The sequence below is a fragment of the Gossypium hirsutum genome, chromosome A07, assembly GCF_007990345.1.
Source record: "Gossypium hirsutum isolate 1008001.06 chromosome A07, Gossypium_hirsutum_v2.1, whole genome shotgun sequence".
Classification (NCBI taxonomy): Eukaryota; Viridiplantae; Streptophyta; class Magnoliopsida; order Malvales; family Malvaceae; genus Gossypium; species Gossypium hirsutum.
The window spans coordinates 21,761,824-21,833,912 of record NC_053430.1 but is presented as its reverse complement, the minus strand read 5'-3'; the positions used below and the strand labels follow the sequence as shown (position 1 = coordinate 21,833,912).

The 72,089-nt window shown below is 33.6% G+C and overlaps 2 protein-coding genes, 2 long non-coding RNA genes and 1 other non-coding gene across 6 annotated transcripts; 3 read left to right on the top strand and 2 right to left on the bottom strand.

The window, feature by feature from the left end:
* Window positions 1-319: 319 nt before the first annotated feature.
* LOC121203807 (small nucleolar RNA R71) lies at window positions 320-426 on the top strand. The gene has a single exon (XR_005898743.1). It is a non-coding gene; the product is annotated as a small nucleolar RNA R71 (small nucleolar RNA).
* Window positions 427-20,254: 19,828 nt separating this feature from the next.
* Window positions 20,255-22,094, bottom strand: LOC121232210 (uncharacterized). Its single transcript, XR_005930507.1, has 2 exons — window positions 21,384-22,094; window positions 20,255-20,689 (listed from the first exon to the last, which is right to left on the bottom strand). It is a non-coding gene; the product is annotated as an uncharacterized lncRNA (long non-coding RNA).
* A 10,541-nt stretch (window positions 22,095-32,635) lies between these two features.
* Window positions 32,636-33,112, top strand: LOC121203677 (uncharacterized). The gene is made up of 2 exons (XM_041074111.1): window positions 32,636-32,883; window positions 33,025-33,112. Exons 1-2 carry the CDS (start codon window positions 32,636-32,638, stop codon window positions 33,110-33,112), a joined length of 336 nt encoding a protein of 111 aa, XP_040930045.1.
* Window positions 33,113-42,761: 9,649 nt separating this feature from the next.
* LOC107953141 (uncharacterized) lies at window positions 42,762-47,718 on the bottom strand. Its single transcript, XR_001699085.2, has 3 exons — window positions 47,143-47,718; window positions 43,460-45,716; window positions 42,762-43,361 (listed from the first exon to the last, which is right to left on the bottom strand). It is a non-coding gene; the product is annotated as an uncharacterized lncRNA (long non-coding RNA).
* Window positions 47,719-50,940: 3,222 nt separating this feature from the next.
* Window positions 50,941-53,836, top strand: LOC121232209 (protein STRICTOSIDINE SYNTHASE-LIKE 3). Of its 2 annotated transcripts, XM_041117759.1 has the most exons (5): window positions 50,973-51,122; window positions 51,202-51,570; window positions 52,025-52,300; window positions 52,592-52,759; window positions 53,235-53,836. In XM_041117759.1, the coding sequence occupies exons 2-5, from the start codon at window positions 51,242-51,244 to the stop codon at window positions 53,635-53,637; spliced, it is 1,176 nt and encodes a 391-aa protein (XP_040973693.1). In that variant the 5' UTR covers window positions 50,973-51,122; window positions 51,202-51,241; the 3' UTR covers window positions 53,638-53,836. The 2 variants fall into 2 exon arrangements, with proteins under 2 accessions (XP_040973692.1, XP_040973693.1); XM_041117758.1 differs by having other exon boundaries at window positions 50,941-51,570.
* The last annotated feature ends 18,253 nt before the right edge of the window (window positions 53,837-72,089 follow it).

Here is a 72,089-nt window from a genome sequence, read left to right as displayed (position 1 = left end):
TGCTCCTCCTCCATTCGTCTCGCAACTCATTACTAGATGTACCTGAGTAGAACCAAGTAAACCATCAATCTTTTTATTTAGAAGTTCTACCTGGTTTGATAGCATAGTAATCGAATCGGCGTTATAAACGCCTGCTGTTTTAGTTGGCTTAGTCCTCATGACTTGCCACTGATAGTTATTCAGTGACATCTCTTCTATAAACTCATAGGCATCTTCATGTGTTTTACTATTGATGGTTTCGCCAGCAGCTGTGTCAACCATTTGTCGAGTCGAAGGATTCAGGCCATTATGGAACGTTTGAACCTGTAGCCAAAGTGGTAACCCATGGTGAGGGCACCTTCTCAGTAAGTCTTTGTATCTCTCCCATGCATTGTAAAGAGTTTCTAAGTCCATCTGCACAAACGAAGAGATATCATTACGTAATTTAGCCGTTTTAGCCGGCGGAAAATATTTTAATAGAAATTTTTTGGTCATTTGTTCCCAAGTAGTGATTGACCCTCGTGGTAATGAGTTCAACCACTGTTTAGCTTTGTTTCTCAATGAAAAAGGGAATAACCGAAGACGAATGGCATCATCAGAAACACCATTAATTTTAAATGTATCGAATAGTTCTAAGAAGTTTGCTAAGTGAGTGTTGGGATCCTCACCCTGCAAACTATCAAACTGAACAAATTGCTGTATCATTTGAATAGAGTTAGGTTTTAGTTCAAAAGTATTTGCAGCTACAGCAGATCTAACTATGATCGATTCAGTTCCTGTTAAAGAAGGTTTAGCATAATCATACATAGTGCGTGGAACAGGATTTTGATTAACTGCAATTGCAGGAGGTAGCTGATTGTGTTGGTTTTCAGCCTTCTCTTCAGTTGGGGGTTGAGTATCGTCCTCTTGCTCGTTCTCTGTGTATCTTAAGCTTCGCCTTATTTCTCTTTGATGTTTGCAAATTTCTCTTTGATGTTTGAGAACTATACGATCGATTTCTTCGTCAAAAAGTAGTGGTCCTGACTGGTTTCTTCTAGTCATAAACTATAAAAACCTGCCAAGAGAAAGAAAAAAATTAAATTAATAAATAATAATAAATTAAATTAAATTAAATTGTAGGAAAAATAAATGGCTAAAGTAATAAAAATTGAGCGTTCCTAATATCTTAGTTCCCCGGCAACGGCGCCAAAAACTTGATCGCGTGATTTCGTGATAGGTTTTAAATACTTATAATTAATCATTTTTGAAACTAACTATTATCGCGATGTAGGCAAGTGTACCTATCTAACAGTAGTATAGTTTTAGCAAGATCGGATTGTCGAACCCAATGGAACTAAAAGTACTAGTAATTACTGTCTTTTTATTATCTAGCCTAAGAATAAAGAGATTTTGTTTTAACTAACTAATTATCTAAACTAAGAACTCACAGAGAGTAGAATTGGGGAATTTCTTTTTGGAAAATCGATTAAATTAAGACAATACCTAAGGAAAAAATTCACCTAGACTGTACTTGTTATTCTGGCTCCGAATCAGACGATTTATTCATTTAACTTGTTCCGTAGAGATCCCTAAGTTATGTTATTATCTCTATTCAAGACTAATAACGTCTAATCCCTAGATTGAATAATTGAGACCTTTCTTTAATTAACACCCTAGGGTTGCATTAACTCGATCTATGGATCCCCTTATTAGGTTTCACCCTAATCCGGCAAAATCTTGTCACCCTATGTCTAGGCGCGCAAACAACCCTGCTTAATTATGACAAATGTACTATTAGACAGGGTCTATTCCTCCTCTGAATAAGAGCTGATCTTGAATTAGTATCCTGGGATATGAAAACAAGAATTAAGAACATATAAGGTTCATAATGATTACTATACTAATGCCGTTTATATGAAATTGTTAATGTAATATATTTTATATTGTTACATATGAACGATATAACTATATATAAACATATGATGTGAAATGTTCAAATTTAAGAGATGTATTAATTTATGAAACAAATTTTTATTAACTTTCGAGACTTGCGTATGTGAATAATTATATATATTATATGTAATTGTTTGATATCATGTTTTATTAAGTAATGCCTTATGACCCTATTCCAATGACGGATACGGGTTAGGGGTGTTATATTTTATTGGTTTTAGAGCTACGGTTTAGTCCGTTCTAGGACTAAGGTAACGCGTGTATGTCTAGCTATACATGCCATATTATATACTGTGATAGTGTGATGACTTCTAACATTTGAAATGTGCCTTCATATAGTAAATGGATCTCGACAGAGCTGTAGCTGATGATGTCGAGAGTATAGCGCCTGCTCCCCCGCAAGGGACAACGCCGGTTGATTCTCGATCGATTTCGAGTAATCAAGAAAGTGAGGCTAAACAAACCTTCTATCAAATGATGAATGACTGGTTTACTCAATATATTCGCACTAACCCGACTGTACAACAACCGCCACCCCCGATTGATCCATCTTCGATGCCTGTAGTACCTCAAATAAGTGATCCGTTGAGATTGTGTAGGCCACCTATTGATAAAATTAGAAAACAGGGGGCTGAAGAGTTTAAAGCTACTAATGATGATGACGCTAAGCGGGCTGAGTTCTAGCTTGATAATACTATATATGTGTTTGATGAGTTGTCCTGTACCCCAGATGAATGTTTGAAGTGTGCCATATATTTGCTTCGAGACACAGGATATCACTGGTGGAATACCCTAGTATCAGTGGTTTCGAGAAAGCGGGTGACCTGGGAATTCTTTCAGGCAGAGTTCCGTAAGAGATATATCAGCTAGAGATTTATTGATCAAAAGCGAAAAGAATTTCTGGAGCTGAAATAGGGTCGGGTGACCGTGACAGAGTATGAGTAGAAATTCGTGAGAATCAGTCGATATGCCCGAGAGTGTGTTTCTACTGAAGCCATAATGTGTAAAAGATTTAAAGATGGACTGAACGAAGACATTAAATTGTTAGTTAACATACTTGAGATAAAAGAGTTTTTGGTACTTGTTGAACGAGCCTGCAAAGCTGAAAAGCTCGGGCAAGAGAAAAAGAAAGTCTATTTTGAAGCTAAAGACTCGCGTAAGAGATCATTCAGTAGGTCAGTCCAGTCGGCACCAAAGAAGTTCCAAGATGATTTTAGTAGTTCAAAAGCCACTTCGGGTTATTCTCGATGAGACTAGAATAGACCACCGGTAAGTTCGAGAGCTACCTTAGTAGCCAGTGTGGGTAATGTCAGATCAAATCAACACGAGTGTAAACACTGTGATAAACGACATCCTGGATATTGCAGATTGCATGATCTGGCCTGTTTTAAATGTGGATCGACAGACCATTATATTCGAGATTGCCCAGGGTTAGCTGAAGAAAATCCAGCGCAGAATACGAGATTGGGTAATACTGTGTCTTGGGGTAGACCACCGAGGAATATGAGTAATGTGAGCGGTAGTCAAAGAGGGAATAAAGATACAGTAGTTAGATCGGAGGCTCGTGCACTTGCCAGAGCCTATGCCATTCGCGCGCGAAAGGAGGCTTCATCCCCAGATGTTATTACTGGTACATTCACTCTTTATGATACAAATGTAATTGCATTAATTGATCCTGGTTCTACTCATTCTTATATGTATGAGACATTAGTATTCAGTAAGACTCTACCTGTCGAGTCTACTAAGTTTGTGATTAGAGTGTTAAACCCCTTGGGCCGGTGTGTTATGGTTGACAAAATGTGTAAAAATTGTCCCTTAATGGTTCGAGATCTGTGCTTTCCGGCTGATTTAATGTTTCTGCCATTTGATGAGTTCGACATAATTCTGGGTATGGACTGGTTGACATTACATGATGCTGTTGTGAACTGCAAAAAAAAAGACCATTGATTTACGGAGTCAGAATGATGAGATTATTCAGATTGAATCTAATGATTTGTATGGTTTACCAGCAGTAATGTTTTCGATGCTAGCTCAGAAATATGTGAGAAAAGGGTGTGAAGCTTATTTTTCCTACATGTTTGACAGTAAAGTGGCTAAAAGAAACATTGAATCAATATATGTTGTATGTGAGTATCCAGATGTGTTTCCTAAAGAATTACCGGGTTTGCCACCTATTCAGGAAGTAGAGTTTGGTATTGAGTTAATGTCTAGGACCACTCCGATATCCATAGCTCCGTACAGAATGGCACCTATAGAATTAAAAGAATTGAAAGCTCAGTTACAAGAATTGACAGATAGAGGTTTCGCACGACCGAGTTTCTCTCCGTGGGGTGCACCTGTGTTGTTTGTGAAAAGAAAGATAGAACTATGAGAATGTGCATCGATTATAGACAGCTTCATAAGCTGACTATAAAGAATAAGTATCTGTTTCCACAAATTGACGATCTATTTGACCAACTGAAAGGGGCTACAGTTTTTCAAAGATAGATTTGAGATAGGGCTACTATTAGTTGCGAGTTAAAGACTCCGATGTGCCAAAAACTGCTTTTAGAATGAGGTACGGACACTATGAGTTTTTGGTTATGCCATTCAGACTCAATAATGCACCTGCTGTTTTCATGGATTTGATGAATCGGATCTTCAGACCGTATCTGGACCAGTTTGTGGTTCTGTTTATAGATGACATTTTGATCTACTCTCATGGTGAAGCTGAACATTTGATACTTGTGTTGCAGACTTTGCGAGATAAGCAATTATATGCGAAATTTAGTAAATGTGAGTTTTAGTTAAGTGAAGTCAGTTTTCTGGGTCATGTGGTATCAACATCGGGTATTCGAGTTGATCTAAGCAAAATTTCAGCTATACTTGATTGGAAACCTCCGAAGAATGTTTCTGAAGTCCGAAGTTTTCTAGGACTTGCTGGTTATTATAAACGGTTCATGAAAGGTTTTTCTATGATTGCCACTCCGATGACGAAGCTATTGTAGAAAGATGTTAAATTCGAGTGGTCAAAGAAGTGCCAGAAAAGTTTTGATCAGTTGAAAGCCCTTTTGACCGAAGTTCTAGTGTTAGTTCAGCCAAAATCAGGTAAAGAATTTGTTATTTATAGTGACGGATCTTTAAATGTTATTTATAGTTAAATCCACATGAAAGAAACTATCCGACACATGACTTAGAATTGGCAGCTATTGTGTTTGCATTAAAGATATGGCGCCACTATTTGTTCGGTGAGAAATGTCATGTTTATTCTGATCACAAAAGCCTGAAATACTTGATGACTCAGAGAGATCTGAATTTGAGACAATGCCGATGGTTAGAATTGCTAAAAGACTATGAGCTTGTAATTGATTATCACTCGGGAAAGGCTAATGTTGTTGCTGATGCTTTAAGCCAAAAATCATTGTTTTCTTTGCGTACAATGAATGCGCATATGGCTATGTTTGATGATGGTTCGATAGTAGCTGAATTAAAAGCAAGACCGTTATTTATTCAACAAATTTGTGATGCCCAGAAGGTTGATAATGAGTTGATTGTAAAACGAACTCAGTGTGAGACAGATGCGGATTCAGAATTTAGAGTTGATGCTGATGATTGTTTGAGGTTTAGAGACCGAATATGCGTTCCGAGGAATTCAAAATTGATTCAGATGATTTTGAATAAAGCTCATAACAGTCAGTTATCTGTTCATCCAGGTAGTACAAAGATGTATAATGATCTGAAACAGCTTTATTGGTGGCATGGTATGAAACGAGATATTTTTGAATTTATTGCAAGATGCTTAGTCTGCCAACAAGTAAAAGCTGAACATCAGGTGCCTTCCAGATTACTTCAGCCGATTATGATACCTAAGTGGAAGTGGGACAGAGTTACGATGGATTTTGTATCTGGTTTACTATTGACACCGAGCAAGAAAGATGCAATCTGGGTTGTTGCTGATAGATTGACTAGATAGGCTCATTTTGTTCCGATACGTACAGACTACTCACTGAATAAATTGGTTGAATTGTATGTTACTCAGATTGTGAGATTACATGGTGTGCCTACATCTACTGTTTCGGATAGAGATCCGAGGTTTACATCGCGGTTTTGGAAGAACCTACAAGATGCACTAAGTATGATATTACATTTTAGTACTGCTTTCCATTCGCAAACATATGGCCATTCTGAGCAAATCATTCAGATACTTGAGGATATGTTGAGATGTTTCATTCTCGAGTTCAAAGGTACGTGGGAATGATACCTACCTCTGATTGAATTTGCGTATAATAATCAAAATGGCACCTTATGAGGCTTTGTATGGTCGTAAATGTTGTACGCCATAGTACTGGACTGAGCTGAGTGAAAATAAGATACACGGGATCGATTTGATCAGAGAAACTGAACAGAAAGTGAAAGTGATTCATGAAAGTATAAAAGCAACGTCAGATCGTCAGAAATCTTATGCGAACTTGAAACGTAAAGATATAGAATTTCAGATCAGAGATAAAGTCTTCTTGAAAGTCTCACCATGAAAGAAAATACTCAGATTTGGTCGTAAAGGAAAATTGAGTCCGAGGTTTATTGGGCCGTATGAAGTCATCGAACGTATCGGGCCAGCTGCTTACAGACTATTGTTGCCACCTGAGTTAGAAAAGATCCACAATGTATTCCATGTTTCGATGCTTCGTATATATCGATCTGACCCTTCACATGTGATGAGTCCGTCTGAGATTGAGATTAAACCCGACATGATGTACGAGGAAGAACCGACTCATATCCTGGCTCACGAGATTAAAGAGTTATGAAATAAGAAGATTCCATTAGTTAAAGTATTGTGGCATAAACACGGTGTTGAGGAAGGAACCAGAAGACGCAATGAGAGAATGCTATCCAAACCTATTCACCGGTAAGATTTTCGAGGACAAAAATCCCTAAGGGGGGAGAGTTGTAACAGCCCGATTTAGACCCTAATCGGAACGGTAGTTTCGGTACCACGAATCTGAGTCAGAAAAATATTTTAAAATTATTTTTTGTGTTTATTTTACGTGAATTTATATCTGTGAAATTTTCGTGATTTAATTTTGTCGTTTGAGTGTTCGATTAAATAAAAGGACTTAATCGCGTAAAATGAAAATTCAGTGGTTATTTCTAAAAGGGGTTAACTTGTTGGTGGCTTTCTAAATTGAAGCCTTAAAATTGTAATTATGCCATTTATAATATATTTGGACAGTATAAGGCTTATATTATAAAGTTTTTACATTAAATTATTAAGGTTAAATAGGTAAATTAAACTTAAGTTATAATATACATAATAAAACATAAAATAAAGACAACATATATTTTATTTCTTCATTGTTCTTGCCGAATATAAACAAAAGAAAAAGAAAGAAACCAGGCTAGTGCTCGGCCTATATTCAAGCTCAATCAAGGTTTGCTTTTGTTCGGTTTTTGATAATTTCTACGTTTTTGATATCGTTGCTTAGTAATCTTCAAGACCCAAACTTTAATTTTTTTATTTTAATGAATATTTTGAGTTATTCCATTTTTGATAGCTTGTGATTTTTGTTGTTTGATGATGAAATATGAAAGATATGTTTTAGATTAAAATATTTTATATTGGAGTTTTTGACGATTTTGAGTAATTAAGACTAAATTAAAAAAATAATAATTTGAGGGACTAAAATGTGAAATAAATGAAATATATGGGCTAGTATTAACACTAGGAATATTCGGCCAAACATGGGTATCTTGAAATTTTGAATATTTTGTGTTTTGTGCAATAAGGTCTAAATTGTAAAAATTGTAAATGTTAGGGGTAAAATGGTAATTTGCCCATTTATGTGTTTTTGGACTAAATTGAATGAAAATATATTTGAATGAGCTTAATTTGAATATTTTTAGATCAAGAACTAAAGAAATTGGATTTGGATAGGGGAAAACGAAAGTCGTCGACTAGCTGTCCTGTTCCGTTTTACATCGTCCGAGGAAAGTTTATAAGCAAATAGACGTGTTTAATTATATTTAAATGTTAATATTATATGCTGGTATGAAATGTATGAACACATATAAGCTTTGGTCGAATATGATTAAGCTTGGCTACTATATCTTCGAATTGGTTTCGACCAAGTTACAACGTCCGAAAGCCCCGTATGAACCTTAGGAATAGTTAGGATACATATGTCATGACATAGGATTTCGATATATGTGTACGAGTAAGACAATGGCATCGATATGTGATGTGTTTACGAGTAAGACCACGTCTGGGACGTTGGCATTGTATGACTTGTGTGTTATTCCGAGTGTCCTATCCAATTCCGAATGGTTCATCAGGCTATGATAAGATGTGTACGTACATGTTGAATAAGCTGAATGACCAGGTATGGAATAGGTTATTAACACTCGTGATAAGGTAAGTAAGAACTTAATGTTTGTTACAGATGACTTATAAGGTAATATAGAATGTGTATAATTACAAAAGTGTGTTCAATCTTGATAGATATATTGTGATTGCCTTCAAAATGATATGTGATATGTGTATAGATGTAACCATGTGTATTCGGCTAATTAAGCATTGTGTACATGATAATATATTATGATGCTTGAGTTTGTGTTTATGAGTATAAGTATCTTTGATTATCTAATGACATATTGACCTTGTAAGAGAATTGTGAATCACTTATATGGATTGTATGAGCATTTGGCCAAGGTGGGAATTTTGTATAAAATCATAAATAACATTTATGAAATTGGTAGTTTGAGACTAAGCATATTTATGCTAGAATGATTTGGTTAGTTTATAATGAATTGGATATATTACTAGGTTGTTTATTTTCTTATGGCTTACTAAGCTATAATAGCTTATTGTGTGTATATTTGTTTCTATTTTATAGATTTTGGATTTCAAGTTACAAGCTCGGGAATCGTCAGCAAAGTCCATCACACTATCGACCGTTTTGGTATTTTATAAGTTGCATTTTGGAACTATGGCATATGTAGGCTGAATTTATTTTGAAATAATAAACTTTGATTATGTATAAGGCCATGCGAAAATGGCTTAATTTCTATGCTAGATTTCAATTTTGGCATATTTGTGGTTTAAGTCCATTTGGTTGTTATGCTATGTGCCATGAATGAATATCATTTGTGTTATGTGATCATTCATAGAAGTTGGCTAATGATTTTGGATGAAGCATGAAGAAATCGATCATAAATATGTTTGATTATCTTGGTTGTGTTTCAACCTAATATGAATTATATATATATGAAATTGATTACTATGCTTAATCTTAACTTGTTATGTCTTGATCGAAATATATTAATGAGCTTGATTGTTGATAAAATGATAATGGAAGCCTTGTATTCGTAGGAAAGTTTAAGTAGCAAGATTCGGCTATGAAGAGTAATTACATAATATGTGTTTGGTATGTTTCTTAGTTGTGATGGAAAATAAGGTGCGGCTTAGTTTAGGTGATGGGTGATTATGTTTTAGTGGTTAGTTCAATTATTAAGTGATAGATAATGCATGTGTTTCATTAATAAACTAGTTGGTTGTGTAGTATGTATTTGATACTTTAATGTTAAGTGTGGCTTTGGCTTTTGGGTAAATGTGCACCATACATGTATATATGATAATTGGGTTATATATATAAATGCTTGGTTTTATAATGAGTCTATATCAAGGGCGTAATCATATTGCATAACATTTGTTTTGATGATATGTATATCTGGCCATATGGTTCATTAGGAATATAGTTGAGTTAATGTAAATTATGAAATTAATAGGTAAAGAAAAAGACGTATGCATGATAGAAATTTTGGTGCTCCTTTATGAATTAAATTATGACATGCGTATATGATATTTGGCTTTGTTATATTAATTATATTTTTATGTGCCTTGCATGTGTGCAAGGATGTTCATATTTATGGGTGTTTAGTACTTATCTATAAGGCTATATGAATTTGTTAATTAAGTGTAAATTGTGAATGTGTATAATGATACATATTATTTAGCCGATTGGACCAAGAAATGAAGTGAGTGACTTATAAACAAATACTTGCTTTTATTGGTATTTATATGTAAACCATATAAGGTTCATAATGCTTACTATGCTAATGTCGTATATATGAAATCGTTAATGTAATATATTTTATATCGTTACATGTGAACAATATGACTATATATAAACATATGATGTGAAATGTTCAAATTTAAGAGATGTATTAAATTATGAAACAACTTTTGATTAACTTTCAAGAAATGTGTATGTGAATAATTATATATATTATATGTAATTGTTTGAGATCATGTTTTATTCAGTAATGCTTTATGACCTGAGTTAGGGGTGTTACAATTAAAGAGGCCTTCACCAATGTTGAATGGACCAAGGCTACTCAACAAGAATTTGATGTTCTTATAAAGAAAAAAACATTAGAGCTAGTGCCTTTACCTACAAATAGGAAAGTTATGGGCTCTAAGTGGATTTTTAAGCTCAAAAGGAATGCTGATAGTTCTAAGGCTCGTTGCAAAGGCAGATTAGGGGCCAAAGGGTTCCTACAGGAGGTTGGTATTTATTTCCAGGAGACTTTTAGTCTAGTGGTTAAGCCAAAAACAATCAGAGTGATTTTGACTCTTGTTGTGACATATGGTTGACAGTTAAGACAAGTGGTTATTAACAATGCATTCTTGAATAAGGATCTAACAGAAGAAATCTATATGCTTCACCTACCAGGGTTTGAACAACACAATGGTGATCAGCCACTTGTGTGAAAGTTGAAAAAGGACCTCTATGGCCTCAAATAGGCTCCTCGAGCCTAGTTTCACAAGTTGAGAGAATCCTAATAGCTCTAGGGTTTTATTGTCCAAGACTGATGCCTCTCTTTTCATCAAAGTGTCTAGTGACATATTGCTTTATGTTTTAGTGTATGTTGATAACATAATTGTCATTGGTAATAGGAACACATGTGTGGATGAGTTTGTTTAGTCCTTGGATTCGAAGTTCTCCCTTAGGGCTCTAGGAAGCAGCAAGTGGTATCTTTGTAACAACCCGTTTTTCAGTGGTGTTAAAAACGGTGGTTTTGGATCACAATTTTCGATGATCATTTAGATATATAGTTAATTAAGGTATATGAACTAAATTGTAAAAGTGGTAAAAGTTAATCACAATGGATTTTTAATTACCTGAAGGACCAATTAAGCAATTAGACCTTTTAGAAGTCAACAAACGGTAGTGGATGACAACTTTCATCCACCAATTTTGTTAATTGTCATAAAGTAAATTTAATTAAGTTTAATTAATTAATTAAAGAGGTATTAATTATTAATCAAGGTATAAAAGACAAGTTTAATGGAAAAATAAAATCATGTTCATGTTCATGTTATATAAGTGGTATATAACATATGCAAATTTCTACCGAGCTTTCTTATTTGGTGCAGCCGTCTGTGTGTACCAAAGTTATCAAATGAGTTGAAAGTTAAGGATATACAAAATATCCTAAATAGTATTGGTAAGGGGTCGTTAGCAAGGGTGAAGCCAGAAAAATTTTTTAGGGGGTCGGATGAAATTTTTATTTTTTATAGTTTATATATTTATAATTTATAAAGGATTAAATCAAATTTTTATAATTTTAAGGGGAGCTAAAGTGCAATTTTACCTTTACTAATTTAAAATTTTTAAAAAAATTTTAAAGCTTAAAAAATAATTTTACATTTTAGGGGGGGACCGGGGCCCATGCCAGCCCCACCTAGCTTCGCCGCTGGTCGTTAGTATGAAGAGAGATATTGTAGGTTTCTTAATCGATTAGTTCGATCCCTACACCAGGGATTTAAATAGCGGTCCGTTACCGAAATAGCGGCCGTTATATAGCGGTAACGGCACCGTCCGAAACCGCTACTGCCGAAACCCGCTATACCCGCAATACACAATAAGTAATGTAAAATTCACGACCGCGATACCTGCAATGACCGCAATAGCATCCATTATGTCCGCAACCGCGATAAACGCAATGCGACCGAAAACGCAACCGCGACCGCAATTTAAATCCCTGCCCTACACTTTCTCCATCAAAGTGAACGAGCATACGATTCCTATCACAGTTGCTGAAATGGCAGGCATATTGGGCCTGAAAGACGAAGGCCTCGATGTTTCATCGGTCTTAACGATGACAGACAACAAACGATTATTGACTCTCGCAGGATGGAAAGTTTGTAAATCTCGCGGAACATATGAAGAAGATGGATTCTAGATCAGATGAATTAAAAGCAACGTTGCTTCCATTCATCATCGGTCGCCTCCTATGTCCATACAGTCTTCCTTTTCTCTTAGAAGAGTGCTAGAACTACCTATGTGACGAAGGGCTCAATGATCAAAGGATTACGTAAATATGTCCAGGGGCCTCATGCTGCTAGAAAATCCGGCTACATTAGCGGATATATTGTAGTGTTGGAGGTATAAAATTTTCTGTTTGTTTGCTTTTTACTGTTTTCTTGTTAAATGCAAATTCGTTTTTATAACTTCTTGGCTGTCATTGAATCTTTTCATTGACAACCTAAAACGATAGGGAGAAGAAGGGAAAAAAAAACCTCCAATAAACCACTGATCATGTTTATATTACATGTTATTGAGATTTTCATTTCAGTTATAATAACATATTTCATTTATATTAATTTAGAATTGTATCGGTTTGAATTACGTTGGTTTTAAAATGAGATATTTGTCAATTGAATATTAACATAGTTGATATTGTTGTTTTTGTAAAAATTAAGAGAATTTATATTTGAACACATTTAATTACATTTTTACTCCAATTTAAAAGTTTAAGAGGGATTATGGATTAAAATAGAGATTTAAGTAAAAAAAATACAATATAGTAATTGTAATTCTGGTGGTCTGACTTGAATTGTATTTAATCATAAAATATTTTAATATATGCTAACTGTAAAACTTTTAAATGGATTAATGTTACAAGTAATTTGACACCAACTCAATTAAAAATATATATATAATCATGATTATTTGTAATTGTAATTTTTGCTAAAAAAATTTTAACCTTTTATGCAAATCTCATTTTAATCTTTCTAGTTTTTAAATTTTATCTCAACTCTTATAATTAATATCTAAAAATATGATAATTTGTGTTTAGCTCCAAGTTTTCTAAAGTATTTTTATCACGCTTCTTCTTATATAATCAATCATTTTTATAATAAATAATAACTTAAGTTTAATTTGATGAATTAATAACTAAATATTAATTTTATGATCTCACCTTTCTTAATGTACCGGGAAAATATTAATTTTATGATACATATTAATTTTGTAAAAGAACGATTATTACATCTAAATAGTGCCTAAGGCTAAATATTTATTTGGAAAAAAGTAAAAGTTAATAATAGATGAGATATTTAATAGGATAAATATCAAAGTTATATATGAATTTTGATTTAATATTTAATTTAGTCTATGAATTTTGATTTTGTGCAACTATATACATTCAACTTTAATTTTAGTTAATATATATACATAAAACTTTTTTTTTGTTTGCACATATTTAAAAATTGAATACATCAATTTATTTTTATATTATATAAGTATAATTATTTGTGTATGTAATATATAAACATAAAATTATATTATATCAATGACATTATTGATTTATGAAAATTAAATCAAATCAAAATATTTAATTATAATTTATATATAAAATTAAATTTATATATTCATTTTTAAATTCAACATTTAATTTATTTTGATTTTTTTAAAGAGACAAACAATCTCAACTTTGAAAGTGCCTTTTATTCAAAGTGGGGTTGACTGTACTTTGTCTGTTATAAAATATATAAATATCTGGGCTGTCATGGATATTTTTAGACTTATATTTAAAAATTAAAATAAAAAAATGTTAAAATTTAATTTAATTTATTTTTATTAATGATAGACGAAATGATGTATGTGACAATAGTTTTAGGATAAAAAGATTAAAATTGCACAGAATCCTGGAGACATGGAAATGACATAACACGTGGATTTAGGTATTCCATGCCTCATGCGTATATAATTTCCTTTATGGCTTTTTTTATTATTATTAAAAAATTGGAATATAATGAGAATAAAATACCAAATTGGAGCAAGTGTTTTATAGTTTGTAGAAACAGTGAAAGTTCCCTAACAGAGCCAAAAGATTGTATACGGACAACACTTTTCGGCAGAAGAAAGAGCATTTAATTTATTTTATTTTCCGATTCTATCTTGTCATTCACCCATTAATGCTGATTTTGATTTGATTTGATTTTGAAAGGATTAAATTATTTTAAAAATAAAGTTTTATGGAAAACTAGGAAAAGGGAAAAGCATATTTGGAAGGCTGATAAGAAAGCGAAAGATTCCAAAAAATTGGTCAACTCTCCAAAACCATGCAAAACATTATTTGCGAAAGAGAGGAAGTACCCCACTTTTCTCATGAATTTCATTTATTTTACTTTTCAAGTATGGGATACTTATTTGAAAGAAAAAAAATTTTGTTTTTAATATTTTTTATTATTACATTATATTTATAATTTCTTACATTTTTTTCAAAAAAAAGTGATTTTAAATATAAAATATTGAGATACAAACTCAATTTGTAATATATATATTTTCCTTACTCTTTTAAATGTCTATAATTTAAAAAAAATTATATATATTTTAAATCCAAGGGAATATATAAAATGTTGGACATTGATCTGATAAATGACTCAACTTGAAGTATATTATAGATATTATTGTTGAAACATTTTCAAAATATTTATAATATTCTAATAGTTATAACTGAGAAATTACAAGTGATCTAAAAATAATATCACTTAGTAATCAAGTAAGAGTTGTTACTATTCATTGTGATCAGTTATGTCTCTCGTCACTAAAAATTATATCACTTAATTAATAACAAAGTGTCATAATTATTCAAGTTAATGCATATTGAATAATTATATTTGTGGTTAAAGATATGACTATTTATTTAGATAATTATGTCCTTATAAAGAGACATGAGATCTTTATAAATAAGAAAGGAATTTCATTTGTTGGATACTCCCAGAAACATAGAAAAAAGTTTCTTTTTGATTTCCTACCATATTTTATTTTCTTAAATTATTCTACAAAAAATTACTACAAAAATTCTATATAGAAATTGATATCCTTATTACGTTACGCTCAATATTCAATGCAAAACAATATATTGAATCAATATTTTAACAATTTTCTGTCATATAAATATAATTAATTTTGTAAAAAATAATAATATGTGTAAGATCATAAATAAGAAAGGTGGCAACTATAATATGAAGTTTTCTCATACAACTATGAATGACTTTAGCCATTGAAAATGATGAAGATAAATCAAAACCCTTAAACATACCAAATGAGCCTTTAACTAGGAACCAGAAAATGGAAACATGTTACAACAACACTTTTTTTTCTCTTTCTCTATTGTAGTGTTTGGTATGATGAAAAATTATGACTTTATTGAGAATTTAATTAATTGAAAAGTAATTTCAATATTTGGTACGTCAAAATTTTTTTACTTTCTTTCATATCTAATTTTTTCTTGAGAATTATTTTTCCATAAATATGATAATGTGATTCTCATGATAAAATGCAAGAAAGTTACTTTCCCACCTAATTTGAAAAGTTAAAAGATATTAGAAGACAAAATAACCTTATTTTATTTTAGTTTAAGTAGAGATGGCAAAAAAATAAAAATAAAAAAAAAAACCCAAATTTGATGGGTTTTGACCTGACCCGATCCATTAGGGTCAATTTTTTTTTAAATCAAGTTCCAGGCTGGTTGGGTCTGGTGAAATTAGAAAAATATTCAGGTTGGGTTTGAGATAAACTCGCCCTGGGATATTTACAAAAACTGCCCCTAATATATACATATCTTAAGTTTTTGCTTTCAATAAACAAATATATAAATTAAAAATTAAAAATACTAAGTTTTTAGTCTAAACTAAAAAAAAAGTTAATCTTATTTTATTCAAAATAAAAATAAAATAATTAAAAATATCAATTAAAATATTGTTATTAAAATTTAATCCAAAGATTTATTAGTAAATATTTTTTGTAAAATATTATATACATAAATATCATTTTTATTTAATAAGATTAAATTTGTAAATTATCTTTACATTCCCAGAAAAATATTTAGCGAATCAAATGTGATAATATAACTTTTCAAAAATTTTAATCAGTACTTTTTAAAGTGTAACAAACATTACAAAGCAACATTCTCGACAATCAAATTTTTAATAACCACGTTTAAAAAAATCACATTTTATTGAAATCCTATAAATAGAAATGCACCAAATGCTAGCCAAAAACTTTAAATTTTGATGCTAGTTTATAAAATGGGTCTCTTCATTTTCACCGATGTTCCATTAGAACACAATTTTTATGTTGATTTTACTTCTCCGGCAAGAAGAAACCCTAAAATATTCGTCTTTTATACTGCTTACATGGGTTTTAGACACATGATCTCAGCATTCAAAACCATAATATAATTTAAATTGAAAATCCATTTCTTCCAACCATTGCCATAATTCACAAGAATCGCTTAGGGCTGAAAATAGTGGACATGATTCAATATTCAGAGGGATATATTGAAGCACGGGCGAAGTCAGAATAAATTTTTAGGGGAGTCGAATAAAATTTTAATTTTTTATAGTCTATATCTTTATAATTTTTAAAGGATTAAATCAAATTTTTATATTTTAGAGCGGCCAAAGTGCAATTTTACCTTTACTAATTTAAAATTTTAAAAAAATAAGGATCTAAATAACAATTTTACATTTTAGGGGGGTCGAGGCCCCTGCTAGCCCTCCCTAAATTCGCCTTTGTATTGAAGTAATATTGACTATTAACTGGTTCGATGCTAACACAGGATTCATGTTTGACATTGCTCCTAGTTCAAGGCCCTTATCTTCTTTGAAGTAATATTTGTAAAATTATTTTCTTCATATTCTATTATCTTTGTTATTTCTAAAAAAATCATTTTGTAGCAATTGTAGCATTTCAAAATATATAGGGTTAAATGAAATAAATAACCAAGAAAAACCCTTGGTTTGATGGTTAAATAGATAGTGTATTCTATTTTTCCGTTGCTTTCAAGGTTCAAGTCATGCCAAACACCTCCCATATCCATTCCCCTTTTTATTTTCGACAAGAAAGGTTAATTACCCAAACAATCCCTAAAAATTTGAAAACCCTTGCTATTTAAACCAATTTTCTAATTAGGCTAGGATTTTACTTCATTTTCTAATCCCCCTAGAATTTTTCCTCCAATCTTTTTTATTTCTTCCCTCTTTCTTTCATTTCATCAAAATTTTATTAAAATTGTTCTTGATTAACCAAATCGAAATCTATTCCCGATATTAACTCGTTTTTCAACCAAATTCGTGATCGTAGTTAGAAACATCCTTCGAACGTTGCCAAGAATTGGTAAGAACTTTCCAATCCCGATGTTTAGATCTTAAATTCCTACATAATTCCTATTCACGTTAATTTTAAGATCGATTAAACTATCTTTTGCGAATCTTGCCGATATTTCTCGGTAATCTTGATAAAGCTTGAAAACAATCTCTAAATCTTGCGTAAATGTTGTTTGAAGGATCCGATTTAGGTATCCCTAACCAAATTTAAACAAGAGGGATGTCGCTCAGTCTCCCGGTAGTAGGTGTGTGTTCTTTACAAGTGAATTAGGGCAAACCGTGCCTCAAATAAGGTCACACCACCAGCCACACGAGCGTGTAGGCCACTCGTGTAGACCACACGATCCCTTCACACAGCCTGCCATACGACCGTCTCCCCTTCACCTCGATTTTACATTTTTCACACGACCCAACCATAAAGTCTAGTCACACAGCCGTGTGTCTCTTAATTCTCAAATTTTACAGTTTTTCCCAATATTTTATATTTTATGCAAATTAGTCCCTAAATAGTTCCCGAACTATTTTTAGTGTTTTATTAATGCGTTCGTTGAGAGCACCAAAAATATCCTATCCCTATAAAGTAATGAAAATAATAAAAATAACAGTATAATGGAAGTAGGGTCAAATCCTCAGGGACCGGATTTGCACAATTGCTTGTTCCTCGAAATCCTGGATAAAATTGTGCCCAAGAAAACCTGCGTACCTGGAAAAAAAATCAAAATTAAAAGTTTTGATCTGGAAAAAATAAAATAAAAATAGAATTAAAAGTTTCGATTGAAATTTCAAAAATAATATAAATAAATAGATTTGAGGAAAAAGAGTTCTTATGGAGAGATTCCAACCTCCGGTTGCCTTGATCCGCCTTGGGTTCAATCCTCGGCTTTTAGGTGATCTTTCTCAAACAAAATAAGTCAATTATAGTGGAAGAGGATGCCTACGACCAGCTCCAAGATTTTAGACTTACGATTTAGCGAAACCTGACTGTAGCCAACAATCGCTTTTGTGGGATCATCTTATGCTAGATCATCACTTCTCAATGGCGAATACCACGCCACTTTTTCTCTTGGGCTCGCCAACCTCTGACGCAGTAAGCTGAAGAACCGACTGTGTAACCTTCCCAAAATATACAAAGCGACCGTTCCTTGCACACATTGAAAAGATCACTTTTTAAGGGACATGGACGGAAGCGTCAGCCCCGTAATGTGGAGAAACAATGAATACTCGTTTGAGAAAGCTAAGTACGGATTCTAGGCCTCATTCACCCTTTTGGGGATTTTCGATAACCTTTGGCTAGATAAGTTTAGTGGCTCATGATTTTTGGGGAAAAGGAAATAAGTGTAATGGAAATAGAATTTTTATGAAAATTATGGAAAGAACAAAAGGCTAAATTTTATAGGGGAGAGAGTGTTTACAGAAAAGATGAGTGCAATTTGTGTCACTCAATCCCCTATTTATAATACTAGAAAACCTAGTCTATTTCTAATTAAATTCTAAAAGATAAATACAATTAAATAAAGATAATTAAAGATAAATAAAGATAAAAGCTAAAATTAAATCTAAACAAGAATCCTTAATAATTATCCTAATATAATTAAAAATTAAATAGAGTCCTGTGTTATAAAATCTCTTCTTTTACATTTTTACTCCAAAAATCTTCTACACTTTACATTTTTGGCACCATTTCTCTCCTACTTCGCATGTTGGCCCAATTTAACTTCAAATTCAAGCTTTTAGCCCTTAAATTTCCTTTTGTCTTCAATTTAGTCTCGGTAAGATAAAAATCCATAAAAAGCTCAAATTAGTAGGATCATACTCAAAATAAACATATAATTAATATATAAAATATGTCATTCTAGAGTATTATCAAATTCCTCCTACTTAGTCCATTCTTGCCCTCAAGTATGGTTCCTAACCACTGTGAAAATTAGAACTTTTGCCATGATTGAAATACCACTCCAAAGTTTTATAAAAAGTAGACGTAATGCAAATGAAAAATAAAGAGAACCTTTAGCTTGCTTTAAGTAAAACTAAAAAAGTATTCCAATTAATGTAAAAAAAATTAAAATCGACTTGGATTATTTCATGAAAATTAGGTAATTTACTAAACTTACTAAAACACCTTATTTGTTTCCACCTTTAGTCCCCAAATGCAATTTTATTATTAATACATTACTTTTTTTCTTTTTTTTCTTTTTTCTTCTTTTTTTCTTTTTTTCTTATTTTCTTTTTATCATTATAATTATTATTATTGCTTAAGAATACATTGAACCTTTTGACGCGAAGAGAGATGACAGCCAAGCACCCCACCCCGGTTACTCAGCCCAACATACTCCTAATTTATTATATTTTTCTTAAGAACATATCGAACCTTTTGACGCGAAGAGAGATGACAGCCAAGTACCCCACCTCAGTTACTCAGTCCAACATCTTCCTAAAAAATAATTTATTTAATTCCGGTTAGCCGAGTTACCTAACACGTCACACAACCTTTTGACGCGAAATAGGATGATAACCCAGGCACCCTACCCTGGTTACTTAGTCAGTCATGTTTTAAGTTGTACTAATAACCCGGAAGTATCACAATTTATTATAATGAAACAGAATTTTAATTTGAAGGACTAGGAAAAACGATCAAGTGTCAAAAATAAGTTTCGACAACTACCTAACAGTCATGAACAGAAATTTAGCATGCAATTTTCATTAAGTGTTCTCTTTACATTTAGACTTAATCGATTTTATTATTAGCAAGATAGGGTTAACTTTATCAATCACAATTATTCAGCCTAAAAGAAATAAAACAATGGAGATGAAATCAAATAGGCAAAATCATAATTAACTCAGTAGACAAGAATCATGTATGTAGGTCAAATAGTGGGCAAGTCGTGGTCAAATTCTTGGGCATGCAAAGAGGCAAAATATTCTTAAATATATATATGGGCAGCAATGATCAAAGAAGCAGCAACAACAAAAACAGCATTTAAAATGACAAAAATAGTGAGGAATGCGTCCCCCTACTTAAAAGACATTGTCCTCGCTATGGAATAAAATAAATGAATAAGCGAAGGGAAAATAGTTCAGAAAAACTCCCCAAGTGATTACTGTCGTTCACGCAAAGCGGCAATAAGATCAGCCATCTGTTGGCCGAGGGTGTCGAGTCGTGCCTCGATGCACTCTAAACTTTGCTCGACGGTCATGGGAGGTCGTTCTTGATTGGGTACTTCATGCTGATTTTGCTGCTAAAAGATTCGTTCAGCCGGCGAAGAGCGGACACTTGGAGGCACAAACTTATCGAGTCGAGGCAGCGAGCATCTGATGGATGGGTCTGGCAAGCAACATGTAAGTCTAAAATAGGACCGTTAGATCCATGTAAAGAAAATAACAGTTTTGTAATAAAAGAGCTCAAAATTAGAGGATGCTTTGCATTTATAACATGTTCAAATTGAAACGCATACCAATAGCCCAAATTAATTGGACGACTGGTTTACATACACCATAATAAGAATAATTTCGTCTTTGAGGTGGTAGCCAAAGCATTACGTCAGCCTAAAAATTATAAGCTAAATAACGATGTATGTAACATAAAGCAAGGTTAGGAAACCACAAATCCTTTGATGTTTTAGGGCTATACATGGTCTCGACATTATTTGTTAATAAAGCAAAGGCCTCAACAGTCTTAAAATTTACAAAAAAAGTACACAAACTATTATCAGAAGAGGTGGACATAACATACTCTTCTGATATAAAAGCTAACACAATATTAAAATCAGTAATTGATAAACTGTGCATGGTACCAAGCAACCGAAATTTTATAATACCCAGAGTGTCCAATGAAACATGTCCATGTCGCTGAAAATGAAAGGTAGAATAGAACTCCAAAACTAGTACGTAATAAGCATAGTGAGTAATATCAAATTTGTCAACCCAACCAATATTGCGAAAATAATCTGTAATAGCAATTTCAATATTCAAAGCAGCCAAAATAGATTTGGATAAACATTTGCAAGGTACTATTTGTTTGTGTCTGAGACAATCATACCTTTCCAGATCAGTGGCGGAAGTAAAGGTTAGATTACCGTGTAAATGGCACTCTAGTGGCAGGATATTGACGCAGGATCAGTAAGTGCGGCCACGGTTAGGTATTGGGCGTTGCTCATTTGGATTATCAAAGAAGTCGGCATGTGTGGGCTATTCGGGAGAGCCAGTAGTGGCTTTGGAGGAAGAACCGGCATCTAACGGTGTTGGTTAGGTCGAGGGATGTGTTGGCTGTCGATGGCGTCAACGTTGCGACGGTTCAGGAGTCGAATTTGGTGGTTGCGTCGGGGCCTGTGAAGTAAGGTGTGGGGGCGACGGTGGTGGAAGGCAAAGAAGAGGTGATGAGGGTGGTGGTGTGTGGTCGATGTGCGGAGGAGAGGAAGAGCGCGCTAGTGTCACGCGAAGCAAAAAAGAAGAGGAGGATGGCGAGTTACGCGATTCGAGCGGACAGGAGAATACGGAGGCTTCTTCGGTGTGCAGGGGAGAGGAGGAAGGGGAGGTCGTGAGCGTAGAAGAGAAGGAGGTTGAGGGTGGTTCGTACGGTGAATATGAGGATAAGGAAGAACCGTCGGCCAAGTCAATGTTTTGGGGTGCCAAGAAACGGCGCCAGCATGGGTTGACGATGAAGGATGGCTGAGTGGAAACATGGCTGCGGGTTCGTACCATGGTAGTTGAAAATCGGTAGTGGGGGGAGGAAAGAAGAAAGAGGGTTCGGCAGCTAGGGGGAAATTTTGGAAAAAAATAAGTAATTTTTTTTTAGGGTTTTAGGTTGTATTTGGCTAAAATGTAGGCATTTGGTTGCAAGATTAAACTAGTCATAGTGTAGGGATAAGTTATTCATGGTTGGAATAGGGATAGGATAAGGGCTGTTTGCATGCAAATTTTTTTGTTTTTCTCCTTTTTATTCCTATTTTCGCCTCAATTTACCTAGATAGAAGAAGAGAATTTTATTAATATCCAAAAATAAAGTAATAAATAATAAAATTATAAATTATAAATTATAAAATAAATAATAAATAATATAAATAATATAAAATATAAAATAAGAAAAATAAACAAAAATAAAAGTTGGGTTGCCTCCCAACAAGCGTTTTTTTAACGTCATTAGCTCGACGCCATGAATGGTTCTATGGTGGTTCCAGATGGATTTTTTCAACCATGTGGGCTTGAAAATTCTCATAAAACGGCTTCAGTCATTAGCTATTGACTATGAACCGCTTTCATGATTCTTCACTCTCTATTTCAACCGCACCATGTGTAAATACTTCAGTCACAATAAAAGGTCCTTGCCATCGAGATCGAAACTTACTTGGGAATAATTTTAACACAAATTTGTAAAGTAACACCTTTTATCCTACCGAAAAATACTTCTGAGGTATTTTCTTATCATGGAACAACTTTGTCTTGTCTTTATAAATGCGAGCATTCTCGTAGGCGCCATTACGAATTTCCTCCAATTCTTTGATGTCTAATTTCCTTTCCTTCCCTGTGAGTTCTAACTCCATGTTACATTGTCGAATAGCCCAATAAGCTTTATGTTTTAAATCTACCAGAAAATGGCAAGCTTTGCCAAAAACAAGTCGATACGGAGTCATGGAAATTGGTCCCTTATATGCCGTCCTATAGGCCCAAAGTACGTCATTAAGCCAAATACTCCAATCCTTTTGGTTGGGCTGAACTGTTTTCTCCAAAATAATCTTGATTTCCCTGTTTGAGACTTTTGCTTGGCCTTTCGTTTGGGGATGGTAAGCTGTAGCTATACGGTGGTGAACTCCGTATTTTGTCAATAGTACCTCCATGACTTTATTGCAAAAATGGGTGTCATGATCACTAATCAAAGCTCAAAGTGTGCCAAACCTAGAAAAAATAGTTCATTTTAGAAACTCCATAATAGTTTTAGCATTATCATTACGAGTAGGCTTTGCTTCTATCGATTTAGAAACATAGTCTACTGCAAGAATTATATATATGTTTCTAACTAAGGAAATAAATGGGCCAATGAAATCGATGCCCCATACATCAAAAATCTCACATACATGAATCGGGGATAGGGGCATTTGATTTCATTTAGTGATGTTACGTGTATGTTGGCAGTTATCGCAAGGCTTACAGAAATTATATGCGTCCTGAAAAATTGTGGGCCAAAATAGCCTACACTCCAATACCTTGTGAGCAGTCCATTTAGGGCTAAAATGACCTCCACAAGCTTTTATATGGTAAAAAGTCAGGATAGAGGTTACCTTGGTTTCTAGAACACATCGTCTTATTATCTGATTTGAACAGTGTTTCCATAAGTATGGGTCATCTCAGATGTAATATCCAGCCTCTTGTCTAAGCTTGTCCTTCACAGAACGTGCTAACCCTGATGACAATGAACCTATGGCTAGGAAATTTACCATATCTGCATACCATGAGAAACGCGTCTCAGTCAAAAATAAGCTTTTATCAGGAAACTCGTCCTTTATAGGAATGTCATCATCAATTATTTTTAACCTACTAAGTGGTCGGCTACCAAGTTTTTGCACCCTTTTTTGCCTCTAATCTTGATGTCAAACTCTTAGAACAGCAAAATCCATATAATGAGCCTTAGTTTTGCTTCATTCTTTGGTATCAAGTACCTAAAAGCTGCACGGTCAGAAAAAATAATCACTTTAGATCTCAATAAATAAGATCGAAATTTATCCAAAGCAAATACAATAGCTAAGAGTTCTTTTTCTATAGTGGTGTAGTTGCTTTGTTCAGCATCTAAGGTTTTTGAGGCATAGTAAATGACATGAGGCTCTTTGTCTATCTTTTGCCCTAACACGGCCCTCACACTGCATTCGCTTGTATCACACATAATTTCAAAAGGGTAGTTCTAATCTGGTGATTGAATTATAGGAGTGGAAACCAACTTCTGCTTGAGTGTATCAAAAGCCTCATTGCATTTTGGGCCGAACTCAAATTTCTTATCTTTCTGCAATAACTCGTACAGTGGTTCAACTACTTTTTAGAAGTTCTTTATAAAACGCCAGTAAAATGCTGCATAGCCAAAGAAAGAACGTATCTCCCTTACAGTAGAGGGATATCGCAAAGATTTTATAATATCAGTTTTGGCCTTATTGACCTCAATTCCCTTAGCTGAAACTATATGATCTAGAATCAAACATACTTTTCATAATTCAAGACAAGATTAAATTCTATGCACCTATTTAAAATTATCGTGAGATTTTTAAGGCATTTATCAAAACAATTTCCATGCACAGTAAAATGATCCATAAAAACTTCGATAATTTTTTCCACATATTTAGAAAATATACTCATCATGCATCTCTGGAAGGTGGCCAGTGCATTGCAAAATCCAAATGGCATCTTTCTGTATGCAAATGTGTCAAATAGGCACGTAAAAGTGGTTTTTTCTTGATCTTCTAGTGCAATTAAGATTTGGAAAAAAACCTGAGTATCCATCAAGACAACAAAAGTGAGTTTTACCAACTAAACGCACAAGCATTTGATCTATAAAAGGAAGAGGGAAATAATCTTTTCTAATGTAAGAATTCAACTTCCTGTAATTAATGCAGACACGCCACCCATTTTGCACTCGAGTTGGTACCAAGTCACCTTCAGCATTTTTCTTTACTGTCACGCCCGTTTTCTTGGGTACAACTTGTACCGAACTTACCCATTTGCTATCAGAAATGGGGTAGATTATGTCAACATCCAATAGCTTAATTATATCCTTTTTTACCACCTCTATTATATCCGGGTTCAACCATCTTTGAGCTTCTCGTCTTGGTTTTGTGTTTTCCTCCAAGTAAATTCTGTGTGTGCATGTCAAAGGGCTTATCCCTTTTAAATCAGCAATGGTCCAGCCAATCACCTTTCTATGTTTGTTTAGTACCTAGATCAAACGTTCTTCTTCAAGCTTAAAGAGTTTATTCGAAACTAAGATCGGTAGGGTATTACCTTTCCCCAAAAACGCATACTTAAGATGTTCGAAAAGCGGTTTCAATTCCAAATCTAGAGCCTGCACAACAGAAGTTAAAAGTTTAGTGTTTGATAGAGACAATAATTCATTAACAAATTCATGATCATCAAATATAAATTCAGATTTATCTTCATAAATCGACTCAAAAGTCTCCTCCACTAATGAGTCAATTTTGTCAAGACCGTTTACGCTCAAGATTTTGCTTGGATGACTAATACCATCGTAAACATTAAACTTCACGATCTCCCCATCAAATTTCATCGTGAGAGTTCCACTTCAAACGTCAATCTTAATGCTAGTTGTACTAAGTAAAGGTCGGCCCAACAAAAGGTCTGAAGATCCAAGAGTGCTATCATCCTCCATCTTTATCAAATAAAAATCTACAGGGAAAATAAGTTTGTTAAATTTTACCAATACATCCTTGAGGACTCATTCGGGATACACAATAAACCTATCTGCCAACTGAATGATAACACTTATTTTTGTCAAAAAACCCGCTTTAAGTGATTCAAAAACATAAAAAGACATTAGATTTATTGAGGCTCCTAAATCACACATAGCCTTCTTAATTCCCAAATGGCCTATTTTGCATGGTATTGTAAACATTCCCCTATATTTGTATTTCGCTAGCATTTTCTACTGTAACACTGCAGATACTTTCTCACCAACACTTATCTTTTTATTATATATTAATTTTAGTTTGTTGGCGTAAAGTTCTTTAAGGAACTTGGCATACCGTGGAATTTGTCTGATAGCATCCAACAGTGGTATGTTGATCTTGATATTTCTGAATATTTTGAGGATCTCATTGTCTTCTTTACCTTTTCGACATTGATTCAATCCTCTTGGAAATAGAGGTTGAATTTTTGACAATAGAGGTTTTGCTCGGACTTGTTCGTTGTTTTTGGGCTTTTTATGGGCGATTTCTTGCCAAGATTTCTGCCAAGAATTGGTTCCAGCACCTTTCCATTTCACAGCGTTACTGCATTCGTGCTTTGTCTCGGGTTCAGTTCTATTTGTGACAGTAGTTTTCCTTGAAAACTCATTTTCTCAATTGATGTGGTCAATTCTCTTATAGATGCCTTGGTATTCTGTTGAAAATCAAGTATATTAGCTGCTAATTTATTGACCAAAGTTTCTAGGGAATTACTTGAATCTCGTAGCTGTTGTGGAACTCGATTTTGGTATGGCTGGTTATACCGTGGATTAGCCCTATAATTCAAGTTGGGATGGTCCCTCCATCCTGGGTTATAGGTATTAGCGTAGGGGTCATATCGCCTCTGTGGTGGCTAAGGGAAATTTCTCATAGCATCCAAATGAGCCATAGTATCATCATACAAACTAGGGCATGCATTAGTTGTATGTTCAGGTGTAGCACATATTCCACATAATCGGGCTAGTTTTACTTTTTTGATAACAAAAGAATTCACAATATTAGTAAGTCTATCAAATTTATCTTCTAAGGTTGAATTACTTAGCTGGTGAACCCTTCTAGGGGGTTCAGGATTAGCTCAGAATTGCTGAGTATTTGTAGCCATTGTAGATATCAAGTCCCTTGCTTGTTGAGGTGTCATGTTGACCAATACTCCTCCACTAGAACGTCCACCATGTTAATCTCTATGGGTTTCAAGTATTCATAAAAATATTAGAGAAAAGATTGTTCTGTTATACCGTGTTACGGGTAACTATCACAAGACTTCTTAAATTGCTCCCAATAGTCTTAAATAGACTCTGATTCTTTTTACCTTATTCCAACTATCTCCCTTCTTAACTCAGCTACTCATGATGCTGGAAAAAACCTGTTGAGAAACAAATGAGAAACAACTTTCTCCCAAGAACATTATTTGGGCTTATTGGGCTACACAAGAGTGTGGGGCCACATGGGCCGTATTATAGGCTTGGGCCCATTTGTCACTGTTTGACTGTTAGGGTTGCACGGGTTGCTCAAGACAACTGTGGACCTATTATAGGGTCAGTAAATATACCTAGATCTTAACCTGTTAAAGTGACTATTATACCCCCAAGAGGTAAATGACCGATATACCCCTGTATGATATATGACTGTTTGAGCATGCCATGATTATTGTATGTACATCCATATATATAATGTTGCATTGCATGGGGTGGGATATATGATATTGGAGGAAGTATACTGAGAGGCTATAAGCCTATTACTGGCAACTCTGCTGCAAATACTGATAGTGCCGAAAATGTTACATTATTCTAGAGTGTAAGGATGGGTGGGTTGATTTATTCCCCACATGGAGTGTAAGGATAGACGGAGTGGAGTATAGAGGATGGTTGGGTAGGATCTATATATATGCATGTCTGATATTGTTACTATATGGGGATAAGGCCCACATTGATATTGCGACTGATATGGGCTTAGGTCCAGACTATTTTAGACTGCATGACTTACTGCGATAAATAGGGATTACACACTGATTTTTCATAAACTAACTCTACTGTTTATCTGCACAGGTAATCCTTAGGCGGGTCGGTACTGCGATGGACTCGGGAAAGACCACACCACTGTTTTCTTACGTAGCGGACTTTTTAACAATAATGACATTTTTATTTGGGTTAAATTTTATGTAATAAGGTCATTTTAAATTTTATCTTTAATTAGGGACTTATTGAATTGGGTTATATCTGATAGCAATAAGACTCGATTTTCTAAAAATAGGGTAAATAATTTTTAACTACCATCTTACATAACTTGCTTTCAAAACTTCTGCAATGATCACTGGTTTTAAAATGTAACAATGATTAGTATGAGTCATGTTTTGCTAAACGAAATGGTAAGTTGGCAATAATTAGAATAAATTAGCTTTTCATAAAAATCACAACAAGGTTTAATTCAAATGGACCTTTTCAATAAGATTATATTTTCAAAGCCCACTCCAATGTGACGTCACAAATTTGCCCATAACGTCTAGGCCGAGTTTGGGGTGTTACAATTAGTGGTATTAGAGCCAAGTTTTAAAAACTCAACTGTGGAATTAGGTTTTTCCTAAAAAAGTAGAGATTTCAAAAGAATTGTTTTAAATGGTGGAAAAATATTTTGAGGTAACAGTTTTTGAATGTATGGTCTACCGAGCCTCCGGTGCCAGTTCTGTAAGTACTCTAAAACTACTGTTTGAATTAACTGAAATGAGATTATCGTAGATGATAGACTGTACTGAAACCCTTATTAGGGAAACCTAAAACTGTAGTAAGACTACGATATGCGAAAACAACCAACTATGAATTGTTGGTGCTATTTTTCATAAAACATTTGCTAATAAACACTGAAACTGTAAAATTGATGTAGAAAACTGACAATACAGTTAATATACGAATTGACTATGAGCACTAGAGGTACTCATAGAAGGGGTACTAGAGGCCGCGGAGGTGCTCGGGCTGGGTCTTTGTCATCGGGTCATATACCTAACATTGAGGCAAGAGAGGCTTCGACTTCACCTGTGACTGAGACTGGGTTACACAATCAGACAACTGGGGATGATGCACTATCCCAAGCTATGCTGCGGATTTTAGAAAGGGTCGCTGGGCACAATACTGGTACTGTGGGCCGTGGGTCGGTGACAGAACGACTTAGGTCTAATGGGGCTGAGATCTTTAGGAGTATTGATGGAGTTGCTCCTAATATGGCTGAATATCGGATAGAGGCCACGGAGAGGATCATGGATGACCTCGACTGCACCCTAGAGCAGAAACTTCAAGGTGCAGTGCCGTTGTAGAGGGATAAAGCCTATCAGTGGCGACTTACTGTGAAAGAGGGTACTCATCCTGATCGATTAACTTGGGAGTTTATCAAGAATGCTTTTCAAGGAAAATATATGGGCACTAGCTATGTAAATGCCCGCAAAAGGGAGTTTCTGAATCTGACCCAAGGGGACAGGTCTGTGGCTGAATATAAGGCAGAATTTTTGTAATTGAGCCGTTATGCGCGGGGCATAGTGGCAACTGAGTATGAGCGTTGTGTACATTTTGAGGACGGCCTCAAAGATGATTTACGGGTTTGATAGCTCCACAGAGGGAGCGAGATTTTGCTGTGTTAGTAGAAAAGGCAAAGATCGTTGAGGATGTGAAGTGCGCTAAGCCCCAGAATCGTGAGAAGGATAATGGGAGAAACAAGAGGGTTTAGGAGCCCTCAGGTTCAACTATGGGACCTAAGAAAAAGGCCAGGGTTGATGGGCTAGCTAGAGTTGGGGCCTCTATTGCTATTTTTGGGTCGCAGCCTTGTACAGTTTGTGAGAAACTCCATCAGGGTGAGTGCTGGGTACATATGGGGGCATGTTTCAGTTGCGGATCTATGGAGTATCATATCAGGGATTGTCCATGGAGGCCCAATCAGATGCAAGCTACTAGTGGGGGTACTGTACAGCCGCAAAGGTGTTTTCAACAGCCACTGAGAGGTCGTGGTCAGGCCAGAGGTGGAAATGGCATGGGTCGTGGTCATAGAGCACTGGGCAGAGGTGCGGGTCATACTAAGGCAAGGCAGTCGGCACTAGTTTATGCTGTACGTCGCTAAGAGGACGAAGACGCCCCAAATATTATTACGAGTATGTTTTATATTCATCAGGTACCTTACATTACATTGATTTATGTTGGTTCTACGCACTCTTATATAGCATGCACTGTGTTTGAGACTTTGGGTATGTTGTGTAAAAACACTACGAGTGAGATTACCGTGTTGAGTCCATTAGAGCAGTCAGTGAAAGTGAACAAATTGTTTAAAGATGAAACTTTAGAGGTTCAAGGAAAGATCTTTTTAGCCGACTTGATAGAGTTACCTTTTGGGGGATTCGACGTAATATTGGGCTTGGACTGGCTGGTTAAGCATCAAGCGAATTTAGATTGTGCTTCTAAGCAGGTGGTCCTGAAAATTGTAGAGGGTGACGAGGTAGTTGTGGTTGGGGAGTGTCAGAATTATCTTTCAAATGTGACTTCTATGCTGAGAGTTGAGAAAATGGTTCGTAAGGGTTGCGAGACGTATTTAGCCTATGTTAGTGCTTCTGGATCTGAAGATGCGTCTGTTAAGGATATCAGAACAGTTAAGGAGTTTCCAGATGTCTTTCTTGATGAGTTAACAGGTTACCTCCTAATCGCAAAGTTGAGTTTGGGACAAAGCTCTTGCCTGGTACAGCTCCAGTGTCTATCGCCCCTAATAGAATGGAACCGAAGGAGCTCGTAGAGCTTAAGGCTCAAATTCAGGAGTTATTGGATCGAGGGTTCATCTGCCCAAGTGTGTCTCCGTAGGGAGCACCGATATTGTTTGTGAAGAAGAATGATAGAACCATGCTCATGTGCATCGACTATCGGCAACTGAAAAAATTGACTATTAAGAATAAGTATCCCTTACCGAGGATGTACGATCTTTTTAATCAGTTTCGAGGAGCTTCGATTTTCTCTAAGATTGATCTCTGATCAGGGTATCATCAGCTGAAGGTCAAGGAGACTGATGTTTATAAGACGGCATTTAAGACTCATTACGGTCACTATAAATTTCTTGTGATGCCGTTTGGATTGACGAATGCACCAACAGCTTTTATGGATTTGATAAACCGAGTGTTCCAGCCCTATCTGGATCTGTTCATGGTAGTGTTTATAGATAACATTCTGGTGTATTTGAGAACTGAGGAAGAACATGATGCACATCTTTGAGTTGTTCTGCAGATCTTGAGGGAGAAGCAGTTGTATGTTAAATTCAATACATGTGAATTCTAGTTACGTGAGATAACTTTTCTGGGTCACGTGGTATCTGCTAAGGGGATTAGGGTTGATCCTCGAAAAATTCAAACGGTTCTAGATTGGAAGCAACAAAAGTCGGTGTCCGAGATCCAAAGTTTTTTAGGTCTGACAAGGTATTATAGACGGTTTCTTGAGGGGTTTTCGTTGATTGCTGCACCTCAAACTAAGTTGTTGCGTAAAAGGGTACCGTTTAACTGGATTGATAATCAACAGGAAAGTTTTGAAAAGCTTAAGAAAGTTCTGACTGAGGCCCCTGTTTTGATACAACTAGAATCTGGAAAAGAATTCACGGTTTACAGCGATGCATCACATGTTGGTTTGAAGTGCGTGTTGAGGTAAAAGGGTAAAGTAGTGGCGTATGCGTCTCGTCAACTTAAGACGCATGAAGTGAACTACCCGATGCATGATTTAGAATTGAATGCGGTGGTATTTGCACTAAAGATTTGGAGGCATTACCTATATAGTGAGAAGTGTATCATTTACACGGATCACAAGAGCTTGAAGTATCTCATCACTCAGAAAGAGTTAAACCTTAGGCAGCGTAGATGGGTCAAATTGCTTAAGGATTCTGACTGTTCGATTGAATACCATCCGGGGAAGGCTAATGTGGCAGCCAATGCACTAAGCCGTAGAACTGTTACTAATCTGAGGATGATGTTTGCTCGTCTTAGTTTATTTGATTATGGTAGTTTACTGGCCAAACTGCCAAACTTCAAGTTAAACTGAGATGGATTAAGCAGATTAAAGGTATGCAGTTGGAGGATGAGTCATTGGGTTCTCGTTTTCGTCAGATTGAGAATGGGTAAACTTCAGATTTTGAACTAAATAGTGAAGGGGTACTTTGTTTTCGTGGAAGAATCTGTGTGCCAAAAGATATTGATTTGAGGCAGTCTATACTGCAAGAGGCGAATAATAGCCCTTACGCTATGTATCCTAGAGGGAATAAAATTTACCGAGACCTTCAGGAGTTATATTGGTGGCCAGAACTTAAGCGGGAAGTTACTGATTTTGTGAGTAAGCGTCTGACTTGCCAGCAAATTAAGGCGGAGCATCAGTTGCCTTCAAGGTTGCTTCAGCCTATCAAGATTCCTCTTTGGAAATGGGAGAGAGTAACTAAGGACTTTGGTAGTTGGCTACCCCTAACGCCTTCTAAGAAAATTTTGGTGTGGGTCATCGTGGATTGATTGACTAAATCTACCCACTTTATACCTGTTCGTACTTATTACTCATTACAGAAGCTGGCTAAGCTGTATGTAGCTGAAATTGTGAGACTGCATGGGGTACCGGTTTCTATTATATCCGATAGAGATCCTCACTTTACGTATTGGTCCTGGAAGAAGTTGCATGAGGCATTGGGTACAAGGTTGGACTTTAGTACTGCATTCCATCCTCAGACAAATGGTCAGTCAGAGAGGGTGATCCAGATACTGGAGGACATGTTAAGAAGTTGTGTGATTGACTTCCGGGGCAGTTGGAAGGATTTCTTACCGTTAGCAGAATTTACATATAACAATAGCTACCAGTCTAGCATACAGATGGCACCTTACGAGGCATTAAAAGGTCGACGGCGTCGTACTCCTTATTGGACAGAGTTAAGTGAACGGCGTGTTTTGGTCCCTGAGTTGATTTCTGATACTGAAGATAAGGTCAAATTGATTTGGGATAGGCTGAAGGCGGCTTCAGACAAACAGAAGTCCTATGCGGATCTGAAGCGTAAGGAGATTGAGTTTTCAGTGGGGGACTTGGTGTTTCTCAAGGTTTCACCATGGAAGAAGTTACTGAGGTTTGGTCAGAAGGGCAAGCTAAGCCCTAGGTTCATTGGGCCTTATCGTATATTGAATCGTGTGGGACCGGTTTCCTATCAACTTGAGTTACCTCTAGAGTTAGACCAGATTCATGATGTGTTTCATGTTTCTATGTTGAGGCAATATCACTCTGATCCTTCACACATCGTTTCAACTGAGAAGATTGAGGTTAGACCAGATCTGACCTTTGAGGAAGAGCCGGTTTAGATTTTATACCGCGATGTGAAAGTTATGAGGAGGAAGTCAGTTCCACTGGTTAAGGTGCTATGGCATAATCACAGCTTCGACGAAGCTACGTGGGAACCCGATGAGGGAATGCGACAGCAATGCCTTCACCTATTTTGATCAGGTAAATTTCAAGGCCAAAATTTCTTTTAGGGGGTGGAGTTGTAACGTCCCAAATCTTCAGTAATTTTATTTGCGTGTTATGTGCATATTGTCCTGCTAGCGTTACTGGTTAGGTGCCCTGAGAAGTGTGGGAGGTCCTGGGTTCAAACCTAGGCTTTAGTAAAACTTTGGCTTTTTATTGAATACCCTTATTTACGGCTAGAGGACTCTTAAATTAATGAAAGCGTTGCAAGACATGAAAGGCTTGTTAGTCAGGTGGCTTGTAGTGTGTGCCTAGGGGTCTTAAGTTCGAGTTACCTTTGGCGCAAAAGAATAATATTTTGCTGCTCTCGCAAGGTAGGTGGTAAGTTTGGCTGAAACTCTGAGAGTGGAGTGGTTGTGTAAGAGTGGATAGCCGAATTTGAGGAGAGAATCATGGGAGTGGGTGAGGGAATTATCAGTTTGAATTGGTCAAGAGGAAAAATAGGAGAGAATCGAGGAAGTGGGGAGTTGTGGTGTTAGTGGTTGACCGAAAGTGGGACTCCCCACTTTGCTAATTCGGTCATAGGGTTGCTAGTGCCATTTTTGTGCTGGCCATTTTGGGATAGCCGATTGTTTCTTTGTGCATTTCTCCCTACTTTCTTTCTTTTGCGTTTTTGTCATTTGGGGTTTCTTTTTATTTATTTCTGAAGCCTAGTTGTGTGTTCATTTTGAAAGTACCCTTCAGTTCTAAATTGCCGAAATTGGTTTTGATCACTTGGTTCATTGAAGTGATTGTTCTTTGGGGTTGCCAAATACTATCCCCTTTCTTGAGGTCCTTCCTATTGCTTTTGGGTTCGCTTGGGCTATGTCTCATCAACTCTCATTCTTCCTCCTTTTTCTGAATCATTTTCTTCTTTTGGTCAACCGCACTTCTTCCCTCTTGTTCACTTGACGATTTCCCTATTGGTTCTCCCTCCTCTCATCTTTCTTTTCTATTCTAATCTACAACTGTTTCGGCACATACCTATTCCCTTCCAATTTTGGCTTCTGTCTGTGTTCTTTCTCTTTCTCTAATTCTTTTTATAGGGGGATCTTTTATCTGACATTACTTTCCCTTGCCGAACTTTGTTAGAGACGCTTCTTCTAGTCTGCTTATACCCTTGACTTATGTGGGTTAGAGTCGATTGTACTTCATTCCAATCTGGTTCCTGCATTTGTGGTAAGTAGACATCCGTCAAATTTTTAGACTAGTCTTTTGGGGGATGATGGATAAGACTCGGTTGGTTTGCAAGTTATTCCTAAGGAGTAAAAATAGGGCTTTTGTAACAAATTAAGATAAACAAGCCAAGTCAACTGATCTAGGCATTGAAAGGTAATATTATGATAAATAATTCGATTAAGGCTTGTTTTCTACTTGGATGTTAGGCATCTAACCAAAGCTTTTGATACAAAAAGTTGGGAGTTCTCGTGGTTTCGTGGCGTTTTTGCAATCAGGTGTGTAATCACACTACCTCAATCGTTATATGGCAAAAGCTGAAAAACTGTTATCATCAATGCCACGCGAGTGAATGTATGTTCGTGTGGTCATCTAAGCGCATAAACGCGAGCATGTGACTGTAGAGACCACCATGAGAGATCTCGTGAGCATGGATCAGTTTAGGGCCACTTTGGGCCCATGGCCCCGCACAGACAAACCACACGGATGTATGGAGATTGTTGGGCCGGCTGTGTATTATGCACGGCCAAGGCCATTATTTGGGCTTATTAGGCAACACAAGAGTGTGGGCCCACATGAGCTGTATTATGGGCTTGGGCCCTTTGTCACTGTTTGACTGTTAGGGTTGCACGGGTCGCTCGAGACGACTGTGGACCTACTGTAGGGTCGGTAAATATACTCAGATCCTAACCTGTTAAAGTGACTGTTATACCTCTATAAGGTAAATGACCGATATACCCCTGTATGATATATGACTGTTTGAGCATGCCATGATTATTGTATGTACACCCATATAATGTTGCATTGCATGGGGTGTGATATATGATATTGGAGGAAGTGTACTAAGAGGCTATAAGCCTATTACTGGTAGCTCTACTGCAAATACTGATAGTGTCGAAAACGGTACGTTATTCTGGAGTGTAGGGATGGGTGGGTCGATTTATTCCCCACATGGAGTGTAAGGCTGGACAGAGTGGAGTATAGAGGATGGTTGGGTAGGATCTATATATATGCATATCTGATACTGTTACTATATAAGGCTAAGGCCCACACTATTGCAACTAATATGGACTTAGGCCTAGACTGCTTTACAATGCATGACTTACTGCGATAAATAGGGATTACACATTGAGTTTTCATAAACTCACTTTACTGTTTATCTGCGCAGGTAATCCTTAGGCGGGTTGGTGCTGCGAGGGACTCGAGAAAGGCCACACCACTGTTAGCTTACATAGCGGACTTTTTAATAATAATGGTAGTTTTATTTGGGTTAAATTTTATGTAATAAGGCCGTTTTAAATTTTATCTTTAATTAGGGATTTATTGAATTGGGTTATATTTGATAGCGATAGGGCTCCGTTTTCTAAAAAGAGGGTAAATGATTTTCAACTACCATTCTACTTAACTTGTTTTCAAAGCTTCCGCAACAATCACTGGTTTTAAAATGTAACAACGATTAGTATGAGTCATGTTTTGCTAAACGAACTGGTAAGTTGGCAATGAACAGAATAAATTAACTTTTCATAAAAATCACAACAAGATTTAATCCAAATGGACCTTTTCAATAAGACTTCAAAGCCCACTCCAATGTGACGTCACAGATTTGGCCATAACGTCTAGGCCGGGTTTGGGGTATTACATTTTCATTAACCCTGGACTCAACTTCGTCGTCGACTTTGATTTCTGGCGGTGGATTACTTTGAGTTCTAACCACTGTTGACTGTTTTTTTCATAACTTTGTTTCCTTGCGATTAGCCCTCACAGTCTTCTCCATTTCTGAATCAAACGTAAGAGTACCTAGAGCAGATCTGGTCATAAGAAACAAAAAACAAGATCAGTGCATTACCAGTCCCCGACAATGGCGCTAAAATTTGATACGGTCGTTGAGAGCAACAAAAATATCCTACCCCTATAAATAATGAAAATAATAAAAATAATAGTATAAAGGAAGTAGGGTTAAATCCTCAGGGACCAGATTTGATAAATTGCTTGTTCTTTGAAATCCTGGACAAAATCGTGCCCAAGAAAACCCCCTTACCTGAAAAAAAAAACAGAATTAAAAGTTTTGAAATGGAAAAAATAAAATAAAAACAGAATTAAAAGTTTCGATTAAAATTTCGAAAATAATAAAAATAAATAGAGTTGAGGAAAAATAGTTCTTATGGAGAGATTCCAGCCTCCGGTTGCCTCGATCCGCCTTGGGTTCAATCCTTAGCCTTTAGGTGATCTTTCCCAAATAGAATAAGCCAGTTATAGTGGAAGAGGACACCTACAACCACCAGCTCCAAGATTTTAGACTTACAATTTAGCGGTACCTGACTCTAGCCAACAATCACTTTTGTGGGATCATCTTATGCTAGATCATCACTTCTCAATGGCGAATACCACGCCACTCTATCTCTTGGGCTCGCTAACCTCTGACGCAATAAGCTAATGAACCGACTGTGCAACCTTCCTAAAATATACAAAGCGGTTGTTCCTTGCACACATTGAAAATGTCACTTTTTAAAGGACAGGGACAGAAGTGTCAGCCCAGTAATGCGGAGAAACAATGAATACTCGTTTGAGAAAGCTAAGTGCAGATTCTAAGCCTCATTAACCCTTTTGGGGATTTTTGACAATCTTTGGCTAGATAAGTTTAGTGGCCCATGATTTTTGGGGAAAAGGAAATAAGTTTAATGGAAATAGAATTTTTATTGAAAATTATGGAAAGAGCAAAAGGCTAAATTTTATGGGGGAGAAGTGTTTACAGAAAATATAAGTGCAATTTGTGTCACACCATCCCCTATTTATAGTACTAGAAAACCTAGTCTATTTCTAATTAAATTCTAAAAGATAAATACAATTAAATAAATATAATTAAATATAAATAAGGATAAATAAATATAAAAGCTAAAATTAAATCTAAATAATAATCCTTAATAATTATCCTAATATAATTAAAAATTAAATAGAGTCTAGAGCTATAAAATCTTTTCTTTTGCATTTTTTTCTCCAAAATCTTCCACACTTTGCATTTTTGGCACCACTTCTCTCCTACTTCACATGTTGGCCCAATTTAACTTTAAATTCACGCTTTTAGCCCTTAAATTTTCTTTTTTCTTCAATTTAGTCCCGGTAAGAAAAAAGGCCATAAAAAGCTCAAATTAGTAGGATCATACTCAAAATAAACATATAATTAATACATAAAAATATGCCATTCTAAAGTATTATCATTTATTTTATTCAGCTGAACACCTGATGATATGAATTATGCTAAAAATCCATGAATTAATGTTATGTTTATATGATTGCATGAATTGTGATTAAGCATGCCTATTGTATATGTAATTGTGAATTGTTCGTACAACATGTCGTATGATACTGTTAAATTGAATTCTTGAAAAACACATGTTTTGGTTGCCGTATTGAATAGATGAAAGTATATTTATTACTGCCATTCCCAATCTATTATAAGCATGTTATATGTTTCCATTTTGTTCTATTATAAGCATGGTATATTTTAATGCATGGGATGACACGTTTTGAAAGGAGGAAGTTCTAGCAGAATATTAATATGTAATTCTAGTGGTTCATCCACATATTACTAGGCAGCTTTTATCTGCAATTAAGTTGTGTATTTACAACCATTTGACCGCGTTTTACCTTGCAATACTGGTGGTTCATCCACCCATTATCTGGCAGCTTTCATCTGCATTTATATTGTGTATTCACAACCATTTGGTAGCGTATTAGCTTACAACTTTGTGGTTTATCCACAACCCGGTGTATAGGGATAGACGAGTTCTGAGGAGCTCTTATGGTGTGAAGCAGTAGGGTAGGATCTTTTCTGCTAAATTTGTAATTGTGTGGCATTCACAAAAGTATGTGCAAACAAATTTGAGATATTTGAAATGATATATATGTATGTCGATATGTATATATGTATATGTGTTGATGATGATATGTTAATCTGTTGTTCCAAATATGTCATTGCAAATTACTATATGTCATGTGATTTTATATGCTAAACGGTTGCACTAATTATCTTGTGATAGAACCCATACTGAGCTTTATAGCTTACTCTCTTCTATCTTTAACTTTTCAAATAACCCACCAGGTTAAAACGCAGTCACAGCATCCGAAGGTACTTGACTTTGCTTTTATTAAAAATATTTTAGATTTATTATTTAATATTTTTCTTATTTAGAAATCGTTTTATTTTATTTCAAACTATGGTATGGAACTTAGGGTTTGTATTTCTTTTATATTACATGTCATTTAATTAAAGTTTTAGGATATTTAATTGTTAAGTATTTAGGCCTAAAATCCTATTTTTACTAAAAACATTAGGAAATTATCATTTTTCGCTGCTATACTTTAAATATAATTTTGATGCATAATTAATCGGTATTTAACTAAGTTTTCTACTAAATTAGACAAATACTTTAAAATGACAGATTTCAAAACTCCGTTAGCTTTTTGGGTCACTTCGGTGGCTAATGTGATCTCTCGAATTCGGGTCTAACGTCTAGGCCAGGTTGGGGAGGTTACAACAATTCTTAGCCCTAAGAATAGTTTCTTGGTGTTCTTAGAAATCAAGAAATTTTGTAGGTGTTTTCCTAAAACTGAAGGCATGTCTCATTAGGTTGTCACCATAAAAATATTAACTTACTATTACGGGAGGATTTGAAATTCTATTAAAAATATTTGTATTTCTATTAATTACCATTGCAAAGGTTAGCTGTTGGGGAGGGAAGGATTAGTTAGCTTAAACTGTGCATTTTGGTCTTATACCAATTGTCTGTTAATAGCTATTTTAACCAACTTAGTCATTACTTGGTCTCCTCTTTTAGTAGGTTGAAGGGAGGAATGGTTATGCACATATTTTTCATTCAATGAACTAAGTTTTATTTATTCTCAATTCTCTCTCTCTCTCTCTTCTTTTTTGTTTTCTAAATCTAACCCAAACAAAGGTATCAAAGCTTAGCCAATTCTCCATGGTCGGCAATGGAATCACCACTTAGCTCCAAAAGGATGTGGGTCATTTGCAACAAGTGATGGCTTAACTGCAGGTGGAGTTGTCGCAATGGGATACCAAATTCGACAGTCACATGAAGGAGTTTCGCAATGATGTTTGTGGGAGATTAAATCAGAGTTGCAGAGCCTCTTTGAACAGTACTTGGTTAAAGGGCTCAATTTTTTATGGTGTCAAAAAATGCCGTTTCAAAACCTTATTTTCGTAAACTGAGTCCATAAATAATGAATAATAATATTTACAAGGATAATATAAAAATATGGTGAAGTTTGCTAGAGTAATTTTTCTAAATTAATAGTTAATTACAGTTCAAAGATTAAATTATAAAAGTCCAATTGCTATAGAGTTTAATTGGCCAAAGACTTGAGGATTTAAATAGCAATTAGCAAATGTTCAAAATGGTAAATAAGTCATTTTTTTCATAAGATAATGGATGGTGATGTTATTCTCCACTAATAAGGCTAATGATAATTATATTAAATTAATTAAAGATTTAATTAATTAAGTAATGTTAATTAAGGTTTAATTAAGGTATAAAAGCATGAATTAATGAAAAAGAAAAAAGATGACATCTTCTTCATTTTGTTTCTTCATGTCAATCATGGAAAGGAAAACCAAAGAAAATTCTAAAACATTCGGCCTTTCATTGGTAAGCAAATTTAAGTCCTTTTTTTTAATTTTTATAGATGTTAATGCCTTTTATAACTCATTTCTTCATCGCTTGAAAATTTGCATTATAGGTTCCTGTACTTTTTTATTTTTTTAATTTAGTCCCCAAAGTGAATACTATAAAATTAATACTCAATCCAAGTCATCCTTATGCACCACAATCATCATTAACTCTTATTTCCTCAATTTGATCAAAGTACACTACCATCCTTAACTTTTCCAAATTTACAATTTGGTCCTTCTATACCAACGTCTCATATTTACAATCATTCTCTCAAATTTCCTCTTCTAAAAATTTAAAAAAAAAACTCTTCAAGACTTCATTTATAAAACTTATCTTCAAATTCTCTTATATATTTCATTGTGCCAAGACTTAAAGTAGTACCATTTATTATACTGAAAATTTGGGGCGTTACACCATTTCCCATCCGAGATGATTAAAAGCATGTCCAATCGTCACATTTCCTATAATGACAGATCACTTGGCCACTTGCTTCTAACCCTATTGGGAGAACCCAACATGTGACATCTTGGGACCAAAGCTAAGGGTATATAAGGCCCAAGGCTTAAGATTATCACCAATACCTCCCCTCCCTCCTCTCTTACCTTCAATGATTCCTACTTCGACATTCTATCACTTTCAGCCTTAAGCCACCTTGTTTAGTGGCTCTCTACCTTGTACTAAACAATATGAATTGCTTTCCCTTATCATTACCTCTGCCTTGTTTGATTAACCCATCAACAAGCTTTCTATAATCTAAGGGCATGTTTGGTTGAGGGGAATTGAATAAGGTTGTAAGGAATAGAGTTCTAATATAATAGAGCTGTAATAGAATAATTCTGTAATCAGTAATTTAGTTGTTTGGTTGAATGGAATGGAATAGAGCTATAATAATATTATTGTGTTTGGTTGAATGGAATAGATGTTGTAATAGCATAAGGAAAAAGGTTTAAATGACCAAAGTACCCTTAAAAGAAATTTTTTTGGTAGATTTATTATTGTTATTGTTATTGTTATTGTTATTGTTATTGTTATTAAATTTTAATAAGATTATTATTAAATATAATTTAATCATATTTTAACATATTTTTATTAAATACTAATTAATAAAATAATATATAATTTAATAAAATATAATTATTATTAAAATATGAATTAATAAAAATTATAATATATATAATATTATAAAAGAACATATAACCTACTTTATTATTTTTAAACTACAATGCATATTTAATGTGCTAAAATATTATTAGTGAAACAAATAATTTAATTATCTTCTAAACTAAAAAGCAAAATATTAGAACTAATAAATAGCTTGAGAATTACATTTTACATATAAACATAATATTCATACATTAACAAAAAGTTACATGATGTCATTAGCTTATATGTCATATTCTAAATGTTAAATTTTATAACACCAAAAAGTTACAATAGTCAGTGGCATTCTACTAATGGCATCTTATCATCCAAATATTACATATACAAAAAGTTATCAAAATATCACCAACACAACCATGATTTTTAATGGTCAGAAAGAAATCTTCTCACCCATTCTAATCAAACTGAAGAAGGTAGACTGAAAGAAATGAGCATTTGAGTTGAATGGTTAGGAATTTTGCTCAACGCACGATAGTGCTCATCCTTAGTTAATCCTTCTACTTTACATAAGGCCGAATATAATTTTTAAGCACTTTCTTGGATAACTTTCTCGGAGGCAATGCTCCTACTTATTTCAAGGCCAACAATTCGAATGTTTTCCTCTAATAACATAGCAGCATCAGTAATTGAAGTAGAAATTTATTCAATTCCATCATCCATCTTTTTTTCTTCTTTGAAGATGTGGAACCATCTTGGTTTGGCTTCGACTGTTGTGATTGTGTAGTCAAGACATCCATCTCATCCAAGGGAACATCATCTTCGCATCCACGGTAATTGTTTCTTTCTTAAAGATTATTTGCAGCAGCTACATCCTCAGCATCTATTTCTTCAACAATATATGCAGCTGTTTGAGCATCTTACCTAGTAGCTCGATCTTTTGCATATAAGGAAGTAAGTTCGTCATAATAAGGGAAACTGTAATGTTTGAATTGATTGACTATTTTATGACTCTATAAAAAAAAAGAAGGAATCCATATTAGATATAATTTTGGTCAAAATAAGATAATAAAGATAGGAAATAATTCTTACACTTATATATGAGTTCCGCATAGCATCTTCAGTAACAACCATCTCCCTATGCTCGTCCCAACCAAAGCTGCTACTGTCTTTTCCACTAAACATGCGTAAACGATTTCCCAATCCCTTTTCAATAACCTAATCCTCGATTCAAGATTAGGTTTAGCCTTCAACATAGAATGGGGTAAAAATTTTTCTAATATTCTTTCCAGCTCATTTAAATAGCCAGCATTGAATCCTGTATTTGTGTTATAGATTCCAACATTGTACAAGTCGACCATACAAACAACCAATGTGGTATCTTCTTCTAAAACCCATTTCCTTTTGGTTCCTTAAGAATTTTGGGAAGAAACACTTGATTGTGAAAAATCTGACATAATTATCTTATTAAAACACAAATTAAAATTAGGTTTGATATTATGAATCAGAAGGTTGACACTTTATAAAATTATAACACATGACGAATCAGAATAAAATAAATTAAAGTTGTAATTCAACAAGTTCAGTACAATACATAAAGACAATTCAAACAACACCAAAAGTTTCGTAAACTAGATACATGAAATAACAAAAACAAATTAACCTTCTAATATGTTTTAATAAACCTAACTAATTTATAGATGCTTGCCATTCATAGAACATTTGAATGACTAGTTCCATCCTCCAAGTAGCCTATGTATCTGATGGATGAATATTTACGTTATCCGGTTCATCATCATTTATCACATTACTAGCTAATCCTTCTCTCAACCCCGCTTCAATAGGATCAAGGCTCATATAGGTTCGAATAAAATTATAGAGTAAACAACATGCAATAATGATTCTATTATGCACCCTCACAAGATAGAATGATGAACTCCTAAATAATCCCATCTAAGTTTTAATAACCCAAAGCATATTTCAATAACATTGTGTGCTGAAGCATGTTTCATATTGAAAAATTCTTTTGGAGTACTTTGTTGGTAACCTTGAAGCCACCCATTCAAATGATATCTTTGTCCTCTAAAAGGTGCGAGAAATCCCTCACAGTTTGCGTAACCAACATCAACTAGATAATAGCAACCTATAAAAAATAAAGAGAAAACTATTTATCATGATTAACTTTCTTTAAAAAGTTTGATCTTAAAAATTAATTCAAATTTCTCCAATTCTGCACTTTACCAAGAGGAACTTTTAGTCCATGTCTCCTACTAATAGCATCTTGAAGAATCCGTCCATCAGCAACAAAACCTTCTCAACTAGGAAGAACATAAACAAAATATATATCATGTGTACAAACACCTAACATATTTGTTGCTTTGTCACCTTTTCGCGTTCGATATCTAGGTTTATCAACTATTGGAACCATAATCTTGATGTAGGTTCCATCTAAAGCTCCTAAGTAGTTCTACATCACATGTATAAAACCTCAGGTTAGATTATTATATTTAAACATAAATCAACTATATTATGTATGAGCTATATATGGAACTCACTCCAATACATTGAACCATTTCTACGTTGGGTCTGTAGAATTAGCTGTAATTGGCTCTGCCTTTTTAAATAACACATCTTGTAAGTATACGACATCATTTAAAACCTTATGAAATGATCTTCTACCTATTAAAGTGATGCTTGATAACTCGGTTTTTAAGGTGATGAGAAATTATATGTAAATACATTGCCACTTGCTCATCAACAGGCATGTTCCTTGACGACTTCAATCCTCTTAAAATTTGAAACATCTCACATAGTTTAAAAAAAGGTAATTTTATTCATCCTAAATTGTTCAATACAATTCTCATCACTAGCATATACAAGTCTTTTCACATAATCTCGTTTTGCATAAAAATCTAAAGTATATAATCTAATCCTTGGTCTATAAGTATGTAGGCTATAAATGACACCCAATGTAACTAAGAGCCAACTCGCAACTGTACGCATTTGCAACCATATTGTCAATGCAAGACCAATTCTTTTACACCTGTCACTTTGTATTATTAAAGGTAGACGAACAATTACTGCAAGATATTAGAGTGTTACATATCTTCAAATCATAGTAAAAGGGTCACATTTCTTCAATACTAATTTCAGTAATAGTAAAACAAAATCAAAAAATTTAATTGTCAAAAAACTTTCAATGATTCAATAGGCTCAATTGAGAGTGGAGGAAGCAATCAAGAAAGTCAAAGAAGAAGAGGAAACAATAACACATTGTCAAAGAAAAATGAACAATACATACATATTAAGAATATTTGCAAAGTACAAAATAGAAATTACGACTATTTTTGCAAGTAAAAAACTTTAAATCCATTTCTTTATCAAATTTCATTAAACAAAACCGGCTCTTTGTTTAGCAACTAATAATGTCTTGAACAAAAATTATTTTTGTTTTAAAAGATAATTTAATGATGAACATCTAAACAATTGTAGATAAAATTTTTGCTTCTAGAATTTACATTAAGCAAGAAGTATAGGATTTCATTGACTTAGTAACTTGAAGTATGCAATCCAAAAGTGGACAAAAATGGATAAAATTATTTGTATATATATTGTAGAAAGATTTGCAAATTATGAAATAACAAATATGTCCAGTGTTTTTTTTTAAATAAAATATGTTCATAGTGTTAATTATAGTTTTTAATCAAACAATATAAGTAATATAAAACATTGTTTAAAGACTAAAATTAAATATAACATAAATTAAACATATCCAAAATAAACATAGTTTTAAAAAATATTAACAAAAATGCATTTCAAAACTTATAGGATTGAAATAGTTTAATGGTAATAATTTCATTATGATTGTCATGATTTTGTTTTTGTTTATTGAAGAGTTTTTTAGTTATTATAAGCATCATGATAATTGCAGATGAAGTCCTTGTACATTTAATATGACTTAGTTAGGTCTTTTTTTGTTTTTGTTTAATTTTGTATATGATTTTGTTTTGATTCAATTATTATTTATTAAATTTTGACTTAATGTAAAACTTAATATACTATAGTGTCAAAATCTAACATGATGCACTCAGTGTGTATAACTGCCCTTGAGTCATCAAATAATTAAAAATAAAGCCACTCGTATTTATTTTTAAAAACGTTTGATGATGTATTATCATCTGATTTGTATAATTAGTTTATCAAATATAAATCTAATCTATCATAACCAATTTCTTGAGATAATCATACAAGAAACCTAAAAAAGTAATAACCAGTGAAATACTTAAGAAACTTTTAGCAATGCTTTGACAGTTCATAAACCGAGAGGCGTCATCTAAGAATAAGTAACTGGAGGGAATCAAGGGGATAGTGGAACCAAGCAACTTCTCCATACAAAAATAACCAAAGAAGTAAAATCGTACTATGAATATTGGCAATTTCATTCTTGTTTCTCTTCCTCACGTTTGGGAGCTTCTTTGATCTCATCTATTGCATCGTCCTAAATGGATGAAAACAAATCATAATTAACAAAGAAAAAAACAGTATGGAAAGAACACACATATATAGATAGCAGCTATGCTACTCAAACTCCTCGAAGTATTCGTATCCAGTAAATGGGTATGAATATGAGGATATGACCTCCAAGATTCCTCCAAATATATGAAAAACCTAAGAAAAGTGTGTATTTTTGTGAAATAGTGACGTAAAATAATGAACATGTATTTTTGTGACATGATAAACTCGAAAATAAAAAACTTTGACTATGTTAACCAAATAATAGTTAAGAAATTAATAGAGGATACCACCACTTTAAACTTTTGATTTTGTTTCTTTAATCATCAAACTTTTGTGATAAAAGGAAAAAACACCATGACTAGTAGAGAACAAAAACCTTTGAAAACATCAACAACAGTACTACTACAAGAATACAATCACACATCTTGATTAAGACAACTAACAACTTGCAGCAAAAACACACATATAAACTTACAATAAGAATAATAAAAGAAACACCAACCAAGCACTCATGACACACTAGCCATCGATTCAAAATTGCAACAATGAACTTTCAATGTCACCAAAATTCATTTTCAAAGAGAATTCCCTTAAAAGAGCATCAATAGCAGTATCCAAATCACTCCTTGAATCGCAAAACATCAGCTTCATGTAACTCTATAACCACCACCAATACCAACACTCCAAAATAAGTTATTCTTAATAATAGAAAATAAAAATTAACACAAGGCATAAACCTCAAAACAAGCACCTAAAACACTCCATAAATCTCCACAATCAACTTAGAAAAAAAAGCACTTCTACAAAAGGAAAAATTTGGAAAGGAGTGGAGGAGTCTGTTGATGGGTAGTGTGGGAGAGGGGTCCATTGGACATGATTCCCAAGCCTTTGTACCCTCCTACAAATACTCCCTCCCATTCCCACTATCAAACATCAATCCACACTCATTCCCCTTCCTCTAAACCCTCCTTCTTCATTTCACTAATCTCATAATACAAGCAAAAGCACTCCCCTAGAGGTCTCTTTTCAAGACCTCTGTTGGATGCTATTGCTAGCTATTTTCTCTTAAAACCAAACAAAAAAAGGTAACTCCACCTATATCCTACCTTGTAGAGATACGTGTATTTTGGTATATCCTGCTACATGCATGTTTCTTGGGAACTTGTTATTTTTTGTTTAGCTTTAGTTGTTTCCTAAGTTGTTTTGCTTTGTTAAATGTGCATATAAAAATTTCAGTACCAACTACATGGGTAATAATAGTTGGAAATACCTAAAATGGATAAAAATTTCATTTAGCTTAAACAGTCACTCAAAAACTACGATTTTTTCTTCAAAACAAATTCAAATACAATAAAAATGGCTAAAAAACAATATCTAGAATCAAAATAAAGTGAAAATCAAACGCATACCTGAAATCGAACGGGAATGAGGTAACAGAAAAAAAAATCGAACGGGAAGATGTAAAAAGAAAGATACCCAAAATCAAAAGAAAGTGAAAATCAAACCCTAAATCACAAATTGAAAGATACCTAAAATCGAATCGAATGGGAATGAGAAAATAGGAAAAAAAATTGAATAGGAAGATATAAAAATTTTAAAAATGGAAAAAAAAAGAGCAAAGATCAAATTTGATAGGAAAAATAAAGAATAAAAATGGAAGATATAAAATGGAAAAAAAGAAAAGAAAAGTAAAGAAAATACATGAAATCGAACGGGAATGAGGAAACAGGACCGGGATGTGGTGGCTTGAGGTGCTTGGTGAGAGAGAGTGGTAAAAGGCAATAATGGCAAGTATGGTTTTTTTCTTTATTCTTCAGTGACTATAATTGCAATTTGGTAGTGGAAGAAAGGAATGAAATTTGACGTTTTTAGGAAATAGAAAGCTAAACAAATTCAACTGTAATAGCCTATTACAATGAACCAAACATTGTATCGTAGTGGGCCCATCGAATCAAGCCTGATTGAATGGCTCATTCCATTTAACGACACAGGCTGTAAGTGGAGTAGGTGTGACCTCATATTGTTTGAGTATCATTGAAACAATTAAAACCAAAAAGATTACAATGAACTTTAAATTTACTAAATGTGTTTCTACCATACTTTTATGGCATGTTTAGAAACCTATGATTTGGGTCAAAAAAAAGTTGGATTTGAATGTTAATCCAAGTCCAATTTCATAAGAGTTAAATTTTAGATTTTAAAATCCATTTTAAAATTTGGAATTTTCAAAATCCAAGATTGATTAAAAAACATGAAAACATTTTAGTTCTCTTCTGTCACACTTCCTTTAAAAACCAAACAATAAATAAGTAATTTTATTTATAATATATCATTAACGGAACTCAAGGATTTTAGAATTGGATTGATAGGCAAACCGATCAGACTACCAGTTCTCGATTCAACTAGTTCAACGAATCCAATCAGTTCAATTAAATAAATTATTAAAAATAGATAAAATAGATTCCATTGGTTTAACCGTTAGTTTTGTTGGTTTTACCAGTTCAATCGGTTCACGAGTCAACCAATTTTATCTTTAATTTTGGATCGGTATGCTGGAAAACAGTGAAAAAGCTTCATGCATTTAATTTAATAGAATATAAATATTTAAAATTTTCATTTATATCATAATTTCTAAAATTTTAATTTATAAATCCTTGAATTTTAATTTATAATTTCAATAATTAGGCCACTAAATTGCTGGTCCAACTGGTTTGATCAATTCAACTAATTTGATCGGTTTGACTGGTATGATTGGTTCAACCGGTCCTATTGAATAAATCATTAAAAATTCATAAAAATTTTAAAAAAAATGGCTCAACCGGTTCAATCGACCAATCATCTGATCTGTACTGGTTCTCGAGTTAACCAATTTAATGCCTTTCTCCAGACCGGTACCCTGACTGATTCCCGATTCAACCAACCAATCCAATTTGGTTCAAACAATAATGTTCAAAATCCTCTTAAATAATTATTATTTTTTTTAAATTATACTTAGAATTTGTTGAAATCTAAATCTAAATTTGAATTGTCCAAACAATGAATTTGGATTAATTCAAAATATTGAATTTCAAATATTTTAATTCCCATGTAAAGAATTTAAAAATAATGATTTGATAAATCATAAATTTCAAAGTTAAAATTAGAAATCCAAATCTAAATTCCAATTATCAACGCTACCTTATATAATTTCTAATCTCTTAATAATCAATATTATATTAAAATTGATTAGTTCATATATTACTTTCGTGTTTATATTAATTTTACTATTTTTCATATCTTAATTTTTATACAATCGTTATCCAAAATATTATTCTACTTATTTATCATTTTTTTGAGAATTTTTTTTATTAATTCTAAGACTTTTAAGGCTCATATATCCGTTTATTAATATAAAATTTAATTTTTGTATACAAAAGTTTATATATATATATAAACAAACATTATGATTAAGGCAAAGCTCGATAAATAGTTTATAAACAGTTTAATTTTTATTTATTTAGAATGAATATTAATAAGATTTTAAAACGGATTTTTTTAGTATTTTAATACTGGTTTATTAAATGAGTCAAACATAAACAAAGTGTTTTTTAATTCATTTATAGTTACGAAGAAATTTGTTTAATAAACCATTTAAAGTTGATTTATTATTCGATTATTATATAACTAATATTATCATTTCTGAGCTTATTTTATAATATAATTTTAATTTATAATTGATTTTTTTATATCTAAAAAATTAAGATATACACTTATTTATTTTTTTACTTGATTATTATTATTATTAATTAACCTCGGTTTTTTATTAATGAAGACGGTTGATGAAGAACAAATTGGGTGAATTACCCAAATATGCTTATTTTTTACCAATATTATCAAATTAGGCCTATTTTGGAGAGAGAAGGAAAACGCGTCCAGCTAGACGCGCGCGCTTTCCTGCTCAGTCAGCAAAGCGCATCTAACTAGACGTGTTTTCCTCCAACTGTGTCAGCTCATTTCTCTAAAGTCCACGAATTTTAGCAGCCATCTTAAATGGACAAGATTTCGTGATTTATCGAGCAGTAATAGACCCTCAATAATCCTAAAGATGTATGCTCGAGCATGTTGTTCTCTTTCAACTTCCCTCGATTCCGCATTGAGCTCAACAATATTTCTTTTCAACCAATTCATATCTATCCGGGCTCCAAAAATCTTGTCCAGAACCCTCCTTAAAAGTTGTTCACATACATCTCTCCAATCGGCAGCGACAACTGACCCAGTCCCTACCGACCCATCCACCGGTAACCTAAGCTGTAACTGCACATCCTCAAGTGTGATAGTACACGCTTCGCATGGAAAACGGAAACGTGTCTTGGGTCTCCATATTTCCACCAACGCGCTTACATGTGTAGGGTCCAATTTACACCCCCTACCCATACGGGCCACGTGCAAAAATCTCACATCTCTTAAGTATGGTTCTATTAAAGACGATGGAGGAGCACTCCAAATCTGATCTTCCGGCTAATTATAAAAATAAAAATAAAAAAATCTTAAATTTCAATATAGCAACAAAATAATTAAATTAAATCAGATTAAAAAAATCTTATCATTTGCAATTGAACGGTTGAAATGTACTTGCCATCCAAACGAATAAGAGAATTTTTCATTACTAGTTTCAATAAATATGAATAAAAATTGTAATAAAAAATTAATTAAAAAAACTTAATACAATTTTAATTAAAAATGAGAGTGAATTGAGAAAATTGAGTAAGAATTAAGAAAGACTTGAAGAAGGATTGAATGAATTGAAAGAGAGCTAAGAGTGAATTGAAAAAGTGGGAAATTTGGGGTTTAAATAGAGGAAAATTTGCCTTTGGAATTCAACCAGTTGGGTAGCCATTGCAGGTAAAAAGCGTTTAACTGGATGCGCTTTGCTGATTGAGCAGGAAAGCGCATTCAGTTGGAAGTATTTTCATACCAAATCTGTTGAAAAGGCGTCCAGCCAGATAAATTTTTCTTTTCTCTTTAAAATCGGCCTAATCGGGTAAATTTAAAAAAAATCGCCTAATTCGATAATTTTTCAAAAAAAAATTTACATTTTTGGGTAATTCACCTGAACTTCTTAATATTAACCAACATACAAATGAGCCTAAAAATAAACAAATGAATGTCGGTACCATCCGTCTTGAAACACACTTGAAAATTAAAAGTTGAAACCAAACCTTTAAGTACCCCAACATTGGCATTAATGTCAGTTTCTACCAAGATCCAGACAGCCAGCAAAACTGAGTTCCACCTAAGATAAAGGACTCTGTCAACCTTTAACACAAACAAACAAAAGGGTTGTGTTGTTCCTTTCTTCCTCGGTAAAAAGGCTTAGATTTTTGGGCACCCAAATTTCAAATCAATAAAGGTTGAAGTTTTTTTATTTTTCCTTTTTGCCAGTAAGAGGTTTAAACTTAAGCTGAAAAAGTTAACATTTTGGGTTCCAGGATTTGGTCTTTTTCTTGTTTTTTCTCAAATTTTGTAGCGATGACGCCAGTGGGAATTCTTGGCATTCTGTTTCTGCTGCTGGCACTATACTGTGGGACAGACCCTTTTAAGCACAGTGCAATCTCTGAATTCCCCGACTTTGAGGCTTACAAGGTGGATATGCCTCCATGGGAAATGGTTCCAACGGTTAGGGACAAGGATAATTTGCTTCAGAAATCGGAGATTAAGTTCCTGAACCAGGTTCAAGGCCCTGAGAGCATTGCATTTGACCCTCTTGGCCGTGGTCCTTACACTGGTGTTGCTGATGGTCGCATTGTCTTCTGGGATGGTGAAAAGTGGAATGATTTTGCTCATACTTCCAGCAATAGGTGAGTTTTCAAGTTCGTTTTTTGATGCAGATTGGTAGAAATTTCTATGAACAAAGTGTCAAGTATCATCAGCCTGGGAATTTTTTAACTTTCCATTTGTTCAGTTAATCGTCATGATTGTTTTCTTTAGTAAAGAGGTTACTTGGGTTTGTAGAAAATGGTTCAACACTGAATTTAAAAAACCAGTCAAATGATTTATATCGCTAAAGAAGTGTGCAACTTCAATATAAAAGAGAAGAAACAGTGATTCTTTGAGCTTTCCAGTCTTTGTTTACTCGATGTCGGTAAATTATGGGTTTAGAAGCTTAGAAGTGTTAGTCGCATAGCATATATTTTATATCCAATAATGACACTAGAAAGTCGGCTGGGTTATCTGCTTTGCTACGTGTTCTTTCTTAAGATCTTGTTGGGGAGTTCTGGGAAAATCATTCACCATATTTAATTCTGATTTCAGGTCAGAACTTTGTAATCCAAAGCCATCACCTCTGAGTTACCTACCAAATGAGCATATCTGTGGCAGGCCTTTGGGCCTTCGATTTGATAAGAAAACTGGTGATTTGTACATTGCCGATGCATATTTGGGGTTGCTGAAGGTTGGTCCGGAAGGCGGATTAGCGACATCACTTGTAACAGAGGCAAATGGGGTGCCCCTGAGGTTTACCAATGACCTTGACATTGATGATGAAGGAATCGTATATTTTACTGATAGCAGCAGCAAATACCAAAGAAGGTAGGTTTCTGATGATAAGTTTTATTAAATCATAAGGACATTCAATTGCCACTGCCGGCTATTCTCTAGGATATGGTAGAGTATGCATATTTTCTATATTCCAACCATTGCTGGAAAACATGTGTAAAGTTTATCTATGCTTATTTTGATTGACATCTGAACTTCTGAGACTCGAGACGTGCAAATTTCCGTTTGCACCAGCAATGTTGCAATGTCTATGTATATATGATGCTTACTCGAAAGACCCCATCATGCGGACTATCCATTAGTACTGACACAATAATATTTCAGGAACTTCAAGCAGCTAATTTTTTCTTCGGAGAATGGTGGGAGGCTTATCAAGTATAACCCACATACAAAGGAAACCACTATCCTTATGAAAAATCTCCAATTTCCTAATGGTGTATCCTTAAGCAAAGATGGTACTTTTCTTGTATGTTGTGAAGGATGTCCTGGCAGGTGAGCTTTGCTTCCAAATATACTCAAATATTACCAACTTAGATGTGCTCCACCCAGTGCAGAAGTTTTTCCTCTAGATGTAAATCACTGCTTTGGGAATATTGAAAAGATCTTTGTTAATCTGATCCCTCATTTTCCCTAAAGTATACATGTCCGACTCATTTTAGAGATGGATATGGGGGTACGATTAACAAAAATTAAGCATATTTGTATCAGACACATACTTGGATTTGATGATTGACACTTGACCCAGAGTTCGAGTTACATAGGGAAAGATCACATTAAAAATGGTAGTTTTCTTTTGTTTTTTTTGTGGAAGTGCCTATCATGGTACATTTGTTTTTGTTGGATTTGCCCTGTTGTTTGCTTTGATCATTGAGTGTGAGGGTATCAAAAGAGATGCAGATTGAGATGTTCTTTTAATGGATAACTATCTACCATTCCTATGTAATGGTTTGATATCTGTTAAATACAGATTACTCAAATACTGGTTGAAAGGTGAGAAAGCGGGGACTTGGGAGGTGTTCGCCATCTTACCAGGATTTCCCGACAACATCCGCACAAACAGAGATGGCGAATTTTGGGTCGCAATTAACTCTCGAAGGTCCAAGTACGCTCATATATTAGGATTACACCCAAAAGTTAGGAAGTTCATTCTGAAGCTCCCCATCTCAACAAAGGTTCAAGTCCTGCTTCATGTTGGGGGTAAGCTGCATGCACAAGTCGTCAAATACAGCCCGGAGGGAAAGCTTTTACGGATTTTGGAGGATAGTGAAGGCAAGGTCATGAAAGCGGTTAGTGAAGTCGATGAGAGGGACGGAAAACTTTGGCTAGGGAGTGTTCTAATGCCCTTTATTGCAGTTTATGATTTGGATTGAGTTTGGCAAGTCTTTTGACCTACAAAACAGGAGCTTTGGCATTATGAATGTTGCTGTATTTGTTTGTCATTGAAATGTTTTGAAGATTTGAACTCAGCAAACTGTGGTATTCACCTTCTACTTTCCATTCCTAGGTGTGTATTTGTTATTGGTATGGGACTGTATAATAAATAAGTAGACTTGGAAATTTTTTTTTTCCTTTTTAAAGGATGGACTTGCAAATTTTGAATGCATGAGTGAAATACTATACCAAAAATTATGATACAAATATATAAAAAGATTTAACGTTTAAAATAGCTCTTAACTTTTGATTAATTAGTCAATTTAATCATTATTCTTTTTTTTAAGCACTTTAGTTCTCCATCATTCTATTTTGGTAAAATTAGTTAAATTTGGATTAACAATTAATAACATCCACTATTTTATTTTATATGCCATGTAATGTTAAAATTATAAAAAATTAAAAAGATAGAGAAAATTTATAAATATTCAAAAAAAATTGATTTCTTTAAAAAATAACAAAAAGTAATAAACCTTTTTTAAAACTCAAAAAAATATTAAAAATTATAATAATAAAAAACCTAAGAAAAATTAAGAATTTTTTTAGAAATAAAAGAATTATTAAAATTTTAATTCGTAAGAAAATTTTAACAACAATCTTTTAAAGAATCTATAAAAATTTCAAAATAATGTTTCCAAATCTGAGAAACCCTCTCCTTTCTCTATCCATCAGTAAAATTCTGCCATCCTCTATTCTTTACCTCCTTCCCATTTTTCTCTACTTGAACTTTTTCCAGAAAAGAATACAGTCATCGTCGCCTGCCTGCTTGTTATGCTTGAACCCAGAGCTTGATTTTAACGTTGGTTTCTCTAAAAGCTTTCTTAAAAACCGTAGATATGAGCCAAAAGATTGAAGCTTTCGACTCTTCGATTTCGTTTCTAGCCATGGGATTGGCAAAAAAAGTCACTATTCAATTAATATCATCACTGATTCTTTGTATTTGTTTGAGGGTAGATTTTGATGCTGCAAATAACTATTATTCAATTAATATCATCAAAGTTTTACACATTCATATTACGAACTAGAAAGTAAGCAGAGAATAGGAAAAGAAGAAATTAGCTGAAACAGCTAGTCTTTTACATAAAATAGGGAGTTTTAATAGAACAACTAAACGGGGCGTAATGGGGGGATAAGTTAAACGATGTGTTGTATAAACAGAATTTCCACACTGTTTCCCTCTTGTTATTTTCCTTTTATTAAGCGTGAGTTGTATGGGAAAGTGCTTATGCATATACAGAAATAAAAATTTAGAATTCTTTCTTATTCTCCGTTCTTTCTTTTCTTTTCTTTTCTCTGATTTTCTTCCACTTCAATTTTGGAACGTATCAAAGGTATCAGAGCTTTTATGATCCCAAAAATGGCCAGTGACGGTGTTTCAACACGTTTGTAGAAAGAAGTTGGGGGTACGCAGCAGGAAATTTCAAAAATTCAATATATGTTTGTAGGTCTATTGAATCAACTACACCTTCCTGAGTAATATGCCTTTAGTATTTTTCTTAGCAACTTGAAATTTGAAATTGGTCATTACCTGTATCTGTTTAAACCCTCTACTTTGATGGAGGCTTTTCAGCTAGCTAGGAAGATTGAAATGCTCCTTTCATACTCAACAAGAAGACCTTCAACATCAGGGGTTAGTTCACCCAGATTTTTACCTAACTCTTCTATCATATCAGGACATTCTTCAGCTCCCACAAGGGCTGCTTCAGTTTCACAATCTGCTAGTGGTACATCGACTAACAAGCCGGGGACTAGGACCATTTCTCCTGCATTGATGACTGAACGAAAACAGAAGGGCCTATGTTTCTTGTGTGGAGTCAAATATCATGCAGGGCACAAATGCATGAAATCTCAATTGTATCAATTTTTGCTAGAAACTCTTTCTAATAGTGAGACAGAAGAATTTCAAGAATGTTCTGAAAAACTTGAAGAGAGTGAGATGGAAGAAGAGGCCTCTAAGTCTCCTATAATTTTGTTACATGCACGTACTAGGTTACAATGGTATAATACCATGAGGATGGCTGCAAAAGTAGGATCCAGCTGGGCTATTATCTTGGTAGATTTAGGGAGCGCGCATAATTTTATCGATACGAGGTTGGTCAATAGATTATCATTACCAGTAATAAACCAAGAGCAGCTGAAGGTCTTGGTAGCAAATGGGAGCTGCTTGTTTAGAAGAGGAATGTGCAAAGGGGTTTCGTGGGAAGTGCAAAACCACAACTTTGAAACAGACTTTGTGGTCTTGCCTTTGAAGGGCTGTGATATAGTATTGGGGATTCAGTGGCTATTGGCATTAGGAGATATTGTTTGGAACTTTAGTTCCTTGACTATGCAGTTCATAATTGGGGAAGAACCATGTGTTATCCAAGGCATTGTTCTTGGTTCATTGGCAGTAGGAAACAGTGAGCTGAATCCCAAGTGTTTTGCGACGATGAGGCGACCGTTGAGTCCTTATACTGCAATATTGAGTTCACTTGATCAAGTGACATTGACAGTCCAATGAGCTATTGAACCTGAAGATCAACTTCAAGGGTTGCTGACAGAATTTGATGACATCTTTCAAGTACCAAAAGGACTACCTCCACCTCGGCTACAAGATCATAGAATTCCTCTGAAGGACGAAAGGGTTGTGACTAATATACAACCCTATAGATATCCAACTATCCAAAAGAGTAAAATGGAGAAATTGATTCAGGAGATGCTCCAAGCTGGAATAATTCGAGATAGTAATAGCTTCTTTGCCTCTCCTATAGTGATGGTTAAAAAGAAATATGGGAGTTGGAGGTTGTGTGTCGACTATAGACAATTGAACTAGCACACAATTAAGGACAGGTTCCCTATCCCTATAATTGAGGAGTTGTTGGATGAGCTAGGAGAAGCTCGAGTATTCTCCAAACTAGATTTACGGTCTGGATATCATCAAGTCCGCATGTGGGAACTCGATGTGCATAAAACAGCCTTTCGGATGCATGAAGGGCATTATGAGTTTCTCGTGATGCCTTTTGGCCTCACTAATGCCCCCTCTAGTTTTCAAGTTCTCACGAACTCTGTTTTTAAGCCACTGTTGCGGAAATTTGTACTGGTATTCTTCGATGACATACTAGTGTATTCGAAGTCTTTGTAATGACCCAAAATTCACGGGCACCAGAAAAGCGAGTTATAGGGCCTCCGTCTAGGTGAACTGAGTTTGTAAATATTTATTAGGAATATTTGTGAGGCTAGTGTTTGTTTAATTAGGCTTTAATTAAGTGAATTTAGCTTAATTAAGAGAAATTAGGAAAAAGGACTAAATTGAATAAGGGGTAAAAGTAGAATTATAGATTAATAAAAAGAAAGGGGGACCAAAATGGCAAATATACCATTCACCATAAATGAGGCGACAAATGTTGATAAAAATCTAAGATTTTTATTGTTTAATTATTATTAAATTATAATGTATATAATTATTTTATTATATGGTAATTTATATTAGTTATAAATTAAAATTATTATATTATATGAATAAATTAAAATTTTGCCAAATGGATGGTGATGATATTGTGCAATTGTAAAAAAAATATATGTACGTTTGTAATACTTATATTTAATTAGTAAATATATTGTAACGCCCCAATTTTCGGAAATTCTGTGAATGTTGGCAAAATTTCATGTTTTAATTTTGTCATTTGTGAGTGAAATTATGAAATAGGACCTATGTGAAAATGTTTGAAAATGCTATAGGCTAAATTGAAGTGACCAAATAAATAGGAGTGCAAAATAGGAGGATTTGCATGACAAACCTCCCATTTTACATGAAGTGGCCAGCCATCGTGTTGTTGTAGACAAAATGTACACTTGATATCCATAATTTATGGTACAAATTGATACAAATTGATAAAAGGTTAGGTAAATGTTCCATGATAATAGGTTAGGTAAATGTTCCATGATAATGGGTTAGGTAAATGTTTCATGATAATGGGTTAGGTAAATGTTTCATGATAAGAATTTCATGTCTTTTATATTAAAGAATTAAATGGATGAAATATAAAGTTTTATTAAAAGAAAAAGGGGTGAAAAGAACAAAGTTTTGTCCATCTTTGTTCATCATAGCTAAAAGTTAGAGAAGAGAAAGGAGAGGAGAAAGCTCTTGAGTATTCGGTCATTAGGAGGAGGAAAATTGAAGGTAAGTTCTTGGTACCTTGCTTCTTATTTTGAGGTTCATGAGTTCATCTTGATTCTACCTTAACTCTTGAAGCATATTTTGGTTTTTAGTTGTGTTGTGAGCATTTAGTCATGAATTAAAATGAAGGAAATGGTTATTGTTTCATGTTCTTTTGATGAAAAATGGAAGATAGGTGAAGTTGAGCCAAACAAATGAGCATGCATGTGCCTTAGATGCTAAAGGGAAAAATCGGCTAACATGTTGTACTTTAAAATGACGAAATGGAGATTATACCTAAGTAAAATCATAGATATGTGACGATTGATTGGTGTTATACATGTTTAAATAACATGCATGCAAGGTATGTGTGAAAGAGTGATTTGGTAATAAATCTGCTTGGGACAGCAGCAGTAACGTGACTTTGGAAAATCACCATAAATTGTGGGAGATGAATTAGAAGCTGAATAAATTATGTAATTAAATATTATTGAGTATAGTTTCTAATGAAATAAACAAGAACATATTTTGAATTCTGTACAATGAGAAATTTTAGTCGTAATGAAGAGTGGTCAGATTAGTCAAACAGTGAAACATGGGAAACTTTGAGAAAAATCTGGTATTGATTGACTATACCAAAAATTCTGAAAATTTTATGGATATAAGATATATGAGTCTATTTTCAGGGAAAATTAACGGAACTTGATTTGGAGTTTCGTAGCTCCAGTTATAAATAATTTAGTGACTGTTGCTCAAGAAGACAGCATGTAGTGAAATTATGATTATGTGGTAAACATTGACAAAAATTTGTTAATGAGTTGCTTATTGATTTCTTATAAGCTTACTATGATCTGTAGGTGTGGTTGGCCGAATATTGTAAGGGGTTAATACGTAGTTTGTATTTGAATAGTTAGATTAACGTGTTAGTAATCCAATTGTAGGCGGTTCGTGTGTGGATCTCGTTAGCATATCGTCGCAAACAGGTGTGTAACTGACACCCTCTCATAGACTAGATTGGCAAAAGCCGAAAAGCCGAAATGCCGAAAAGTCAGTATTTTGGGAATTTGCGAGTGTGCGAATGCTCGTAAGATAGTTGGGTTTGTATATTTGGTAATCTAAAGTAATAAACTGCAGTACGCGCAATTTCGTACATTTTGATAATTTGAGCTTAATGGGCCAAAGATCGGGTTCATGGGCCAACGAGCCCAATTCAGTAAGTATGTGCGGTAAGTGTTCTGATAGTACGTAAATAGTTAGGATATGCATGAAAACCCTAAAAGTAGCTAAATTACTATAATACCCCTATGTATGGAAAATTACTGTTATACCCCTAGGTGCAAAATTACCGTTATACCCCTAGGGTTAATTTTGACTGAAAAGCATGACGATCTGATTCTGTATGATGTATGCCATGATTATATATCTATTGCATGGGGACATGGGTTATAATATGGAGGAAGCGTTCTGGTGGCTATGCCACAAATATCTGATCTGGTGGCTCTGCCACATATATCTGTTCTGGTGGCTCTGCCACGATTATCTGTATCTGGTGACTCTATCACATTATTTGTTCTGGCAGCCATGCTGCAAATTCTGTGGTGTGTAGCGGTTGGGTGGGTCGAGTTGTCTCCCCACACGGTGTAAGGTTGGTACGGGGGTGTATACGGTTGGATATGGTTGGGTTTCTGCATAAACATGTAATATCTATTCTGTTCTGCTATGGGCCTATGGGCTTTATTCTGAATTCTGTTCTGGGCTAAGGCCAACTTATTCTATTTCTGTGGGTTGAGCTGATTTAGACTATGGTTGGGTTATTTTACACACTGAGTTTTCCCCAAACTCACCCCTTTTATTTTCATCCACGCAGGAAATCCCCAACCATAGTGGGCTTGGAGCTGTGAGGGAATTCAGAGTGGCCACCCGTTCTGAAAGTTTGATTTTCTTTTGGTGAACTGGACATCCTTTTAATTACGTTTGAGGTTTTGGGCTTTTAAATGTAATAAGGCCGCTTATTTATTTTTGATGGTTTTTAATATGTATTACTAAGATAGGTAATACTTATTTTAACTATTGAAATTGGATAGCTTTAGGGCGCGTTTTCAAAAACAACAGTTGATTTCAAAATAACACGACAACAAGCAAAGCTTCCGCAATGAAAGTATTTTCCAAAATTAATCACTTTTCCTAAAAATGACTTAATCGAATCGGTTTCCTAGAAATATCCATGACATTAAGGTGTGGCAATGGCGGTATGCATGTCTAGGATTGGATCAGAAGGGAGCTTGGTACTTAAGCAGTCCGATGGACTCACCACCTCTTTTCCGGTTTCCTACCTGGTGCACAGCTTCCTTTCACTTTAACCCTTAATGAATTAATCTTTTGAACATCAAGTACGATTTTCTGGACTTAGAATGGAAATTTTTTTTTTACGTTTTTGATGTGGCATGCCGGATCCGGCCATAACTTCTGGGCCGGGTTTGGGGTGCTACATATATATTTATTATTTATTATTACAAAGTAAAAGATATTTATTAGATAAATAATTAAATTGTGAGATTTTTGTATAATAAACAAATTGGATTGTGACAATTGTAATCATGTAAATATATACATTTGTATTTTATTTATTTATTTACTTGAAAATTAAGTAAAAGATAATTATTAATTAAATAATTATATTATGAGATTTTTGTGTTTGATAAACAAATTAAGTGGTGACAAATGTAATGTAAATATGTGTTATTAAAAGATATTTATTATAATTATTATTATAATTAATATCATTATTAACTAATATATATATATATAAGATATAAAAGAAATGAAATAAAGAAAGAAAGCAAAAGAAAGAATAGCATAAGCCATTCGAAAACAAGAAGAAAGAAAAGGGGAAGAAAAGAAAAAGGGAAAAATTAGGGTTTGAAGGTTTAGAGCTTTAGTAGGTAAGTTAATTAAGTCATTTTTACTTAATTTTGATGTTTTAGAAGCTTTAGAATAAGATTTTGGTGAAATTAAGTTGATACTTTGAAAGTTCATAGGTTTATAAGTATAGTTCATGTTGAACAAAAAGATGAATTAGGGATTTAATTGAATGAATTTCAAGTTAGATTTTGGTAAGGGATTAAATTGTAAAAGAAGCTATAAGTTTTGTTTTTAAAGGACTAAATTGAAATAAATTTTAAATTATAATTTTATTATGAACATTAGACAGTTAAGTGAAATATGAAAGGAAATTGAATAGAAATGAAGTATGAATTGAATTATAAAAATAAATGAGTTAATTAGAATTAAATTGGAATTAGGGTATAAATTGAATAGAAATTCAATCATTTATTATAAATTAGTGCTGTAATTAATAAGTGTAAATTTTTTTTTTGTGGTTAGCAAAGAACCCGAGGCATCGGCACCGAAAGGAAAGGAAAAGTTATCGAGGAGTAATCGAACAAATTCGGGTTTGTATTACTATAATTCAAATCTATTTATTATTAATTGTTATATTTTAATTAAAATGCATGGAAAGTAAAATTAGGTAAGCAATTGAAATGATGATATTGATTTGAATGAAATTGATTCAAAAATGTTTATGGCTATTGAAATTGAATGTGAACAAATTGGAAATTAAAAGTGATTTGAATTAAGTAATTGAATTATGAATTATGTGAATATTTGAAAGTATATTGATTGGAAACTAAAAGTGATTTGAATTGAATCAAATTGAATTGAAAGAAGAAAATATGTGAGTATTTGAAATGCATATTGATTGAAAAGTAATTAGTGATTTGAATTTGATTGGAAAATGAATTAAAAATGTGAATTAAATAAAAGTGAATTAATTTATGAATATGTGTGAATATGTGATTGTGTATTGATTGAAAAGTGGTTTGAATTGAACCGAAATATGATTATGATTATCTGAAATATGTATTGATATTGAATTGTTTATTGATTAGAAAATGGAAAAGTGAATTTGAATTGAATGAGAATTGAATTGAATGGTGAATGTGTATGTATAATTCAACTGTATATTAATTTGAATGTGAAATTGTAATTGAAAAGTGATCTTGAATTTGAAATGAAAGTGAATTGAGAATTAAAATACTCTATTAACTAGTTGAGCTGAGTCAGATATAATTGGCATGTCATAGGATTTGGAAGAGTACAGGATATATCGACTTTTCTGATTAGGCACTTTATGTGTTGTATATCAGGCACTTTATGTGTCGTATTTCAGGCACCTCGTGTGTCGTATCAGGCACCTCATGTGTCGTTTCAGGCACTTATGTGTCGTATAATGATCAAGTACTATGTACCGTTTTAGGCACAATGTGCCATACTAGTGTGTTTGGGTTGGAATCTGTGTATCCATCAAAGTCCGGGTTTGTTAATAGGGTGAATAACTAAAATGAGCAAATTAAATAAATTTGATTGATCGTACTATTAAAAATATGAGAAAGAAATTATGAGTTGAATTGTGAATGGAATTAAGATGTGAGATTTGAAGCATGAACTTAAGGTTCATGAATTTGCTAAAATATCGAATTATTGATATTGAAATCAGTTGAATAAATGAAATGAGAAAATCAAATGAATTGATTGATTGAACTATTGAAAGCATGAGAAAGTGAAATTATGAATTGAAATGTGAATTGAAATTGAGATATCGACATAAGAAATGAAAATAAAATGAATTGGAAATAATGAAATAATGTATGAGTTAGTTGAATATAATCTTATGAATTAATTATAATTATTGAAAAATGTTGCTTTAAATAATTATTGAAAGACTAATGTCGTAAGGTTTTAGATATGGAATAGAATAAGTTATTGAATTAGGATATAGAAATGAAATATATGAAATAATGATTTAATGGAATGGTTATTGATGAAATGCATGTAATAGATATTGATATAATAAGAAGATATATAAATTAAAATAAAGAAAAGCTATTTAAGATACATACTATTAGAATAAATTTAAGGTTTAAATGCATGAATGATTTATTGAAGGTAAAATAGTGGTAAGATTTAATGTGTATATATATTGTTTTTATTTGAATTATAGTAATACCACTGGGTGTATACTCAGCGTAAGGTTTGTTTCCTTGCGCAGATTAGGTACAGAAATTTTGAAGAGTTGTATTTAAGATTACGAGTCTTCATCTCATCACATCTTCAAGCAACAAGAGGGTACGTTTTAAAATTTTGAATAGAATGGCATGTACTTAGGAAAAATTTAGTATCCCCAAGTAATAGTAATGGATTTAAATATAAATTATATAAATTTATTATTTGTCCGTTTTTATGTTCAAATATAATAGTAATTAGCCAAGAATTACTTTGGCACCAAATGTAATATTCCTATATCAGGTTCATTGAGTCGAACATGGTATAGGGGTGTTACAGTGTTGGTCTGAACACCTACAGCACTTGAGGGCAGTGCTTCTAATACTCAGGGAACAACAACTGTACGCTAGAAAGCCTAAATGTTGTTTTAGCTCCTCTCAAATTCAATATTTGGGACATGTCCTACATGCGGGAACACTTTCTATGGATAAAACCAAGGTCGAATGCATATCTTCCTGGCTAGTTCCGCGATTAGTGAAAGAGTTGAGAAGTTTCCTTGGTCTCTCTGGCTATTACCGTAGATTTATAAGGGATTATGGAACTTTAGCCAGACCTCTTACAGAATTGTTAAAAAAAGATGGCTGGGGTTGGTCAGAACAAGAAACTGTGGCCTTTCAAGCATTAAAAGAAGCCTTGAGTGCCGCATCCGTCCTGGTACTTCCTAACTTCCAGCTCGAGTTCACAGTAGATACGAATGCAAGTGGATTTGGAATTAGGGCAGTGTTGCAGCAACAAGGGAGGCCAGTGGCTTTCTTTAGCAAAGCTCTAGGTGTGTGACATCAGGCTTTGTCGATTTATGAAAAAGAAATGCTCGTGGTCCTATTGGCTGTTCGAAAATGGCATACATATTTGGTAGGGAGACATTTTAAAATCCGTACTGATCATCAGAGCTTACGGTTCTTATCAGATTAGGTGGTTGTCACTCCTTTCCAACAACGATGGGTCGCCAAAATGTTAGGATATGATTTTGAAGTATCCTATAGAAAAGGAATCAATAACAAGGTGGTTGATGCTCTATCTTGACAACCACAATTGGACCAATGTTAGTACTATCAACTCTCGACTAGTTCTATCATCTCGAGCCTTTTGGAGAGGGTGAGACAGTCGTATATAATTGATGATAAGTTACAGAAAATCATCCAAAAATTCAACAGCTCCAATGTCTTAACCAAAAATACTCCTGGGATGGTCAGTTTTTGCTCAAGAAAGGGAAGATGGTCGTGGGAAAAGTTCTGCAGCTGAGGCATGAGTTGTTTCTCCATTTTCATGCTAGTGAGTTGGTGGGCACTCAGGTGTGCATGTTACTAGGAAGCGCATATCCAGATTGCTATATTGGAAAGGTCTCACCACCGATGTTACAAAATGGATTCGAGAATGTGTGATCTGCCAGAGATGTAAAGTGAGACAGTAACTTCTCCTGGTCTCCTACAGCCATTACCAGTACCTGATAGAACTTGGTCTATTGTTAGTTTAGATTTTATTGAAGGATTACCGAACTCAGATAGGAAGAATTCCATTCTTGTGGTGGTGGACCATCTAACCAAGTATAGTCACTTCCTAGCTCTGTCTCATTCGTATACAGCTAAAGATGTAGCCCAAGAGTACTTGAATCATGTCTACAAGCTTCATGGCATGCCAAATTCAATCATATCAGTCAGAGACAAAATCTTCGTTAGTAGCTTTTGGCAGGAGTTATTTCGGCGAGATGGTACTAAACTTCTTTTATCAACAGCCTATCACCCTCAAACGGATGGCCAGACGGAGGTTTTGAATAGATTTCTTAAGAATTATCTACAATGCATGACTAGTGAAAACCCTGCGCATTGGTTTCAATGGCTACCACTTGTTGAGTGGTGGTATAATTTGTCGTTCCACTCCTCGATTCAACTCACTCCATATGAGGCTTTGTATGGCCAGACTCCACTGATGCACATGCCCCTATCTCGTAGGAGCCTCTACAGTGGCAATAGTGGATAGAAGTCTACAGGTTAAGGAAGCAGTGAGAAAGTTACTGCAGTTTTGTCTCAGGAAAGCTCAAACTCGTATGAAGCATTTTACTGATAAGCATTTTACTGATAAGCATTAGTTCGAGAGAATTTTTCAAATTGGAGATTTGGTCTATTTGAGATTGCAACACTATTGGCAGCAGACAATTAGAAAGATCCTCAGTCAAAAATTATCTCCTAAATATTATATATGGACCCTTCCCAGTGATCAAGAAAGTGGGAAATGTGGCATACACTCTCCAGCTCTCTCAAGGGTCTCGTATTCATCCAACCTTTCATGTTTCGCATCTGAAAAAAACATTTTGGCTCGGCACCTATTCAACCTCAACTGCCACTGGTGGATGTTCATGGTGCATTGCAGAAGGAACCAACCCGAATTGTGGACAGAAGGATTGTTAAGAAAGGAAACCAAGTTGTTACAGAAGTGTTAGTTGAATGGATTAATTCGTTTTCGGAAGATGCGACGTGGGAGTCGCTAGCCATGATTCAATCTAAATTTCTTCATTTCCATCCTTGAGGACAAGGATCTTATTTTTGGGGGGAGTATTGTTACGGGCTAGAAAGTAATCAGAGAACGTGAAAAGAAGAAATTAGTCGAAACAACTAGTCTTTTAAATAAAACAAGGAGTTTTAATAGAACAACTAAACGGGGCGTAGTGGGGGATAAGTTAAACGATGCGTTTAGTATAAATAGAATTTGCCACGCTGTTTCCCTCTTGTTATTTTCCTTTTATTAAGTGTAAGTTGTACGGGAAGGTGGTTATGCATATATAGAAGTAAAAATTCAGAATTCTTTCTTCTTCTCCGTTCTTTCTCTTCTTTTCTTCGATTTTCTTCCACTTCAATTTCGGAACGTATCAATTCACTGCAATCGAAACATTTAAAGTCTCAACCCCAATCACAAATCTTTTACATCCATTTCTTCATTAAAAATATGCTGAGAATAAAAATAATTTCTGATTTTTTTAATCTTTTTATTTTTTATATAGTATTATTAAAATTACATGCTAACATATATGATAAAATAGTGTTATGCATGTGAAATGCCCCATTTTGTTGCTTCAAAATCTTCCGTAAGTTGGATGTTTCATTGGCTCATTTTGTTATTTCTTAGTGTTAAAATCGTAGTGCAGGTATTTTTTTTTAAATGTAGTGCAAGGTTTTTTAGTTCTTTGTCTACAATATTTCGTAGACTTCTTCTAATAAAGTTAGACCGATGAGTGTTGAATTCATCAAAAATAAAAATTATACATATAAACAGAATTAAATTTCGTAGTAGAGATAAAGATTGGTTTGATTAATTTTGTGATTTCTTTCAACCAAAACGTTTTGTGGGTGAAAAACAAAGTGGAGGTTTAAAGTATAACTTAATTAAATAATAAAAAATCTAAATAAAATAAAAAAAAAGAATAATAAAATTTCGAATTCAAAATAAATTTAACCAATAAGCTAACAACTCTAGCCTAGGAAAACAATTTTGGTTTAGGTTCTAAATTGATCACAAATCATGAATCTCATTTCACTTTATGATAAGTCAGTTATAGAGATTGAGGAACAGTCTCAAACTTTAAATTTCTTCGTAGTGATAAATTAACTACAAAAATGGCCCAACAATGAATTCCTGCCAAACGAACAACTTTGAGATCAGCTCTCACAGTTTAATTCTTCAACAGCCTTGCAAATGAGAAGATTTGGCTCAAGTCAACAACTGTGCAAGCCGTTTAAACCAAATCACTAATTCCTTTGATGTCGCCTAACTGTACCCAATCAAATTATGCCAACTTGTTCTTCCATAAAATAAAACAGATTGAGTTATTTTACCAACAGTGTATTGCTTTAAACGTCGAACAAGAGGCCATCTCAAAACGATACTAATGAGGCAATCCTATTTTTCTCATAAATGGGAGAAATAGTGAATATCAAAGTGAAAAGCAAAGAAAATGAACGAAATAGCTAAAGGAACTTTTAATAAAAAGAAAAAAAAACTTAAAACAATGATAATGAGTGGTTGTAGGTCTTTTTTTTATATATACAATGCTTAAAATTACCTATAATTATTTCTCGATACTTAAATAGAAGGATAAAACACACTTGAGCACACTCGAATTCACATTCACCTACACTGGCTACAATCTTGATGCCAAATTGAGCCAATGTCATATAAAATTGATAATGGGTAGCTGTGTGTCCCCCTTGTTATGCCAATGTCATAAATTAGTCCATATACATTAGATTAAAAAGCAAAATATAACCTAATAAAATTACATTCATTTCTACTTTTAAGTGATGTTGTGACTAATAGAGCAACCAAATAGTGATACATGGTGTGCCATGTGTACTTCATATGATGTGGCACATTTTATTACATCATAAAATATTTAAAAATAAGAAAAACTCAAAAATAAATATTTTTTTTTAAAAATTATTTAAAAAACCACGTCCAAGATGAACCTAGACAAAGTGGTTGTCTATGTTAAAATGAACCTAGACAAATAATTGTTCGGGTTTATCCTAGACATAGTTCTTAAAAACTTTATAGAAAATTGTTTAAAAATAATTAAAATCTATAAGAAATGATTAAAAATATTATAGAAAATTATTTAAAAATTAAAATTTATAAGAAATTTTTTTTTTTTTGAAATTATTGAAGATTATTAGTAACAACGTTGGAATCCAAACTCAAACAAGCCTAGGCAACTATTTTCTTTAAATTCATTTTAGAGTTATTTCTTAAAAATTTATTAAATAATTATAAAAATTATACAAAAATATAGATAATTATTTAAAATTTATTAAGAATTATAAGAAATTAATAAAATTGGGCTCAACTTAATTAACTAAAAATATCAACTTCATTAAAAAATACATATTTGTATACGAGTATAATTGAATTCTTTAGACATGTTATATTGGGGTATACATATAGTTTTTATAACTTTTAAAATTTTCAATTATTATTTATAATTTCTTATAATTCTTAATAATTTTTAAACAATTTTTTATAATTTTTTATAACTATTTAAGAAATCACTCTAGACTAAACTTGAATAAATGATTTCTAGTTTTATTTGAGTTTGGACAACCATTTGTCCATAATCATTTTGGATGTTATTTTTAATAATTTTAAATATTTTTATGATTCTAAATAATTTTAAATAATTCTCTTCTTTTTTTTTTTGAAAAATCATGTCTAGGATGAAATGAACCAAGACAACCATTTATCTAGGTTCATCCTGATGATATTTTAAATAATTATAAAATTTATTTGTTTTTAGGACTTTTTTTTAAAAAATATTATCATGTCAACATGAGGTACACGTGGCATGCCACATGTTAGTGTTTGGTTCCTCTATTAGTCACATTAGCATTTAACAATAGAAATGGATGAAATCTTTAACAAAAAGACCAGTTTGCTCTTTAATTTAATGTATAGGGGCTAATTTACCTTTTTTTTAATAGAGGGTAAAATGTAACCCGAATCCTAACACAGGACATATGAATGGACCTATATAAAAAATTTTTGAAAAAAGTCAAACAATTACTTAGTAACACATATGAATGGAACTTTTAATGGAAAGGTCAATTTGCAATTTTTCTAACGTATAATGGTTAATTTGTCCATTTGTTTTAGTAAATAGGGCAAAAGACAATCTACTATAAGGGCCTTCACGATACTTTTACCAACAATTGAAATTTTAATTGAAATGCTGAAGTTAAAGCTTTATAAACTTAACTTTTTAGGTTCAAATCCATAATGTATGGTTTTTTTTTTAGAGTTTTTATAATAATATTTGTTACTTTATAAATAGGCTTAATTCACAATTTAGCTCTTGAAGTATATTCATTTTCCCATTTTGGTACTTAAACTTTGTTTAGTCTCAATTTGGTACCTAAAGTATCAATTTCCTCTATTTTTGGTCTATTTTGTAATGGACATTAAAAAACTATTAGGCAATTTTGGCCAATGAAAAAGTGCCACATGGTATGTTTTTGGCCAATGAAAAAAATGTCATATGGCAATTAAGTTTATTTAAAATAAAAATATTAAATTTAAATTAAAAATAGAAAATTATAATATTAAATATTTAAATATTGAAAAATACTTTTCACTTTGACTGAGCGTTGATTGGTGTTGAACGATGTTAATCGGCATTGATTGTCCATGTGACACTATTAAAACACGCCACGTGTCCCTTTTTTTTGTATTATACATAATATATTTATTAAAAATATAAAAAAAGCCATATATAATATATAAAAAATTTAAACAAAAGTTTAAAAATGAAATTTTGTATCTAAAAGGCAAACCTCTATAAAAGGTTCTCAACTTAGCAATAAAAGATACAACTCAATACATGACTAAATAATTCTCTGAAGTAAAGTTTCACTCCAAAAGTTTTCCTCCAAAAACTTTCAAAAATTTAAGTTTATGTTAAAAATTTTGAATTCAAAATAGATCAAATTTAAGTTTTTAAATATTTTAAATTTTAAATTTAAATCATATTTTTACTTCCATCCATCCTCCGATCCTCAAGCTAAACTGTTGCAAAAAACAATTTCAAGCCAAATTGGTTGCTAGCGCATTATTGGCTTAGGCCTAAACTAAAAAAAAAATACAAAAAGTTTATTGCTGAAATGCTCAACTCAATGGATTCTGACACAGAAGATGAGAAATCCTCAACATCTTTAATTAAAATTGTGGATTTTGCATATGACACCATAACAGTGATAATCACCAAAACTAAAAAGAAAGAAATTTAATAAAAAAAGAAGAAGAAGAAAATAATTGTTTTGAAATAATTGTCTACAACCTTCCAAGATTCTCTGCATACCTAAAGAAATTATTCCAAAAGAAGACAAGAAAGCCAAATAGTAAAGATTCCCTAGAAGACTAAAAATGGAGATGAATTGTAACAGCCCGCTTGGCGAAATTCTAATATTCGGTTATTGTTTATTGAGATATGGTGCTTTGAGTGCATTACAAGAGAGTAAGGTATTAGATATGACCAAGTATAAGATTCTGTAAATGTGCCAATCAGCAAATTATGTGTTTTAGCGAGATCGGTGGTTTAGCAGACTCTCTTGTAAAGTATACGCCACGCCACTGGGTTAGATGTTTTTGTTAAAGTTCGTAGTTTAATAGAACTGGTACCATTTGGTAGGACTATTTAGTTAGGCAAACAAGATCTGGTTAGAACGGAACTAAGTTACTGCAGTTGATAAGACTAGAATTTATTATGAGAGTACTTATTACGGGAAACGAGGAAAAGTTAGTCTGATGATTTGACTTTCCCACTAAACCTAGTTTTCGTGTTAAGATGTGTAAGTAGTGACTTCTTGAACAATCTTGACATCTTCTTGGCATTCATCCTCTTTCAAAATTTTCTCTACATTCGCTCTTTCTGAAAACCTAAGATCGAAAATCTACTTGAGTTGGGTTTGTTGTATTCAGTCAACTCCTTCACTTGTTTTAGCTCCTTGGTAATTACTGATGAACCCTAAGTTATTTTCATGGTTATTTACGTAATATTAATGCTATATATGTTAGTGTAAGGAAAGAAACTTCCTGGTTCTGGGTTTTCTGGCAACGTTTCTTGCAAACATGTTTAGTGAAAGCTCGATGAAGCAAACCGAAAAAGCCAAGAGGGGGTGAATTGGCCTTTAAAAAAATTGGTGGAAGCAAAGGCAAGAATGAAACAAAGAACACAAAGAATTTAGAGTGGTTCGACCCCAATTTCCTAACCCACTACCTTAGCTTTCCACAACTAATGATTTTTCACAAATTCACTAATTTGTTTAACCTTTAAGGACAAGGTTTAATGTTACAACTCCTTAAGATTTCTACCCCAAGTCTTAAGTTTTAAAACCTTTCAAAGAGATACAAATGAGCAAACAAAGAAACAATCCTTACAAGATAAAGTTTTTTTGCAAATTGAAGCATGAAGTACACTTGAGCAAAATAAAAGAGATAAGGCTCACAAGTATATGTAAGAAGAATATGAAAATTTAAGCTCTAAGATTGTTTGATTGATGATTTTTGCTTAAAAGTACTTTCTTGGATGTTATAGGACTTTAAAAGATGGTATTTATACCCCCTAATAGATTTCTAGCTGTTGACGATGTTGGAGAAGTTAATATGGCCGTTAGGGATGTAAAAGCAAAGCATTTATTTCACCTGCAACTTCGAGTATCGATACCTACAAAAAAGGTATCGATATTTTTTGTCACAAATACTAATTCAGTGACCACTAGAATGAAATAATCAATACTTTAAAAATATTTTATCGATACTTCCTGAAATAGGTATCGATACGGATTGATACCTTGTAGGGTTTATGAGAAACATAATACAATTTTGGTATCGTTTTTTAGAAAGGTATCAATTATTTTCAAAAAGTATCGATACCGAAAACATGGTATCAATAATTTTTAAGGTTTTGACAAAATGCCTTTTTGTTCTCGATTTTACTAAGGGTATCAATTATTTTAAAAAATTATCGATACTTGGCCAAATGGTATCGATACTTTTTGGCCTAGAGCAATTCTGACTTGTTTGAAAATCATTTTAGCATTTTGATGTGCTAAAATGATTTTAACTTAATTGAGATCATTTTGACTTGGTTAAAAACATTTTCACTTGATTTTAAAATTGTTTCAAAATTTTCTAAGAGTTTATTGTAAGTATTAAAAAATTTGATTTCTTAGAATTCAAATTAAAAAATTATTTTGTCAAATTTACCTTATATTCAAAAATACTTTTAATTTGTTATATCAATATCTTTTATCAAACAAAGCTTAGTTTAACATTTAGTTTCTGGAATAGTGATCTGATAAGTTTAACTATCCATATTTTAGCTCAAAACAATCTTGAAGGTCCCCATGATAAGGGCAAAGGTCCTGTTGTTTAAACTTGCTGCATTTTCTGATGAGTTCCTTGTTGCTTCCATGTGTGTGTGTAATACTTTTGTTTATACCTTGTGTGAGGTAAGTATTCATACTCTGAAGGGATGAAATGTCTCTACATGAAAGGTGGTCATTCGGAGTCTATTAAAGTGTAAGAACTAGAGGTGATCATGGGCCAGGCCAGGCCTGGTCAGGCCCAAGTAAAAAAAATAGGCCCGTTTTC

Excerpts from the sequence above, each read along its gene's own strand:
- LOC121203677 (XM_041074111.1), top strand. The coding sequence starts at position 32,636 with ATGGCACCTTACGAGGCATTAAAAGGTCGACGGCGTCGTACTCCTTAT. Across the intron at positions 32,884-33,024 it reads CCATGGAAGAAGTTACTGAG|GCAATATCACTCTGATCCTT; the intron begins GTTTGGTCAGAA and ends TTCTATGTTGAG.
- LOC121232209 (XM_041117758.1), top strand. The coding sequence starts at position 51,242 with ATGACGCCAGTGGGAATTCTTGGCATTCTGTTTCTGCTGCTGGCACTA. Across the intron at positions 51,571-52,024 it reads GCTCATACTTCCAGCAATAG|GTCAGAACTTTGTAATCCAA; the intron begins GTGAGTTTTCAA and ends TTCTGATTTCAG. Across the intron at positions 52,301-52,591 it reads AGCAGCAAATACCAAAGAAG|GAACTTCAAGCAGCTAATTT; the intron begins GTAGGTTTCTGA and ends ATAATATTTCAG.